Here is a 72,089-nt window from a genome sequence, read left to right on the forward strand (position 1 = left end):
AGTTAAAGCCTCTGCCTTTGGCTCAGGTCATGATCCCAGGGTCCTGGGATCGAGCCCTGCATCAGGCTCTCTGCTCAGCAGGGAGCCTGCTTCTCCCTCCCTCTCTCTCTGCCTGCCTCTCTGCCTACTTATGATCTCTGTCTGTCAACTAAATAAATAAAATCTTAAAAAAAAATAGTTACAATCGAACATTTGGAAAGAGTATCATGACAAGGAGCTTGTAAAGGAAGTTTGAATGAAAGACACGTCAATATATCCACTGCTTCTCATGCATCCTGCCACTCTCCAGCCAGTCAGGTATGTCAGCAACCACCTTTGCTCCAGCCCCATTTCTATCCAGGGGCCCTGCCTTGCTATCCACCAGAACACTGAAACTCCATCCTTTGTTTCCCCAACACATACAGATTAGTTAGCTTTTGGAATATAATGTTGTAATTTTAAGAAAACCAATTATAAACAAAAAAGAGAGAAAATAGAAAATTTTTAAAAAAAAGAAAAAAGAAAAATAATATGCTTTTAACTCCTTGCCAATTCTCCAACTTTCCTAGAGAACATATAAATATAAATATACATGTGCACAAAGGTAACCCTAGGGGGAAAAACCCAATGAAGATGCTTCAGGTAACATTCGTAGACAAGAGAAAACAGAATTCATATTTTGACTATCACACTCAACATTTTTTAGAATGTATAGGGGAGCCACAGGCAGAAAAGCCCACTTCTCACAACTCACTTCTAAGACCCTTACTTGGAACTTTCCACATCCACTAGCTCATGACTGTGTGTAGCCATGTCTTGGGCTCCTGGAACTACTCCCATTTCCACCACCAAAAATATGTTGGGGGAAAGGACAAGAGTACATTTAAGTACCCCCATCTTACTGCAGAGTGGGCAAAATTGCTATTGAACTCCAAAACATTTTGCCATAGACACATTGTTTACACAACACAGCTGGTGGAATGGCTCTGATGACAGGAACTTATTAAGGCCTCTGGGGGATGATGAGATTTGTTGAAATCGTGATGTCTGTTTGCTGCCCTTGATTGATGCTCCATCACCAGTCCTAGGCTTCAGGCATACTATGGCTTACACAAGTTTTGTAGGCTGAATTGCAAGCCCATTCCCACTATAAAAACATATCAGTCCCTTGTTTAAAAGCTTTCAGTGTTTTCTACAGTCTGAGAGAGAAAATTCAAGTTCCCTAACAGCAGACAGAAAGTCTCTTATGATCTTTTATCTCCACAACTGTCCCTACTGGAAACACCTTAATAACCATAGACCATTTCTTTCCCCCTTCCCACTTCTCTGCTTAAAATGCCCGAACTACTTCTGTTTTAGCTGTAAGACTCCTCTCAGGCATTACCTCGTCCCTGAAGCCTTCCTTGATTTCTTTTCCTTTCCCACTTACCTGGTCTTTGTGGAACTCCCCCTAACATTTTCTAGTTTCTTCTGTCAGTGCTATGAGCACATTGCATGCCAGTGGAGTTTTATTATCCTACTGGAGATCCATCTCTATTCCACAGGCTTCTATAGACTGCACTATTCTATCTTCAGTCATGGCTTGGTTCAAAGTTTAGCCCCACAAATTTATGACTTTCAGTAGAGATCCAAGTATATTTGGCTTTTCATAAGTTTAGTGATGTTTCTGAGATATAAGAGGCTCCAAAGAAGAAGAGCTTGTATGACTCTATTTTTTTCTTTATCAACATCATACTGAGGTACTCAGCCTCAACTTCTTCCACAGCTGACCTTCCTATTACATGCCCTACCCAGTTGTGGACAGACAGATACAAGAGGAAAAGGACAGTTTATTCTACCACTCTGACCTCTTTGGAAGGAAGTAGCCGTGACAGTCTGGCCTGCCCTCCTCCTCACGCCAGGGATTCTGGTATATACAATTTTCTCCAGCTGATGATGTTTTCATCTCTCTGAAAAGACCATGAATTCCTTGAGAGTAAGAATTCTGTGTGTTGTATCTTTATATATTCAATGTTGAGTATAATATATAGAAGACAGTTGATTCCAATACTGAATAGCAGTATCATTTGAGGAGAACATGATCTTTAAATTCTAAATAACCACTGTACAATAGAATTTTGGAGCATACCTCCTTGACCACTAAGGAAAGCTGTTTTGTGTTTGGACAGAGAATAATTGCTGACTTCAATGTGGTCTTTAGGAATCTACCAGCCACAACTATATGTTTCCCAGATATCCTCCAACTGGAAATTTCTTAAATAAGAATCTTGAGGTGCACCTGGGTTAAGCATCCGGTAAGCATCCGGTAAGCATCTGCCTCTTGATTTCAGCTTTGGTCATGATGTCAGAGTCTTGATATGGAGTCCCACATTGGGCTCCACATTCACCAGGGAATCTGCTTAAGATTCTCTCCCTCTCCCTTTGCCCCTCCACTGCTTTCTCTCTCTCTCAAATAAAGAAATCTTTTTTTAAAAAATCTTGCAATTAGCTCTAATTAACAGGATTTTTTTTAAGGGCATATGAAAGAGATAGAGATTGCTTTGTTTACTGTCATTGGTTTGCTTCAAATTTTTGCCCTTTGTTTTTCTTCAGCTTTTACATTTCTGCATTTCTCATGGGTAACTTGAGTTTTTTTAAAACATCAACTTCAAGAATATCAGCAAAATAGTATATTGTAAATGATTCTCTGAAGTTGCCTTACATAATATTAGCAAGTACTGTAAGTGTGATATTCTGGTACCACTTTCTGGTGCTTGTGTGTGTGTGTGTGGTTTTCTTATACCACCAAGCAATTCTATGACATCAAACTGATGCTCTAAAATTCACCTTGATTCTGACACTATCTCCCCAGAGACAATATCAGATTCCACAAGTTAAGGACTCAGTCCCACAAGACCCCTCTCCACTTCAGATGCCAATTGACAGCCTAGGTTATTATCTGTGCTCTGACCAACTGACTATAGACCAGAGATTCCCAAGGTCCCACCCTGAGTCTGATTAATTAATTTGCTGAGGTGCTCACAGAATTCAGGAAAGTGTTTATTCACTAGATTATTGGTTTTGTTTGTTTGTTTGTTTATCAAAAAATGTTAAAGGATGTAAATCAAAGTCCAGATGAAGAGATACATAGGGCAAGGTCCCAAACAAAGAAGCTTTTGTCCTCCTGGTGTTTGGGGGTGGCACCATGGCATGTAGAATCATTCTGGTTCTGCCATCATTCTCCAAACCCCATTCTTTGTTTTTTTTATGAAGAACTCATGAGACATTATTAATTAAATCATTGGTGATAGCCATTGGTGACTGATTCAACCTAAAGGGTCTTTCTCCAAGTAAATAAGTAAAATCTTTAAAGAAATCACAAGATTGGTTATCCTGGCAACAAAATCCATTCATAGGTGCAAAAATCTCACTTACATAACAAAAGGCACCTTTGTTGTTGCCATCACTTAGGAAATTCCAAGGGTTTTAGGAATTCTGGGATTAGAGACAGGCCTAGACTAACTAGAGACAAATACCAATATACATTTCTTATTATAAATCACAATATCACAACAAGTATCTGTATTACAGGTTTCTTAAAGATTTCTTAAAGATGAGAAAAAGAACACTATGGCTATGTATGTTTTCAGATGGGGGTTCAATTTATAACTCAACTTAAGAGTAACCTATTTTATCCCCCAAAAAACAAATCTACTTTTTTTTTTTTTTAATTTACTCAGGAGTGTGGGTATGGGAGTCAGAGTAGGATTTAATTTAGTAATGAACATGGATACGAAAAGTATTTCTCAATGTTAGCTTGTCCGTGTTGTTCTTCTCAGTGTTCCATAAAGAAAAAAAAAATATATATATATATTTGTTATCATGTATTGAATTCATCTTATATGCCAAATGCCTGAGTAAACATATTCCCTTACATGATACGAGCATAAAATTGTAGAGAAGATGTGAAGATGTTTCAGATACAGAAGCATATTTTTGGTCTAATGTCACAGTTTATAAAGGTTAAAAAGAATGTAAGTCCCAAGTAGTAAACCATATTCAAAAATGTTGTGGAAGAAGAATTTCCTCTGCCCTTCAAGGTCCTTCTAGCTGTATTTAGACTCAAAATTGACATGAGACACCTTAACAGGGGAAAATAAAATTTAATACTGTGCATATGAGGAATACACAACTGAAATTCCAAAGACAGTCTGACAACAAGATGCTCAAGTGACTAAGGAGAGGTTAAGAGTCTGAAGATACAAAACAGCATGAAAGATCATTAGCAAGAAAGTGAAAGGAGGTGTTTGGAAAACAAAGTTTGCTCTGTTAAGCAGATTTAGTTTCTTAGGTAAAGAGGAATCTCTGTTAATAGCGCTCTTCCTGATAAAAGGCAGTTGAAGGGGAAGTAGAGAGCTTTTTTGAAATCTACTGGGTTTGGATCACTTTTAACCTAGAACGATGTTCATGCCAAAGTGGGCCATGTGGAGGTGGCTGGCCCTTGGCTCCTACAATTTCTTCTAAATTGTTATTTCTTAAATCCCAGAACTCTTCATCTTAAACTTCATAGGGCTTGGTACTCATTAGCAATCATAGCAGTTTCCTAAAACATTATTCTAGTCTGCACTGAATATTTATGCAATAAATTCTGGATAAATACCCCCCAAAAATCTCTCCTTTTTTTTGTTTGTTTGTTTGTTTGTTTGACTTTATATTAAATTATTTTTTAATTTTTCCAATCCAAAATAAATGCCACAATTTGTCCTTCAGAAATGAATCCAGTATGGCTCAACCATAGTTTGTGGGCTCCTTAAATTTACTTGGTCATCCAGTAATTAGTAATTCTTTACTCTTCATTTGTCTCAACATAGAGTGAGTTTAACAGTTTATTCACTATTTCTAATTAGACCATCTAAACTTGGGAGAAGCATACATCTTAATAAAATGGCTATGATGACCTTGCAAAGTATTGAGACCTAAAATGACTTGAACCCCACATAGGAACTGCTTTCTGGGCACTTTATTGTCATGGAGGAGTTCTGCCAAGAAAATTAAAAACAAATATTTTCTCCCCAAAGTGCCAAATATTTCTCCATTATGAAATTTCCATGAAATTCCATGGAATGTCTCTCCTGTAAAATGAGACTTCATCCTTGTGCACAGCTGCGATACCTGGCAACTTCCCTAGCCCTGGGAAGCTAATAAAGCAAACAACAGCTCTACTGGCTGTTGAAACCACGAGCAAGTCCTGGAAATGCCAGCGTACCGCTGCTTTCACCACGGAACGTGAAGAGCACACCGAGTTTATTACCTGTGTAGTCTCAACGAGCAGGAGGCTGCTGAAAGGACAATTAGACAGTGGTTTATTACAGGTGCGTCACATGCCCAAGTAGAGAGAGTCTGTGTTCTTTTCCTTTGTAACAATCCTTGACTCTTTCCACAAGGATGACTAAGTCATGAAGAAAAGGAAGAAATCGGTATTGTGTGTTTAAACATGTTAGGATTCAGTCAGCCACGATGGGCATAAGCGTTTTCTAAGTGTCTTCCTTCCCTTCCCTTCCTAGGAGAGCAATATGCCATCCTTTGAACTAAAAGTGCCCCTGACCTACACTGAAAATTAAAGATGAATGTTCTGCATATCAACTGCAATACAAATCATCTCTTATCCTCTTGAGTTTGCAGAGAAGATAACTCTTACTTCATTTGCTATAGGGCGGTGTATCTTTTTGGCATCTTTCACAGTACTGTGCTGTTCTGGATTCTGTCCAGAGTCAACAGCTGAGCAGCATGATGTAGCCTATGATTCAAAGGCCCAGGGCAGAAGGGAAATAATTCCCCAGTGCCACTTTGTATTATCTTGCTTTTTACATAAATAAATCAACATCCTCTGAAAGATATTTGACCATGTAGGTAGTAAATTTAAGAAGTTTGCTTCATGTGAAGATGAAACAAGTGATATTACGCCCTTTAAAAATTGGTCACTGTTGAGAGAAGAACCACATGTGTCAGAAATTATTTTTAAGATATGCATTTGGGGAAAAAATCGCTGTTATCAAAATGTCAGGTTCTCCCACAATGGATTTTTCCCACAAACATCTTTTTTTTTTTTTTTGACTACTTTAAAAATATAACTGCTTTAGAGAGTAGATTTGAAAAAAAAATACATTTTGCTAAGTTTTGTATTCATTCAAGACCTTAGCAAATAGGTTTTAAGGTGTATTTAATTTAAGTAACATTTTAATGCATTTAAAATTAATATTAACCTGTAACATACAAACTTACAGTGGACCAGCTTTCCAGCTATACATTGAAAAATCCATATTGGATTAGACAAGGTAAATATAACCCAGTTCATGATTCTTAAATAGACCTGACATTTAGTGTTCAAAACATACAGGATCTGTTGCTGCTACTTAGACTACAAAGAAAAAATACGTGTTGGACCCACTTTTAAAATTATGAGGTACCGTAAAAATTTTGGCATTCTGAAGACTCTCCCTGATTTGGAGAGAGCTGGAAAATTTGAAAAGGGATAGAAATCTCAGTTTTATGGTAAACTGTGCTCAACAGGATCTAGAACCCTATAAGAGTCTCTCCTTATTAGTGGGGGATATATTCTAAGACTCCCAGGGGATGCTTGATTATGGATATTACTAAACCTCATAGATACTATGTTTTTCCTATACATTCATACCTATGATAAAGTTTACTTTTTAAATTAGGCACAGTAAGGGATTAATAACAGTAACAAATAATAAAATAGAACAACTATAACAATATCCTGTAATAAAAGTATGTGAACGTGCTTGCTCTTTCTCAGAATATCTTACGGTACTGTACTCACGCTACTTGTGATGATGTGAGATGATAAAACCCCTGTGTGATGAAGCGAAGACAGATGAATGATGTAGGCACTATGACGCAGTGTTAGGATGCTGTTGACATTCTGACAATATGTCAGAAAAAGGATCCTTTTTGCTTCCACGGTTGACCACAGGTAACAGAAACCAGGAAAAGCAAACCCTAAAGGAGAGGTTACTGTATTAACATCTTGGGGCAGGTCATTTTTGTTGTGGTTGTATCCTGTGCTCTGTGGATGCTTAACAGCTTCCCTTGCCTCTACCCACTAGGTGCCAGTAGCACCCTCCCAGTCATAACTATCAACTATATCTCCAGATATTACCATTCGTCCTAGGAAGGAGAGGCAAATCATTCCTAGCAGAGGACCGCTGCTCTAGGGAGAAAAATGGGGCATGTAACCTCACACAATTTGAGGAGCACATTTCCCTCCCTGTGTAGAATGATCTCTGCCAGGTTGATATTGCTGAGTCCCCAAATGTTGAAAGGTGCTCTTTCTCTCTTACCATCTGTGTGGTTTCTGGGTCTCCTCTCAGCTGCCTATTAATTGCCTTCTCTTCACGTCCCTTTATGTTACAAAGTGAGTCCAGTGAGATTTAATGCTAGATTCTTTTCTCTGATTCCCCTTTTTTCTACTAATGTCATACACACCCATGGCTGCTCTTCATACTGCTTTTCCTCTAGTTCAGACTTTCCTTTTCTTTCTTTCTTTCTTTCTTTTTTTTTTTTTAAGATTTGACCCGTCTGATATATATATAGAGAGAACACAAGAAGGCAGAACAGCAGGCAGAGGGAGAACCAGGCTCCCCACTGAGCAGGGAGCCTGACATGGGGCTCAATCCCAGGACTCCGAGATCATGACCCAAGCCCAAGGCAGATTCTGAACTGACTGAGCCTCCCAGGTACTTCTACTTCAGACTTTTCTAAGCACCAGATTTCCATTTATCTTCTGGAAACCATGCACTGATACTTGAAACATAAAATCCACTTCCCTAAAAATGATCTTATTTCCCCAAACCCCTTCATGCTTCTTGTTTGGTTAACTATTATTGCCCTTCCCAGAATACAGGTATCCTTGGTTTTAAAGTAGGAAGCTGTCTCTTCATTATAAGCCACATACAGTCATTTGTCCATAAATTCAGTTATGTAAACTGTTCCATCATTTCTACCTTGTGAAAACTTCCTACACCTATACCATCTTTTAGTGACTTCTGGATCTATTCTACTCCAGGCTCTCATTTCTACTTGACTTCTGTTTAACAAGATTTACCATTACCTCATTTCCTGCCTCTCTCCTATGTACGTAGTTCTATAAGGAGATCCTTCCCAAAGCATAACTTTGATTATCACTTTCTTTCTAAAAACCAATGTTAATTACTTCCTTGTCTCTAGAGAGTTGAGATCTCCATGATCTAGTTCAAACCTTCTAGTTGTCTTATTGGTATTTCCTCTGTACTTAAAATTTCAGCCCAATGAACCTTATCTGAAGATACCTTTATTTCTCACATTGCTACTTTTCCTTAAGCTCTTTTCTTTAGCACTGATATCCTTTTTTCTCTCTGTCAAAACGGAACACCTAAGCACCTAAGCACTGTGAGTTAGAAAAATGGCCTCAGCACTATTTCCAATCCTGCATGTTTTTCTAGAATCTTGCTCTATCAGAAAACATTATCGATTTCTCCTCCTCTTGAAATTGAGCAGACCTTGTGATTGTCTTAACAAAAAGAATGCAGCTCAAGAAAGCTGTGTGACTTCAAGATTAGGTCCCAAACAGCAATCTGGCCTCCACCTTGCTTTCTCTCTCCAGACACTTATCCTTGGAATCCAATCACTGTGTTATGAGGAAGCCCAAGACATGCTTACCCTAAGAGATGCCTATGTAGAGGGGAAATGGGTCCCCCAACTACTGGCTGCACTGAACTCCTGTCAGTTATGTGAATAAGAGAGTGAGCCGTCAGATGATTTCCCCAGCACCCAGTTTTCGAATTTTCCTGCTAAGGAGCCAGAAAACATGGAATAGAGAGAAACAAGCCATCCTCCCCTACCTGGACAAATTCTGTGAGTTTAAGTGATTGTCTTAAAATGGTGTTGTGGGATAATTTGCTATGCAGCCATCGTAACTAGAACACACTTTTAAGTAAATATAGTAAGAAATAAAATCATATTTTCCCCATCTTCATTTATATGTAAGAGATGAGGCCATTGTCTCATAGAGAAAGTTTCTTACAGTGTCTTAAGATGGGAGAGAAGGACAGAAAAAAACTGAAACATACTGATGAAAGTGATGACTAGAGGGAAGAATATATACAAATTACGGTTGCAGTTTTAACAAAAATCTACATAATATTTTGAGTATGATAATGTTAGGTCTGTTCATGATATAAAAATTTAAGCTTCTGTCAACTTCTGGGAGAATTTCTACTTAAAGTGAAGGTATTTTGCAAATGCAGAACATCTAAAGCAAGCCTATGTACAGGCATAAATCTCAAAGGACAGATTTTTCAAGTAGATAATAAAATGTCTCCTGTCACTATACAATTTAAGAATTTGTGTTTTTGTGGTATTGCCTATCATACATATCACTAGAAGATGTTTACTCTGAAGAAACATTGGTGTTTTGCAGGTGTATCAAAGAATACTATCCCAGTTTCTACTCGGCTGCCTTTGTATTATGAGTCTACAGGGGGCTGAATCACAATCCTTTCCTGGCTGATTTCTTTCGGAATAGTGGTCGCATTAGTTTTTCTCTCATCATTTCCTACTGAGCTTCCTTCTCTTTTACTGTTGATGTTTCTTGTAGTCAACAGATATCCAATAGGACTTTTAGTGTCCTTTATTGAATTACAATTGAAACAGTACTTTTATTTATTTATTTACTTATTTAAAGATTTATTTATTAGAGAGAGAAAGTGTGCATGAGTGGGGGGGACGGGCAGATGGAGAGAGAGGCAGAGAGAGTGAGAGAGAAGCAGACTCCCTACTGAGCACAGAGCCCCATGCTGGGCTTCATCACAGGACCCTGAGGGATCATGACCTGAGCAGAAATCAAGAGTTGGATGCTTAACACACTGAGCTGCCCAGACACTCCTGAAACACAACTTTTAAAATGAGGTAACTGTAACAATTGTGAAATAGCTAGTTTTATAAGTACTTTCTTAATGGACTTAGGAGAATGATTATGATTACACAATATCAGGTATGAAAACACATTTGAAATGAGTCAAAAGATATTTTTTCTGTATCTTTAAAATACAATGATTGAGTACAAAACAAACACTCAAAGCCCAACGAATTAGGTATAATTATTCATAGATTGCAACAGTGAAGGGAGAGAACCTTCTTTTATTTGAACATTTTTCCAGACATGGAACTATTTATTTTTTGTTGTGTTTTGCTTCACAAAATTTTGTTTTAAATTTTTAAGTGAAATTAATACCTAACAGAGTTCAATCAATGAAATAATAGAACTATTTATAAAATTAGGAATCAAAACTTAATTTATATATATATATATATATAAAATGATGTTAATAATAAGAAATATAATAACAAATGTTTATTGAGCACTAACTATATGCTGGACACTGGTGGACATTGTTTAAGAGTTAGTTTCTCGAATTTAGGTAATAACACATTTAATCTGCACAATTACTCTAGGGATAAGCACTTTATTTATTTACTTAGGTATTTGGGGGATAAGCACTTTAAATTTCCCTTTTTTTCAGAAGAGGAAAGAGTCACAGGGAGATTATATATTGTATATAATATATATATGTACTTATATATTCATTCTTGACATTTTTGTATTCTCTTTGTAAGCATAAACACCACACACACATTATTATAGTGTGTCAAGTTTCCTAAAGGAAAGATACACCACTAGTTAACTCGCATATTTCCTGCTTTGTTTTACAATGAATATAATCCAGTTCCTGTCTAATAATTGTCTTCCATGAAATGCCCATTTTTCTCCAAAAATGGTCTTTGAATCGAATGTTCTAGCTGAGGGGCTCACTGTTGTAACGGTTCCCGCAGCCATCAGTACATTAGCTCCAACTGCTGCTGTATCCATTGCCATTTATGTTTCTCCCAGGAGAGTTTAGATGAAAAAAGGAAACTGTTAGTGCTAAGTGTGTGCCAGGTTTGAATATAATCTCTAAACACATTCTAGCTGAGCCTAGAATGAGAATATTTTCTCTTATTTTCAGTGGGCAAAATACTATGTTATAGAATACAAAATTTTAACACATTACAATAAAAACAGCAGTATCATAAAAATGCACACTCTTATGAAGACAGAAAAGATTTCATTTGGAATACTAGTTTTGAAACTAAACTCTTGGTTCCCAAAATTTAAATATTGGGGACCCATGGATGCAAAAATCAAATTTGGGGTTGCCAAATTTTTTCAGATGGGTCTTCCCTGACAGCAGGTAACGAACATATATGTAATTTCAAATAAGGAGTTTTGGGTTAATTAAAAATGAGAATTTTTATAAAATTGAATTTTACCTTAACATTGCCATTTTTTAATCTATAAAGCTAGCCATATGAATTCATAAATTTTTATCATAAAACTATTCATATGAATTAATAAATACTTACACATATATATGTCTTTGTCTATTGTCTTCTTTAAATGTTTTATACTTTTTATACAATTTTTGTACTTTTTATACCATTTTAGACAATTTATACAGATTTATACAAATTTAGATAATTATACAATTCAGTTTTATTGAAACTTATATTCCAAGTCACAGGGAGGGTTTCATGCAAATCCTAAACTAAGAAGAGTGGGAGTCATGTAAGTCTTGGGAAATTAAACCCTTCATCTTCCAAATGTGGTGTTATTGCTTCAGAATGAGAGAGTTAAAGGCTGAAACCTGCTGCTAAATGATCCTGCTCAATATGTTTGTAGGTGCAGCTCAAAAAGAATCCAAGGGATTCCTCCCTGTTTTTGTGTGAGTAGGTGATGCTTCATAATAGATATGGGGAAATCTGACACATTCTACAGAGAAAAGATGATGCACTGTTAGCTTGAGCACAATTGGGAAAGGTATAATTAGAGAGTGGAATCAGAAAAACTGAAGGAAAAAAAAAACTTAAAAAAAATAAAAGTAGAATAAAACAAGAAACTGTGAGTAAAGATTCTAGGAAAAGACTGAAACTAAATGTAAGCCATCCTAGTAATACCCAGCAAAACCACAGCCTCCTGGAATTTTAAATCAGAAATATAATAGCAGAGTAAACTCAAATATAGATGACTTAAATAACAATTCCAGAATCCCACAAAACCATCCATTCACTCTTCCATTTATCCACTTGTTAGGATAATTGGTAAACCAAATACAGTATTGTAGCCCTCTGACCATCTGAGACCCCAGAAGTCAGACTCTTTTCTAAATCACAAAGGTACTATTAAAAGCAATATTGAAAAATTTAATGAGATGGGATAGTGCAAAGAGCCAGTCTTGGTAAATGATTAAGTGACTGTTATGTTTTTATTGGGTTTAGTGCTTCTGGTATATATATTATTATGGCACTGTGTAAAAGTGATACGAGAGGAATTGTTTTCTCCTAGGCAATTCCACCCTTTTACTTCTGAACAAAAAGAAAAATACTACCCTGTCCTACAACTGTTTCCAATCCCTTACATATTTTTCCTTTGCTTTCTACTTTTCTTCCTTTTTTCTCAGAATTCCAAACTGAAGAGATCTGATGAATGAATGTTCATGGCTAGGAAGTACAGTTAAATTTGAGGGATACTGAAGGATGGTATTGAATCATTGCAATGAATTGTAGTTCTTAACCATAGGTACTAGGTACATAGCTGTGTTAGACTGATGGTACTGATGAGCTGAATTCTTCACCCATCCCTATAGCCATGCCCTTTGCATTTTGTCTTAAAAGAACTAGAATCTATTGCCTATTCATTAAATCTGGACATAGACATGTGATTTGTTTTAGTTAGGGAGGAAGAATTTACTTTACCCTTCAAGGTCCCTCTGTCTGGACTAAGAATCATATTGACATGAAACAGATAAACAGGAAAAAATCAAATTTACTAGTATAAGTACAAGGTATCCACACAGTTATGGAAATTCTAAAGACAAGCAACATGGTGTTTATATGAGCTAAGGAGAGGGGTGAGGGTCTGAGGGTGCAAAGGGGAGAAAACCATCAGCAAGAAGGTGAAAGGAGATGCTTGAAAATGAAAGTTTTCCCTGTTATGTAGGGAAGTTTCTTAAGTAAAGAGGAAACTCTGTTTATAGCTCTTTTTTTTTTTTTTGATAAAAGCAGGCATTTGAGGGGGAGGTAAAGAACTTTTTCTGAACATACTAGGTTTTGATTGCTTTTAACTCAAAACAGTGTTCATGCCAAAGTGGTTCACCTTGGGGTTGCTTGTCCTTGGCCCCTAAACTTTGTTCAAAAGGATGTTAGCATCCTTTATATTAGCAAAGCTAAAAAAGCTGCTTGTAAATTTCTACTTATTCCCGGGACGTCTGGGTGGCTCAGTTGGTTGGACAACTGCTTTCGGTTCAGGTCATGATCCCGGAGTCCCGGGATTGAGTCCCGCATCAGGCTCCCAGCTCCACGGGGAGTCTGTTTCTCCCTCTGACCTTCTCCTCACTCATGCTCTCTCTCACTGCCTCTCTTTCAAATAAATAAAATCTTTAAAAAAAAAAAAATTCTACTTATTCCCTTGGAAGCCTGCTACACAGAGTTCAATTACCCATGTCAACAGCCTTGTATATCAAGAAACCCCCAGACTATTAAACAGCTGACCACAGACACATGAGGGACTCATCGAGCCCAGCAGATCCCTGCAGCGATGAACCAATTCCTAACCTACTCTAGTCATGTAAGAAACAACAAATGTTTGCATTGAGCCACTAAAGTTTAGAGATGTTTGTTAAGCAGCAATAGCTAATTTGTACAAAACTTCAAAGAGGCATACTCTACATCCTTAAAAGCATTATCTTTTGGTACTTGAATGAGGAATTGGTTTTGACCTCTGCAAGGCAGAACTTTAAAAACATTAACATTAACATATTTCATCCCCATATCTTATGATGTGAATAATATTAAAATCAACATTTTTTTAAAAAAATTAGAAAACCAAGAAACAGAAGGGTTAAGTAATTTCCTAAGATCACAGATTAGGTAGGGCCTGGCTTTTAACCCAGGTTGTTTGACCCCAGTGCATGGGATTTTAGCTACTAAGTCATATTAAATAAGACTACACCATTTTGGTAGAACATTGGATTTTTTCAGGTATAAGCTAAGGTTATTGCTTCTTTCATTTGTCAGAATTTTCTTTAATGTGATCCTTTTTTCTATTCATTTTTAAAATTTTTAAAGATTTTATTTACTTATTTGAGAGAGAATGAGAGTGAGAGCAAGAGAGAAAGACAACATGAGTGGAGCAAGGGGCAGAGGGAAAATCAGACTCCCCCCTGAGCAGGGAGCCTAGCTCGGGGCTCAGTGCCAGGACCCTGGGATCATGACCTAAGCCACGGGCAGATGCTTAACTAAGCCATCTAGGCACCTCTCCTTTTAATATTTTCATATAAGCCATTGAGATAAATCCATGGATTCTTTGGATAAGATCTTGAGTCAGCCAACATGGAGAGTATCATTTTTTAAAAACTGGCCAGAGTATCAAATAAATAAAGTTTATCTTCCTTCTCTAGAATCATACAAGTATGAATTCTTTACCAAATGGCAAAAATAAAAATGTTCAATGATTTTTAAAGACATTTAATCTAATTAGTATTCTTTCCCTCTGCTCTTGACTTTTGTTTAATGACTTTTGAGAACAAAGTTTAAGCAAGTATACTATCAGGCACTAGGAAAGAATTTTCCAGTTGACAGAACCCACTGCCCATGCAGCAGTGAATCTAGGGAAATACCCATCTGGGAATCAAACAGGAAATCCTAACACCTGACTGATTCCACCTGTTCACCCTGACTCATTCCAGGCACAGCTGAAGTGATTAACAGGGTATCATGTCCACATCCTGTGTGGGGTCTATTTCATAGCTCCAGGGATTCCTCCCTTCCTAGATGATTATTTCCCAATGTTTTAGGGAATAAATTTATATAAATCTGTAACATCACTAGGAAAGAGTGAAGAAAAATATCAATAATAATTGGGAAAATAAAGAAAATATTAAAAATAACTAGAGATGGAGAGAAGACAGATTCTGTATTTTAAAATACAAAACAAGTGAGTCTGTATTTTGAGAAGAGACCAGTTGCATGAAGAGCTGAGTCAGACCTTCAGAGTCAAATGACAGTTGATCATTCCCTCTTCCTCACCGCAGTGTGGAATACGAGAGCAAAGGGACCCTCACTGTATTTAAAGGGCAATAAATACAGACCAAATAAAAAGAAATATTTTCTCACACAGCATATAGTTAACCTGGAGAATTTCTGGCTCAAGGGGGTCACTTAATTAAATAATCTACACAGAATTAGGTAATTTTATGACCATTAATAAAATTTTTAGTGCTACAAAGTGAACATGGTAAAGGTAAATCAACTCTCATCTTCCAGACATAAGTTCATAGTCCATGGAAGATAGGAAAAATTTTGTTTCCAATTGCAAATAACATCAGACCACCCAGTAAACCCCACTGACTTCCTTATGAGTAACAAGAGAGAAACTTGGAATAACCTTTCCTTCAATTGTGAAAAACTGACCCCCACTCAAAATTCAACAGTGATGCCAAAAAACATTAATGGTTGAATCCATATTGGCAAAATTTGGAGATAACTATTTTCTGTATCATATTTTCTACTCAAGTAAATGTTTATAACAACAAAATCTATGAAAGTAGGGAAAAGTAATTAGAGAAGTTAAAGGTGGATGTGAATAGTTTTAATTACACAATCAAAACAAACAAGCAAGCCAACACAAAACAATAGTAACAGTAGAGTTTCAAAATTTACTGACACTTGGAATTTGGTATGTTTCCTGACAGGTGTATTTGGTTATTGAAATATAAGGAGACTGTTTTCTAAGAGGAAAATGTGGGGATATATTAGTAGGATCAAGCTGCCATGACAAGGTATCATAAAGTGGGTGGCTTAAATAGCACCACTTTATTTACTCACAGTTCTGGAGCCTGGGAATTTGCCATCAGGGTGCTGGAACTTTCAGGTTCTGTTGAGGGCTCTCTAATGGTTTGCAGACGGCCACCAGGTACTCCTATAATGTGTCCTCAGGTAGTTGTGTCCTCATGTAAGGAAAAGAGAGGAGACCAAGCTGTCTGGTGTCTCTTTATAGATGGGTACTAATCCTACCCCACCCTCATGACCTCATGTAAACCTAATTACCTCCCAAAGACCCTATCTCCAAACACCATCACACTGGGCGTTAGGACTCCAACATACAATATTTGGTGAACATAATTCAGTTCATAGCACAAAATGTCAACTGAATGCCTAATTTAGTCAATAAATACACAAACTGTTATCATAATAACCCACATATATCCAACTCCTACTACTTATCAGGCAATATTCCAGGCACTGGAGGCACAAAGGTGGGGGGAAAAAAAGACCCTTCATCTTAAACTGTGTTCCCAGTTCAGTTAAGGAAGTCCATACACAAACAAAAGATCCTAATGCAATGTTTAAATAACATAAAGAATATATCTAATGCCTTGGGATCCACAGAAGAGAAAAAGGGTAGTTGAGAAGCTAACATTTAACATTTAAGCTTAAAATACAAGGATGAGCTTGTCAGGCTGACATGAGTTTTACAAAAAGGGCTGCAGTTAAGAGTAGTTGCATCACCCAGCGTGGGGATAGGATGTAACATGTTCTAGACCTGACCAGTAAGACAATGTGGCTGAATCTCATGAGTGACAGGGAATTAATAATATTCACAAGAAAATGTAGTCAGAGGTAAAACGTGGGACCAATGGCATTCTACAGAATGTCAGAAATGTCACATTTCTAAACTGGAGGATCAGCAATAATAATAATAATATATCAGTATATATAATAATCATCAGTATATATAATAATAATATAACCAGTATATAATAATAATAATCAGTGTTAGTAAAAGAAGAAATCTACTCAAAAACTGTTCTCACATTTCCCACAAGCTCTAAGAGGTGTGCTACCAAGTTACAGGTTGGCAATGTTCACTTCTCCAGAATTTTGAAATAGCATTGAGAATAGGAGGATCTGGAGCAACTATTCAATTGTGGCACATCCGCACAAAAAAAAAAAAAAAAAAACAGGCGTGGAGAGACATAGCTACCGGCTGCTGGGCAGGTAGATTATGGTTCTCCACACCGTTGCTGCAGATAAAGAAAGTTGGAAATAAATCATACTGGCAAGGGAGTTGACCACATTGAATCAAAGTGAACTGATATGGACAACCAAAATTTCCGTATGACTCATTTTTACACCTTATTCACACTGCGACTAAATAAAACTTTTGCCAGATTTGAGATTTAGACACTTGCCAAAACATTTTCATGGCACAGCATTTGTGGTTGTTTTGAAGGTTCGCTGTAAGGGGCCAACAAAAGAAAGGAAAATATGTGGGGGTATTATATAGTTCAAGTGACTAGATTAGCCTTAATTAAAATTATGAGTCTCCAAAAAATATCAAGTATCAGAAATTTACATTATAGATGTGGTTTGAGTTATATGAATGTTTATTATCATTTTTATTGATTGAATACGCTGTAGCTTTTTTCTTTGCTGCGGTAACCTTGATTGTAATTATTATAAACATTTGACAAAATGTTTAATTAAATTGTCTTTTATGTATTTTTTTCATATAAAGCATAAAACTAAAAATGAGGTAAAGCTAAGGTATTCCCATTCTTTAGTTGTGCCATATTTGTAACTATGAAGACTATAGAATTCTGTGTTTTAGAGGAATTAAAAAATTTAAATGATGAGAAAAATCAAACTGAGGTCACATTGTCATTTTCAAAAAAATTTATGATATTTCATCAGTCATGTACCTTTTTTTTTTTATTTAGTCCATCTTTTTAAAGCTGTGGTTTATTTCTTTCTTTGAAGCTGTGGTTTGTTACACTCAAATGGACAAAGCACCTGAGACCTATGTGTTTAAATAATTCTTTGGTCAATTGGCCTACAATTTGGACATATTTTCTCCTATATTAAATGAGCACCTTCTACATACTTAACTCACCTACTATTACAGTATTCTGTAGGAAACAAATATACCCATTTATTCTGGATTATCTATTTATGTAATTTTTAGAAGTCTTTTCCTTCCTTATATTTGGCTCCATCACATAAATATGAGTACAATTTCTCAAATTTGTTTCTAAAACTGAAGAGCATATTTCTAGTAGACTGTAAGTACCATACAAAACAAACAAAAATATGAAAGTCCCACTTATGAAGCAGAAATCGTATCTCAGAGCATAAGTTCTCTATGGGTTATCTTATTCAATAAGTTTTGAAGTGACTCAACCCTAATCCTGCTTCTGCTAGTTGTCATGCTTACCATAAACATAATTTTATAATGCCAACCATAAAGAAAATTTAAAGGTGCTTGTGAAAAACTCACTATTTATCCTCTTTAAGGATCACAACAGAATTTACAGTACCCACAATCATTCTCTTTTGACTGCTTGCTTCCTTTTTTTTTCCCTATCTAAATTGTGAATGCTATTAAAGAATACAATAAGGTTATGTAATGGATTTTAAACACACTTTATTGCAACAATATAAGTTCCATGTACAGTTATAAGCAATATGGCTGTGCTTAATAATTTTACATTACAAGCATAATTGTGGTATCAAATTAGTAATTTTCACAAAGTACTTGCATTAGAAATTTGTATGATACAATATATTTCAATTCTCAGTTGCATAGGAAGATAACAATTTGTTTAATAGGAGGACTGGGGATACAGTTCATACTCTTAGATCTGATTGTCCTGCTTTATACAAAGCTTAGATTCCTAGTCATAGAATTTTAGAGCATGAAGAGCCCTTAGAGATCAAACAGTTCAACAACCTCATTCCACAGAAAAAGAAAGTAGAAGTTAACAGAAGTGATCTGACTTAAATCATGTACCATAGCACATTAGTGACAAAAACTAGAATGAAAGCACTTTTTATCTTTCTCAAGATCATGGGGAGGTAGGGGGAAAAATTTAGATCTGTAAATCTCATGCACAGGAGAAGGGTTAGACTCAGGCACCGAGGGATGGAAGACGGGGAGCATCCCAACCGGTAGCTGTTAAGCAGAAGAAAAGGAATCAGAAAAGAAGGCTGAAAGAGGAGTAGCCAGTAGAGTGATAAGGAAATCAAGAGAATGTGGGATTATATGCCCTAGACAAGAAATAAGGACTGGGTCTGTAGCCAATGCTGCTGAAGGTTTAAATAACAAATGCCAGCGGAGGAGACCCCTGGTTTAGGAACACGGCAATCACTGGTTTCCTGATAATTGAACCTTGATGGGTGGTTAGACCAAAGCCTGATTGGAGCGAACAGAGGTGAGAAAGTGGACAAAGTGACCAGAGGCATTAAGCTGAGGAGATTTTTGTATGGTGACGGTGGCAGTTGGGAAAGGAGAGGTTTAACAAGGTCTTCATTAAGCTACTTCTTCACGTTTGTACTCCCAGGAATGAAACAACAAAGATTAAATTGCCAGGGGAAATAGGCTTGACATTGGTTACAGGGGGCATATTCACAGCACTTTTTGTTTTATGGGGGGGGGGCGCAGCAGTGTGGATTCTTAGTTAACCATCCATTCTAGAATGAAATGTGTGCTCTGTTTATAAAATTCTGCTGGAATCCCTGCGGGTGAGAGGAGGTTTCCATTCTCCATTCTGCTTAACCTAAAGCCCCCGCCAAACCCTCAGAAAACAATCCCTGATTCCCCCTGCACAATCCTCACGATGACACTCCATTTCTAGAGCAGTCCACCTTAAAGACTTGCTTCTTCTAGCAGGGAGCTCATCAATATCGGCACAGCCTTGCAGGCAGCTAGGAGGCCCGTCCATTAATGAAATGTTAATGACTGAATTAGACCTGTAATAACTGAAGTAGGAGGCACTGCTGTGAGTCCATTAGCATCAGCAGACCCTGCTGAGGAACAAGTAAACACTGCGCACAACGAGAAAACTTTCAGGCAGAAGACTTGGAAGGATTACACAGGTGTTTTCACATGGAAAACGACATTTCCCTGAAATAGGATTAGTTTATTTAGGAAAACTAATTCCAGTCACTCTATTTCTTCAGACAAAAATAAAGAATGCAAGACGGGTGGCGTCCTTACTCAAGAGTGTTTTGATTTTTTTAATTCCAATATTGCACAATTGTTTTTGCAAAAACTTTTGAAGATAACTTACACTTGTCAGGTGCCAATTATTCCCAATGACCACTGGTCTTCTTTTCCTCTTGCCTTGTTCTTTTAATGGTTTGTTTTTACTGTGCAGATACTACCTTCTTTTAAATTTTTCTTACTTCTAGGCTTCAAGTAAACCGTGCAATCTTTTCAATACTGCCTATCCGTTTTCAGAAAGGGAAACAACAGAGGGGATTTAGGATACTTTTTAAGGCTTGATTAATATAAAATGATTGTGGAATTCACTCCTGAGATGTAAATATAAATCATATGGCATATAAAGTGAAAGCTGTTATGTATTAACATGTAGCTCAATTCAATAATATATTGTTCTTGTAATAAGCTTGAAGATTTACCATTTTTATTTAAACATATATTGCAATTCAATAATATCTGAATTGTAGCAACTTGATGTGAGGCAAAAATAATTGCTATCTCAAGTTATTACAAAAGACAGAACAGCTATGGCTAATTCTATTAGAATTCTTTATTATGTCTACTGTTGGTTTCATTATTGTCCCATATTCACACTAGGAATGCTAACCACAGTTAAAAATAACATATAGGTGGTTTGAGGATAGGACCTTAGGGTTTGCTAGGCATATGTTGTAGAATACATATAAAAAAGCTATAAAAATCAGTATCTTATTGTTTTGGTTAAATCAAATGTTATATATCAGATGAAGTATTTAATAATGTGTATCACGGCTTATGTTTAACCTCAAGCCCTTAGTTCTATTTTACCTACTCGATGTGTGACGCTAGAAAAGTCCTTTAACCTTTCAGGGATTGATTTTAATCTTTAAAAAGAATGCTTTATAAAGGATAATATCTATAGATACTTAAACTTTATATTTATATGAACTTAAAATTTACATAATTATGTTTCTGATAAATTAAAAATTAATAGGTGGGGGGGTGGTTCAGCCATTAAGCGTCTACCTTCGGTTCAGGTCATGATCCCAGGGTCCTGGGATCTAGCCTGGCATTGGGCTCCCTGCTCAGCGGGAAGCCTGCATCTTCCTCTCACACTCCCTTTGCTTGTGTTCCCTCTCTTGCTATCTTTCTCTCTCTGTCATGTAAATTAACAAAATCTTTAATAAATAAATAAATAAATAAATAATAAAATTAAATTAGATTAACAGGTGGGAATAGGACATGAAAGAAAGTGAATTTAAAAGATGAATTACAAAGCTATCAGCCAATTCTGCTCTACAAAAAAGGAAAAGTCATATCAGGGGAACCCAAATTCACAGGAAGAAATACAGTCTACATGAGCACAAAATAAATATTTTAACAGAATTCACAAACACAACAAATCATAAAACATACTTGTTTGAACAAACTGTGCTCTAGTACAGCCCTTAAGAGGTCAGATATGAAAGGAACAAAGGAAAACACTTGCATGTTTCTTCTCTAAAACCAAAACGTTGGTTTATTATGCAAATAATTTGCTCTTTGATTTACATGTCTGGGGTGTTGTGGTTAACTTTAGACCTTAAAAAACACACACATACATACTCCCACACACTCCCACATATACTCCCATACATATGCACACACATACACACTCACCGTCTCAGTTCCTTGAAATCTTTGTCAGTTTTCTTACATCGTTCTAGCTTGTTATCCAAATTCCGGGGGAGAAGCTCTGCACAATATTTGCAAAGAGCAAGCATGACACTTAAGTTGAAATTCATACCATGTGATGAACTGGCCTATAGAGATGAGGTCATTGACAAATAGTAACACCTGACAAAAAGTATCATTTTGATTACAGCTAATGGAATGCTTTTCTTCATTCAGAACTTCCAGAGTCTGTAAACACTGCCTTACAATTTTAAATGGATAAGAAAGAGAAATCCATCAAGCCCAAATGGTACAGTGATAACTATGAATATGTAATTTATGGATAATCTATTGGAGGTATTTTCCAGAAGAGCCAAAGATCAAGTATGGTACATACTGGTAGTATAAACACCATATGAGTTACTACAAAATAATAGGCTCATAAAATCACTCACAATAATAATAGTGAGTTTAAAGCCAATTTGAAGCAGTAGGCTATGAGCGTCATTTCAGCATATAAGACTGGATTTCTGCTCTATTGCTAGACAACTACTGATTTCAAAATCAAACATCAAAAGGCTTTTAATGTGAAATGTACTCCCCGCCTTTTTTTTTTTTTTGTCTTTAGTTAAGTATTATTTTGTAGAGTAATGAGCAAATTATCCTTAAAGATTTCTTCAGTACAAATTTCAAGGGAAAAGTCTAAGCATATCTATTATTTTTCAATAAGGATAAATTCCCATTAGTAATATATATATATATAATCATTCCCTATGTCAAAGAATGGGATTGAGGTTATGAAGAAGTATAGTAAATGCTCCATGCTTTAAAGGCTCCATAATTTTAAAATATTCATAGTGTAATAGAATATACAAATATCCTATTATTATGGAATAATAATGTATGGCTTATCCTACTGTGAAAAATAGCATGAAATTTTCCAAAGTAAGATTAAATCAGGATTCAATTAACTTTGCTCCCAAAGGATTGGTGAAGCCCAGTCATACCAGATGACTTAGTGGAGATTCTAGGGTCCACAAAGCCAGATGCCATTCTCCTTTACTTGGAATAGTATTGGTCCTTTTTCAGGCTATGTGAATATCCATTGGCCCTTGCTCTAAAGAAATTATACTGTAGAAATCCTAATTAATTGTCATCTAGAAACCCCAGCAATGATACTCTCTTGTTTTTCCCACTGTGTTATTAAGACTTAGAAAATCTTCCTAATACACTAAATTGTGGATGGAGAATAAGGCTTTGTAGCTAATCAAAGAGATGTTCTATTGATTTACACATTCTTTCTTTTATAAAATTATATTAAACACATTAACACACATAAAACATATTAAGACAGCCAATTTATGTCCTATGAGTTGATTGCTGTTGAGATTTTCAAAGTTCAATAGGAGGTATCCATCCACTTACTCATTCATTCATGTATTCATTCTTTGATTCATTCGGCATTTTTCCTGAACTCCCATATCCCAATCACTGTTGTAGATATAGAGACACAGACATGAAGGAAGCTGTCTAAAGTCTCTGTTTTTGTGAGGATCACTTGTCCCCCATTGAAAGACTAAAAGTGAAATAAATGTCACAAATTAAACAGTGTGATGTAATATTGATAGGAATCAAGAAGAGCAATAGAGCAGACTGAGTCAAGGTGCTACCTTAGATAAGGTGCTACCTTAGATAAGGTCGTCTGAGAAGGCCATTTAGAGATATTTAAAGCAACACCTGAACAATATATTGGAATAGAGCTTCGAGGCCTAGGGCAAAATAAGCCCCCTGGGTCTGAGGTGAGGATACTCTCGGCGTATTTCTAGAAGAGTGAGTAGGCTAGTGTGGTTAAAGTGGAATGAGGGTAAGTGGGAAGTTATGAAGTTGATAAAAGGTAGGAAGGACATGCTAAAGTTTGGGGATTCTATTTAACGTGAGATTGAAAGAAGATACAAGCAAGGGACCACATCTTCATTGCACAGTTGTTTAATGCCATAAGAGGTAAAAATATATTAACATAGAAAAGAGAAAGAACAAAGTCTGACTTCACTAAGAGTGCAGATGTGTTGGAGGAGACTGGGGAGGTCAAGAACCTATAACCCGGAGGAAGGTATGATCACTCTGGGTTGGTGGTAAATACAAAACCTTTGTAGTTCAAGAATCATCACACAGGCTTTCTCAGCAATTTAACAATGTAATGCATGCTTTGCATGCATGTTTTCAAAGATTTATTTATTTGCGAGAGTGTGTGCATACGTGCATGCATGAGTGGGGGGAAGGGTAGACGGAGATGGTCAGAGCATCCTCAAGCAGACTCCCCGACGAGCACAGAACTGGACTCAGGGCTGGATCCCATGACCGTGAGATCATAATTTGAGCTGAAACCAGGAGTCAGACCCTTAATCGACTGAGCCTGCATGTATTCTTACTCTTAATTGTTATTGGTACACCATGACTTGAGACAGATAAAGCTCAGAATGCCTTCAGATCACTTGGCCAGGAAAGCAGAGTGGAAAACCCAGCCCACTGCTGAATAGACGGAAAAAAAGACCTCAGTGACGCTGGGCAGAGGACAGGCACTGTGGAAGCCAGTAACCAAGTGGGTTTTAGACTTTTATACCTTCCATGCTCAAGATGATAATGTTTTCTGCTTTCATTCTCTGATATTTTTAACCCAGGAGAACAACTCCCTTGATATGGTAGAAATGATTCTGTCTCTGGTTAGGATTTATTCAGTAGAGATTCCTATTTACTTGTCTGTCTCGGAGTAGTTGGCCTACTTTGAGGAGTACTTTCCAATTGCTCTGTTGTTTCTCAGAATCACATTCGGTTTCCAAATTAGATTTTATATTGTAAATGCCTTCCATTTCCCATTGATCTCTTGAGCTTTCTGGTCTATCCTTTGTGAAGGAAAAAGGGGAGGTTACAGTTTTTCCTTCAGGTTAATTCCACTCAGCTGAACTAGCCAGTGGTGACTATAACTATGTTTGAAAGCAGAACTCCCAGTGCTCGGACGTAGAAATCTAACTACTAAATTATCAGACATGTTTTATATGCCAGCAAATCTGAAACTGAAATAGACATAGATGGTTCCTACATCTTGCTTTGAGTTGCCTTTCATCCAGAAATATTTTTCCTTATTTTCCTCCTTGCAAATTTGCATTCAAAAGGGCCTAATAACTGTTTCCTTCTCCCTCATCTGTGTTGCTATTCACACGTTTGAAATGCAATCAGAACGTAAACCCAATTGACCCTAAGAAAGCAACTTTCTGGTGTTAGTGCTTCTGCTGAGAGAAAAGAAATGGCAGAGTAACGTTTTAATGACAAAAGCAAAGGCAAAGTTCTCTCCCTTGGGTCACTTTCATCAAAGTGGGTGGGCACAGCACAGCCCTCTCTAGGCCCAGAAAGGGAAGGGCAAAGCAGAGAAGGACTGAGGGGATTTTACACTATGCTGGATAGGTTCAAGTTGGATGTGAAAAGTCATCCCAGTATCACTTCAGTGACGCTTTCTTTGGGCCAAGGGGACATATTCTGGAGAAGAAAGAATGAAAAGATAACAGGAAAAATTACGCACTTGCGAATAGGACTATTTGCCCTGCTAAATTTCTCTAAATACACAAACTCATTACAAGCTCTGAGGAAGGGAGAAGGCCAGTAATTGCTGAGTTCTTACTTTGTACTGTGTTCTTTATATGGATGATTTCATTTTATCTTCACAAATCACTGTGAATTCATCTCAATTTTGAGATGAAGAAACTGAGGCTCAGGAAATTAGTCCGCTGACATTTGGACATTTTGAACTACATGACTCTAAAGGCCAGCTCCTGCCCCCTGGGCCCCTGTCCACAGGACTGTAAACAGTCTGGGTTCCAAGTATTCAGATGTTGTACAGGATTCTGTAATTTAATACGATTTTCAGGGATTATTCTAAGCAACAAGTTCTGTCAATCACAACAACAGGCTGTGCTGCCTCTCAGAGATTAAACATCTCATCCCAGTGAAAGCAAGGGAGCCAGCCAGCAAGCAAGCAAACACCTAGTTGTAAAGACAATGCATCAAGGACACCATTCAGTGAGTAAAAGAAGTGATTTTTCTGAATTGCCAGAAATATGTCTTTAACTCTTCAGGGCAAGACAATGCATGAACATGGAATTGCAAAGGGAACAAATAAATAGGAGTATCCCGTGCTGGTAACACAGGATGTACCTTACAGGGTCAGAGCAAACAGAATAGACATTTAAGATTTCACATGGAAAATAACACCTTGGCTAAGAGAGGAAAGGGAGAAAGAAATAAAGTGAGGTACTGATTAGTAGTGAAAGACATTAATCCCCAGCCCTCCATACCTGTGTCAGTGAATTCTTAAAGGTGGAAGTAAGAAGATTCGTACGGTAGGGAACCAAAGGAGTAAAGCTGACATCTCTGTGGAAGAGAGATATCCATTAGCCTGCTGTAAGGCTGACTTGTGTGCCCATTCAAGACGATAAATAAAGTTTAAGGGGTGGCAAGGGATGTCAACGGATTATGAGTTTTAACCTAGGAAGCATTAGTGCTTGCATACCATCGTCATACTGCAAGGGTGGTTTTGTGATGTTTTCTTTCATTTTAATTTTTTAGATATCTGTGGAGAGGGTGCTTTTGCTGTTTTCCAGCTATTTCTGGGAGGATGCAGAGAAAGGAAGTGTCCCAGCCCTCTCTTTACAGACCCCACTCATCATTTAGAAAACTATCCATCAAATCCTCTCCAGGCCAAGACCGTAGTCAGCAGAACCTGATCATGGAGGCTTCCATAGCTCCAGGTCAACTGGGCAGGGGCACACAGGGACTGACAATAACACCAAAGTCATGGCCCTGAAAATGTTTATGAAGTAGTTCCCAAACTTGCTTGTGAGTACTGTCACATAGGGAGTTTGTTTGTTTGTTTGTTTGTTTGTTTTAACCTAATACCCAAGCAGCACCCCAGACTAATTACTTAATTCATGATCTGTGAGAGTGAGGTCCGAGTCAGTACTTTTGAAACCACCCAAGGTAATCCCAATAAGCACCCAGTGCTGAAGACCACTAGTCTCAGATTGCCAGAAATAAATGAAAAGATAACATGGTCAGAGATATTGGACCATACAGAGTATAAAGGTTTTATCAACATAATGTAGAAAAAGGAAGTTAATAAACATTAGTCCTATAAATATATAGTTTGTTGTTATGTATTCGCTTTGAAAAACAGAATATATTCATGTATATCATTCTTTTATTTCTAAATCAATTCTTATTTCATGGACCAAATTACATATGTTAAAAATCTCCCGTATTATTCTAGGAAAAAAATGAATTAATATTAAAAAACATCAGCTTTTGACCATACACTCATGAGCAGGTTGTGATTTTCAAAGGTAGCAGTTATAGAACTAGTGCCTAAACAGAAAACCTCTCCTATTTAGCTGAGGCAGTATTATAAAATTTGAAAGAAAGTAGAAAAAAAATATATATATATAAAACTTTTTAATAGTAATAATCACTAAGTCAGCCCCAAATTCTGGATCAACAATTTCCCTTTTTCTATAATGTCACAGGGAAAGGGACTCTTTTCAACATAATCCTTTAAAGCATCTGGTTTTTCAGGAAACTAAAATTCTCTCTCTCCTTCTCCCTCTACTATTATCTTTGTTTGTTGTGTTCAGTGTTTGGGATGGCTGGCTATTGTAGGGAGGCCGGATAAAAGGGGACATGGGATCATTAGAAGCTATTCTGTGCTACAGAAATTCAGCTTATTAGTTACTCTGGGCATCTTGATATTCAAATTTCTCATTCCAGAGGTAAGGAAAATGTTAAATTGAAGGCTTTAAGGCTTCTCTGCATCACATATGTTGTAAAGAAAAGAAATCTGGATTAGGAGTCAGGGACTAGTGTCAATAAGCACAACTCTTGAGTTAACAATTTGTCCTATCTTGAATGAATCACTTAACCAGCTTTCCTGACAATTTTGTCATCTGTCCACGAAGGGGCTTGTACAACACTGAACGACTTAGTCCCTTCTAACTTGAACTTCTTACGGCATAATTTTCCATCTGTGACCTATGGAAATAATTTCATTTTGAGGAGTTTGATGGCAATTCATTTCATTTGTTATAAATCAAATGTAGGGTGAATAAACAAGTTATGGAGGGTTCCCAGAAGAGACTGGAAAACATTTATTTCCTGTAACTATGCTGTTTATAATTGCAGGTTACACAAATTTCCATATTATTTCAGTTGCAGAAGCTCTGCTCAACATTGATTTAGGGCATTCAGATTATATTAAATATGTATGTTCTATGAAATAACATTATATGTACATATAATTAAGATCCTGGTGCATGTTTTCGGACAAATAGTGTTGCTGCAACAACACTAAGAAAAGAAAGAAAGAAAGAAAGAAAGAAAGAAAGAAAGAAAGAAAGAAAGAAAGGAAGAAAGAAAGTAAAGAAGGAAGAAAGAGAGAGAAAAAGGCTGTGCTGTGTGTATGTGTATGGGTGTGTGTTGGGGGGATGGTCAAAACCAAACAAAACCTCAAACACCAAAAGCTGCATAAATCAAAGCTTAAAATCTGACTGGTAACAGCAGGACCCAATCCATGAGTATAAACTGACAGAGGTGTGTTTTCCAAAGCTACTCAATCCACTTGTATACACAAAGCTTGAATTTATTGGGCTTCGCCGAAAGGACCATTTGCTTCTATGGCTCAAGCTTTGTTTCCTTGAGGGTTTCCCAATCTGTCTCCCTCTTAAGCAAACTCATGAGATGTGTTCTTTTAATCTAAACCAATTGCATTCTTCTTAGTCTTTCTCCTTTTAAGGTAAAATGGATTTTAATTCATGTTAATGCCAATGAAATTTGGCATATTCTGATTCTAAGGCATGCAATTTCTTTCCATACAGCTCTTTTAAAATAATGATCTCTATATGTTTGAAAGACAGGATAATCAGGTTTAAAGATTCTTCAGAAGGTCATCTAAGCCCTATTCCTGCCTTCGCACACATGTACTCTTGAACAGAGGAGTGAGGTTCTCAAAGCTCTCCTCTATTTTATGGAAACAATCCAGTTTCATCTGAATCAATCATCTTAACAGGATGTTCCTATTTACTTATTCGTAGCACCTGAATTATGGTCAGAGATATTGGACCATACAGAATGACAGGCCTGGGTTGGAATCAAAGAGGAAGCAAACTTCCTCACTGCTGTCACTTTGACCCATGTTACACATGGGGGATTTAGGCTGACAAGTGTTCACATTTTCTGATATGCACATTTTTTCAGAAACAATCTGTACACTCTGTGAATGTTAAACTGATGTTGTACAAAACTGGGTAGCTCAGTAGTGTCAACTTCATATATTGTTTTTATGCTCCAGGTCACAGTCTTTGCAAGGGTCTCTATTTGCAGTTACTAGATAAGATGGCAGTCCTTTCTACACAGTACTTTTTGGTACATATGGTGAAGCATTCAGCTGATTTTTTTTTTTTTTCCTCTATGTTTTAGGCTTAAAACATAGGAGGATTCTGCTATCTCCAACCTACTGGGACACAGATGCAAAGAATGATTATTTTCGAGGTGTCTGGGTGGCTCAGTTGGTTAAGCATTGCCTTCGGCTCAGGTTATGATCCCAGGGTCCTCAGATGGAGCTCTACATCGGGTTCTCTGATCAACAAAGAGCCTGCTTCTCCTTCTCCCTCTGCCTGCTGCTCTGCCTACTTGTACTCTTTATCTCTCTGTTAAATAAACAAATAAAATCTTAAAAAAAAAAAAAAAAAGAAAAAGAATGCTGATTTGCCAACCTGCTCTCATCTAGGGCTTCAAGCAGAAAATCAAACGCCTTTGAGTCTCTTCTTCCTCAGATATGAATCCAACCCTTCTTCAGACATTCAAATTAGAAAAAGATTGGAACACCTCTAAAATAAAATACATATATGATTAAAGTATACATGATTTTAGCCTGCCTTTTGTTAGACCTCTTATTTGCATTGTAAAAATATCCATTAACCCAGGAAAAATTTCAAAGTACTTACAAGCATCAAATAAAATTCAACCAGTTTATCTTTGGTTCATTTTTAAGAAATTTACCAAAATAGTTTGTGCTTGTGGTTGTAACCAAAAGTTGAAAGAATATATGTGTGTTTGTTTGTGTGTATATTCATATATATATGTGTGTGTGTGTGTGTGTGTGTTTAGAGAGAATGAGAGAGAGAGAGTCTAGTGCAGGCAATCACATGGTATTGGGATATTTGGGTATTAAAATATTGGACCTACTCTGATGGCAAAGGACTTTTAACTATGGCTAGAGCTTTGTCTGAATTCAAAGAAGTATAATGCTGAGCATATACCATTTTCTGTTTTATTCAAACCATCTTCTCTCCTTGACATATTGTTTCTTATATATAGCCATGGTAAAATATCTCTTAATCTTCAAGACTCAGTGAAATGGTCACCTCTTGCATAGAACAAGCTCTTCTTCCTAGAAAATCTCATAACTCTCTGTCTTCTTTTTATATTACCACTTGCTTTTGGTTCTCTCTTGGTCCATGGGCTTATTTGTATAAAAAACTTTTTACTATGATCATCATCATCATCATTGTCATCTGTATTCATCTTTATCTCTCTCTCTCTTTTTTTTTTTTTGTATTTTATACAATGCTTAGCACAATACTTTGAATGGTGTATATACTTAATGTGTATTTTTGAATGCATGAAGGGAAAAGATATAGCACTTTTGTTCTTTGTTATAGTGAAACAGCACCTCTACTGTACTTCTTAACATTTTGGTTCCAACCTAAATGAGAGAAACAATTTGCTCTTTAAGGCTGTACACCTTGCTTGCTCCAAACTCAGGTTCTGAACTTAAATTAAAAGCTGGCTCCTTTTCAATTGAGAATCACTTAGTTTTATTGTCTGTCTTCCTCCGAATCCTGAGCTACTTTGAAAGTTCATGAGGATTCCATCAGAAGTGCACGGACAGGAGAGCTAGCCATCACGGGTATTTCTACAAATTCAGTCTAGAGTTTCCCGAGCTTTATCCGGTAACAGAGGATCATCCACAGGCCAAATGGTGAAATTATAACTAGGATTTCCACTTACATAGAAATAGATCCCCCAAAACAATAATGTCCTGAATATCCATATGGTTAAAGATACAAGTGGCTCGCTTTGCTCCATACAGAAATCTTCCCTGTGATCACTAATTTCAGCAGGGCTCACTGAAGGAGTTGCCCCGAGGCTCTCAGGAACAGAAGTTTATTTTATTTTTACCATATCTTAGGTTAGAGAAGAACATTAGCAGAGGTCCACCCTATTAAAATAGAAATAAATGTTAGTTATACCACATAGTCATCTTGGCCACTTGAAATTTTGGTCCTGACTTACCAGTTTTCATTTGAATTTTTGCTGAAAATTCCATTGCTTGGAAATTGTACAGATGTGTTTAAGACAATAAACAAAGTCTAAATATGAGAAGGGAAATGATGCTAAATTGATTTTTGAGAGTCTTTCACTCATATGAAAAATGACAAAACAAATGACATAATGCGTTAAAATATTTACTACACATATAACTGGGAGCCATATCATTTAGCATATAAAGAGTTTCTGCATATTAACAAAATATTTTAAAATTAATAAAATATCAATAGGCAACTAATTGAAAAGTGTTACAAATAGTTAATACATATATGAAAAGGGAACTTAGTTCTGTAATAAAATAAATTGACTGTTTTAAAAACTCCTATTTAACTATCAAATTAAATGCTACAAAGTTTGAAAATATCTAGAGTTGATATAGTTTTAATCACCTCTACATTTACAATATATCTTACAACTGAATTTCTGTATGTCCTTTGACTCAGAATTTCTACTTATGGGAATTCATTATAAAACTTCTCCCATAATACAAATACATATGTAAAAATTTATTATAATATTTTTGAAGAACTCAAGATTCTATCAATGGAAAAGATTAAAATAATTCATTATGTATGCATATTGGTACATGGATATGAATGAGAATATATGGATATCTTAAATTTATCTTAAGAAATAAACTAAAAAAATTCAATATATTGATGTGTCAAGAAAGTATACTGAAGAACAACATGGATTGTATAATCTCTTATATAGAAATCGGGAAATTATCAGTGTAATAAACAAAATAAAAGTTAAGGAATATGCATAAACCTTTTGAAGAATGGTCTTCTCATGAGGCAAAATTATTGAAGATCTTGAACTTCTAGAATATATTCCTCTGCTTGACTTGTGCACACGTTTATGTTATTTGTTTAAGTCTGAAAACAAAATAAGTTTTTGTTCATAGAATTTAAATAACATTTATCTAACAAAGTACTGTAGTGTTCAAATTGGTACTGATTATAAGAGAAATTTACTTGAAAACTAACTTTACATGTATTTGATGAATATTAGTAATTTAATCTATACTTTTCAGGGCATTAATCCTTGCAAGATACCCAACAATATTATTAAAAATTCAACAGAATGATTATTGTTTATAATTTTAACATTTAACATCTTTCTTTAAAAATCAATAAGGTATAGTTAAACTCTCTTCTTATAAAATTATAAAGATGTCTTCTGACAAAATTATGAAAAATTATTTCTCCTATTGAGTATGAAGTGAACCTAGAGATGCACTATATCCTAGGATAAACTCTCATGTCCCCAGAACAATGATTAAAATAATTATTAAAAAATAAAGGATCCATGAAAAGGCCAATGTGACCAAATCTTTTAAAATGGTTACTCTTGGGGCACCTGGGTGGCTCAGTGGGTTGGGCCTCTGCCTTCAGCTTAGGTCATGATCCCAGGATCCTGGGATCGAGCCCTGCATCAGGCTCTCTGCTCAGCAGGGAGTCAGCTTCCCCCTCTCTCTCTGCCTGCCTCTCTGTCTACTTGTGATCTCTCTCTCTCTCTCTCTCTCTCTGTGTCAAATAGAGTCTTTTGAAAAAATAAAAAATAAAAAGTAAATAAAATAAAATGGTTACTCTCTTTTGAGACTCACTATATTTTTATCACATTTTATTCCAAATAGTTAAAAAAATAGAATTTAAAATGTTCTGTGCTTTTAAAAAAATCAAATATTATTTTTATTTCACTCTCCCTAAAATTGCATTGCCACCAGTAGCAGATAAATCAGCTGTTGACTTTCAAGTGGGCAGAGATTATTATTGTTCTTTGGTAGGCATAGATACATTGTGCAATTAATATTCTCTCTGGATTTGTGAGTAACACATCATTCTACTTTTTTTTTTTTCAGCCAGACATTAAATATAATAAAAAATGTTACGACTGGTCTTTTGCCTCAAAAGGATTTTATAAGCCTCAAAAATATATTTAAATACATGTAAAATGCAACACACTACTCTGACTTCCATATAATTCCATAATTTACAAAGATAATTTGATATTTTAATGAAAATAGATATGCCAAATACGATAATGCTCTTATACTCCATAGGGGAAAAATACCTTTCATATATTTAATGCTTTTTAACCACAACATAACTAGTGATTCTCACTTAACAAATACTGTCTCTGAGTTAATATAAATATAAAGAGGAATACAATCTCTACTGGGTAGCATTAACCTTTACTCAATCATTAAACAATGAGAAATATTGGACTGTTTTTGTTATGGATTAAGAAAATGCTTTTGGATACAGATAAACATTTGTCCCTGCTGGAATCTCCTTCAGCAGTAATGCATCATTATGCCTGACCAGCCCTAGAAACCCTGGAAAGACAAAATATGTACATGTTGGTTGTTAAGCATATGTGATGTGTTTTGCTTTGTCACCTGGCAACCAAAAGATTTCTGAACTTTGCCAAAATCCAAACTTTTGAGACTCTTAAGCTGCTTAATTTTTATATTCATAGAATGCAACCCAAGGTATATTTTTGCTTGGAAAGCTACTTGACTTCTTGAGTTTTGATAGATTTTGCTTAACTTAGATTGTTTAATGTTATTGTTAGGCATGACAACTTCAGTTCAGATCAGAGTCCATGCTAGTTCTTGAGACCTACATAGATAGTTGATGAATCTTAAAAATCTCATAGATTTTAGGTCTTTATTAGGACTTGATTTAGCCAGGAGAAAAGGGAATCAGAGGATGAGTATCCTAATCTTGCTCAGCTCTGTTATTTACATTAACCTTGAGACTTCAGAAAATCATGGAATCCCTCAGGGCCCAGTTTCTTCATTTGTAAATTTGGGAGGTTCATTGAAAAAGTTCAGAGAGTCCTAAAACATATTTGAGGTGTATATTTCCTTTTTCAAATCAGAGGAATGTAGAAGATTTTCAGTCTAATGACACATGAGTACACACACATTTTATTTTTACCCACTCGATTCTTTGTTTGTTTTTAAAGATTTATTTAGTTAGTTGAGAGAGAGATTAAGAGAGTGAGCACTTGTGTGTGAGACCAGTGGGGAAGGCAGAGAGAGAGAGGAGAGAAAGAGAGAGGGGTCTTCAGCAGACTCCACCCTGAGGCAGGGGTTAAGGCGCAGCTTGACTGGGAATTGACTGGGTTCCACTGGGGCTCAATCCAGGACACTGAGATCACAATCTAGGTCAAAACCAAGAGCTGGTGGCTCAACGGATTGCTCCACCCAGGTGCCCCATATCCTTACCCAGGTGCCCCATATCCTTTCCCAGTCAATTCTTTACCCCCACATTCCATCCTCAAATCATCCAGCATGTTCAATGTATACCTAATAATTGTAAGATAGAAATCTGGCTAAAAATGAATTAGAAGTGTCATAAGCTTTAAAAAAAATGTTCCTATAGTCATTATTACTATTCACCATCAAAGATATTGAACTATTGTTCTTTTCTTCCTCTTAAAATCCCCCTTCCCTTATTCCATTTCCAATATGAGCCAAGGATAAATCATGTTACTCTGATTTAATTTGGTTACCTGGATTTTTACAAAAAGTGGACTATCCTGGAAGACTGAACTGAATTGTGGAATTGATTAATTGCAATTGGCAAGTCTTCTATAAATGCTGTCTTTATAAAGCATCTAAATTGCGTTCCTAAATAATACATCAAATAAGGATGAATAGTTTCACTATCTTTAACATTTGCTTGAATGATACAAAGGATATAGGAACTATAAGTAAATATTTGCCAATGGAGACCATGAGCCTATGGCAAAATAGACACCAGAGTGCTACATAATTTGTGTTTGGTCAGAGAAAGACTATTCAGATTTTTGTTATCCTAATGATAAAAAAATTGGTCTTGCTACTTGTTCCAGTAAAAGAGAGAAGTATTCTCAAATGCTAAAACAATAGTAGTTCCTTTGGTGAGTGATGCACCACTTAGTAATAATGCAGTACATTTTGAACAGATCTGTAGTTTTTCAATGACAAACATCAAATAGAAAGAAAAAGGTTATGTCACCTTCACCCTCACAGTACTGTCATTTATATGCTATCAGCTCATTAAATTCACATTAGGATACTCCATGGGACTTGAGTTGCTATTAGTGCACCTAAAATGGCATAACAAAATCTCAGTTCACTTTAAGAGAGATGGCATTGCGACATTTTGTATTTCATCACTGAATTATTACAGTCTCAGATGCATTCTGCTGTGATGGTAATGGAAGGAGGAGTACAAGAGAGGAAAGCTGTCCATTTGTTGTTCCCCAGAGAGAGAAAAAGCAAAGTTTGATTAAAAAAAATTTAAGGAAGTGAAAGTAAAGCATTAACAATTTAACCTCTGTATCAAGGCTGAAAATACACCAGTGAAGGCAAACGTTACATTTTGAGATAGGCTCTGAGGAACTAAAGGTAAAGTGAATTTATTAAATGCCTCCAGAGTTTGGCTGGTTACTTGGTTTATGTTGACAGGTGGATGGCCTCCTGGACTCCATATTATCTTTAAAAAAGTGCTCACTGGTAGTGCTGTCCTTTTCTATTCTGTTTTCACTGGGTACATCCTTGTGAAAAAATACCAGTAGGCTCTTACAAAGAAATGATCCTGTGACAAATATTGTGAATATTGATAGTTCTGTCATGATATCAGAAGTTTTTCATGATGACAAATGAAAGTTTATTGTCTTCTATTCTGACATACATGTTTCTATCCAAGAGTTCATGAAACAATTTTAGCACCACTTACAGTGATCAAATTGTGCATTTGTCAAGTGTGTAGTCACCAGGGGAAGAAGCCTGGCCTAGCAATGGTTTACATGTGATACCAGGATTGATGTTTTCTTTGAAAGCCTGTGCACTCAGGAGAAATTTCAACCAATGGAGAAAAGCAGAGTATATGCTTAATGCAATATGTGAGCAAGCACATAGAAAAGGAGAGATAAGCATGTTTATTATGAGATGAAATCATGTAATAGCACAACGATACCCTTTTCTCAAGATCATTTCTTAGTGAATTTGAATAGAAAAAAAAACAGTTAATTATAAATCTTTATGTTGTCTAGGATATTTAGAAGTAATTACCACAATATTTCATGACTGAGGGTTTGTATTATATCGCTATTTGCACAATTTTTAAAATTGTAGTTGTGCGGGCATTTTAGATTTCATGATTATTTCTTCTTCTTTTTTTTTTTCTTTGACAAACCTATTGTCAATAGGTAAAAGAAAATGTATCAACTATGTGAAAATATTAATACCTGTTGCTTGTTAGAAGATTTGGGTTGTAGCTGGAGCTCAGCTGTGCTGGCAACTCCAATTCAGTGTAAGTTTTCTCACCTGAAACAATGAAGGGTCAGAACAAGATAATCATTCAAATTCTCTATAATTCTCAATAACTGTGTGTTCTAAAAAAATAGCAGAGTGTTGGAAAAAGAAACCCAACAGGAGTTTCAGATATTGGTCTTTGCATGACTATTAACCTGAGAGACCTAAATTAGCCATTTATTTGCTCTGGGACTTAGTTTGCCTTCATGTAACATAAGGCAAAATAATTTCTGATCTCTAAAACATCTTGAGATCTAAAGTTTTATTTCTTTTTATTCTCCAGTCCCTTTGTAGCTCTATCAAATTTTACCTGTGCTATTGGAAGAGGCATTAAATCACATAGAGTACCCATCCTTCTTTGTGGAAATTACATATAGTATACCGATCTATTCCCAAGAGTTTAGAAAATGTTGTTTGGTATGAACCAAATGAACAGCTGCAATGAAGTCCCCTAGATACAAACTTGTGAAGCAACAAGGTTGATTTTTGCCTCTGAAATACCACAGTTACACACAACATTTTAGCTTCTCCACCTTAGCCAAGTTCAGTCATCTGGTTACATGTCTAACACCTGCAGCCATCCTAATAAGATAACTTCATAGCCATCCTAATAAGATAAGGAAAATGAGACCTACACAGGATAAATGACTCATCCAAGGTGACACAGCAGAGAGCTAGGATTAGAAAGTTTCATGAAGCGTTTGTCCAGCCACTGTCCTGTTCTCCTTTATGTCTCTTTCAGCCTTTACATGACTGATGACAGGGTGGATTCTTTTGAGGGAGATTTGCCTATCATTGTAGGCAATGTTAAGAATGATATTGTAGAATGATAAGACTTTCACGGGATATGAAGATTCAATTGGCACTAAGGACGAATTTTTCAAAGAAAACCAATTCATTTTGGGTATCCTCTGAAATGAATGAGTAATAGATTTTTTTTTCTCATCTTGAGAAGTTCTAATCCATATTCAATACATTTCATGTACACTTGGAATGGCATTCTGAATCTTAATTGTCTTTATGTTCTGAAGTCGCCTGCAAAGCCTGGGCATGAGGTGCAGACCTTATAAACATGCCCTATACGGAATCATTGAGTCTGACCATTTTTGAAATAAACTAGTATTTGTTGTGTACCGTGCAGGTGTGTCCTTTTTCTCTTCTTAAACTGTGTGTGTGTGTGTGTGTGTGTGTAATATCTCTACATCAATATAAAGTGTATTTTAGTTATGTAGCCTGTACTTTCATATCATTTTTCTTAAATGCAGAGTACCCAAAAATGTATGAATATGGTCATAGATGTTGCCTCGTGAAGCTGGCATCATTCAACATAAAACAAATGAGATTAGCCATTTGTAGCAATAACCTTCCCTAAGAGGCTGTTTTACATGTCTTGATGGTAAGATGAATGGGTTTCCTAAAATTCAGCCAGGAGCCTATGGAACTTCCCCAAACCCAATCGGGGATACAGCAATCAGACGTGTAAGTAATGAAAAACAAATTAGAAAGTAATTAGCTGTGTGAAATACTTATCATAAAGAAAGTTTATCACAAAGTCTTTTATTAAGTGACAGGTTTTTTTTTTTAATTTTTGGTTTTGTTTTTTTAAAAAGTAAATCTGAATTTTTTTAAAAAAGTAAATCTCAGCAATGCCCCAGAAAGAGGGTGCTTGGTTTTTTGTTTTTAGTTTTTTGTGCGTTTTTTTCCCCTTAGCTTCTTGAAAGGTATGAATCTGAAATGCAGAGGGATGCAACAGTCTACCGCTAAGTGAACACAGTATTCCCCAGTATTTTCCAATTCCCTTTGTTTCACCTCTTGACTCACCACAAAAACTATCTGATCTTATTGTGATTTCCCAAGAAGACTTTTACTGGGAAATAGCATGTACTTTCCAGCTGATGCGAGTATCCTGTTACATAGTGCAGTGCGTTGTTCCATGTAAGTGACTAAATTGGCATTCTTGTTTATAAATCTGTTTCCTGTAAGCTTATTTAGCATTAATGAGTCCTCTAGAGTCTGACCATCCCTGGGAAAACTGATAAAATAGCGTTCCTGACTAGGCCAAGCCAAGGCCCACACCCTGGGTCTGAAGTAACTCCAGCAAATATGATTTATATGCCATGCGTTTCTGCCGGAAACTGCAATTCCACCAGCCTCTCTTTACTCCTGGTACTTACGAGGGAGAAGAAGTCTTAGGATGAAGACCTCACGTTTGGAGATCCGCAATGTATTTTATATAATAGTGGGTTATAGAAGGTGAGTCCGATGAGCATTGTAAAAACCACTATTTCTCAATACCCCAATTTTTTTCATGTGACTCATATTCAACTTTCTGGGAATATACAGTGGAAAACTTTGCTTGGGGGATAATATAGTTTTAGTGATCCTGAAGAATACTTGGCAGTACAGCTCCTCATCAGGAATTTCTATCTCATTTGCATCAAGATAAAAAGGAAAATTTCTCAGCGTTCAAACCCCAATAATGATAATGTCTGACCCTGCGATAATAATGCTAGTTTCAGCTGGAAGCTACATCGAGACGACCTGCATTTCATCTGCACTAGTACTTGGCAGTGTCTTTTCCTGACATTTTGTTAGCTTCCTTTTTTGTAAGAGGGTTTATTCTTAACAAGGAATCCAGAATACAGGGATGCCTGGGTGGCTCAGCTGGCTAAGCATCTGCCTTTGGCTCAGGTCATGATCTCTGGGTCTCTGGTTTGAGTCCTGCATCAGGCTCCCTGCCCTGTGGGAAACCTGCTTCTCTCTCTCTCTCTCTCTCTCTGCCTGCTTGTGCTTTGTCTCGCTCTTGCTCTCTTTCAAAAATATAAAACCTTAAAAAAAAAAAAGGACCCAGAATACAGCATTTAGGGTAGGTGTAGAACATCAGTCAGGATAGTTCTGTCACAAAACTTTTTCAGACTTAAAAATATCCAGAATCAGTCACATCCTACTAGAGATTTACTGACCAGATGGGTGTCCCTTGATTAGAGTGACAGCCACTTGGACCTGCCAACTGAAGTTTTGAATTTAGGTTGAATGACTCACCTGGGCCCAGCAGATTGGCCTCAGCAGGTGGGGAAAGGAAGCCATTGGACCAGTAAAGAAACTGTGTTCTCCTTGTGGGAAGAATTCGGTAGAATAGTCCTGAGAATACCTGCTTCATTCCTCAGGTGAAAGACCTCTGTCTGCGACGAAGTCAGTGAAGAGATGAGAGAAAGTCTTCCTCTGTGTGGAAAGGATAGTCAGGAACAGGGAATAAAGATTTCCTTCTAACACACTATTACACAATTTCTAAAATATAAGACTTAAACTAAACATTAAAAAGAAAAAAAAATACTGGTAAAATTTAAATACAGTATACTCTTCCTACAAGACAGAGCTGACAGAAATTTGTTAAGTGGACAAGTAAATTATGTAAATGTGCCTGTAGCTTGACAAGAGAAGAAAAGATAAAAATGCAATGAGCTAAGGACTTCCATGCAGACAGAAGAGTAATGGGACTATCCTCCCTTCCTACCAGAAATGCACTGATAACGCAACAGTGCTGTTGGTGATATGAGTTTCCTAGGATTGATGTACCATGGTTTTTGTCTTGTTTCGTTTGTTTTCATCACATTTATTCTTTTCTCAAATCTTTCAGAGAGGTCACCGGTATCCAAATTAGTGGTTGTAAAAGTCTGAATATCAAATGTGTTTCAGCTTAGACTATTGGGTTGTCTAAAATTCATCGAAGTGTCACCTTAAATTGCAGTTAGATGGGTGATTTTTAAAAATGCATAAAGCCACAGATTTAAAAATCATTGGATTGATAGTAACTAATTTTCCTTTTCCATGTGCAGTATATATTCCTTTAAACTTACACATCTCTATATGCTTCCTCAGTAACTGTTTATTAGGTCCCTAGTTATAACATGCTCTGTCTTTGCTATAACCTAGGATTCAAAATCAAGTATGATGCTGTTTGTGGCCTGGAATAGTTTTTATTTCCCAGAGAGGGGATTGGGGAAGAAAGGAAATCAGTGATCATCACACAGTCAAAGATTTTAGGGTGGTGGTATGTCCTGTGGGAAACACAGCGTCTGCATCAGACGGGGCCATCAAGACATCTGGGCAAGTTGTGCTTGAGATAAGCTTTCATTTGTGCATGTTTTCTTTTTTTAGCTTCCATTTTTATATAATTTCAAGAAAAGTTATTCTGAATCACTTGGCAGTAAATTGAAGATGTCATGCATCTTTACATCATTATCTTTGCGTGTATTTCCGAAAAACAGGGCATCTCTTACATAACAACACTGTGTTGATCAAAGTCAGGAAATTTAATATTGAGACAGTGATACAGTATTATTATCTAATCCATGATCCATATTCAGAATATTTCAATTATCCTAATAATGGGCTATGTTTACTATTTTTCCCCAATTCCAAGATCTATTTGGGAATTGCTTGTTGCAATTAGTTGCCTAATCTCTTTAGCTTCTTTTACTCAGTCTCTATCTTGACCTTGATATTTTTGAGAAGTATTGGACAGTTATTTTGTAATTCAATTTGCATTCATTTGATGTTTCACATGATTAAATTCAGATCATGATTTTTTACAGGATCACCAGAGAAGTGATAAAGTGCCCTTCCCAGAAAACCTGTAATGTCTGCTTGTACTAACATTTGGCCACTTGGTTAAGGGGCTGTTCTCTAGGTTTCAACACAGTAAAGCTACTCTTTTTTCCTTTGTAATCAAAGAGTGTTAATGATTTTAGCAGGGGGAAGTAGGGTAGTTAAAAACGTTTGAAAAAAAAAATATATATATATATATTTGTATTACTTTTGGGGTGTTATAAATAAAACTGCCATGGAAAGAGCCAGGCAGTGTTCCTGAGTTATCGGGGAAAGTCTCACTGATAATATGATAATAAATTAGAAGAGAATAACTGTTCCTGATATGGAGACCATTTTGAGTGAGGAAATTTTACTTGGATAAGTTAGAATATGTTTGGATACAAGAATCAGAATACTCAACCCCAAATGGCCTAAATGATGGGGTTTTATTATCTTCTGTGAGAGGTCTGGAAGTAAGTTATCCCAGGGTTTATCTAACGGCTCAAGGTTTTCATCAAAGAACAAAAATCATTCTTTGAAACTATCATTTTCAATATATTCACATTGCCTCAGGTTTGTTTCATTATGGTCACGAGATGCCCCCCGTTGACTCTCGAAACCACTGTTTTATGAGTAAAGAAGGATGAGTGACTACTAAGGAGACAAAAACAGTAGTGCTTTCCCCACTAAATGAGAAAAATTATGGGAAAAGATCGTGCTTCCACATTCTTCAAGCGACACATTCATTACAAGAAAATTATTTGCTTTGAAGTGTCCACTTCACATTCTTTGTGTAATTAACCATTATACTATAAAATAGTGATGGTGGTTTGCTTCTGCTTAATATGCTACATCTGTTATCTGAATGAAAATGTTCTCATCTCTTCCAAAAATGGAAGATAAAAAGTTCCTTTATTTGTCATATTCTTCATGGATTGATACTAATCTCTCTTCTTGTTCCATGACAGCCCTATCTAGTTGTATGTTCTAAGAACTAAGCTGCAATTATAACTTTCACTAACACTTCTTATTAAAAAAAAATAGGGAAAATTGTATAGAAGGATAAAGGAAAAGAACATGCATGATTATTTCAGTCAATACACTACAGCTAATATTTACTACTTCCTTCCTCTTCTTGGAAATTTCATGTTACCTTTGTCCTCAGTCTGAATTTGGGATGATAGAACTTTTTTGATTGGTAGGATGAATCAAACCTTTCCTCTCAATGTTCTATATTTTAATGGCTCGGCTGTTATAAATTTATTACTGGTTTCTCAAATGTTTTAAGTTACCCATGGGGTATAATACTCTCTGTGTTATCTTACAGGTGATACAAATAAAGTGGACCATAGTATAAGTATAAAGAAAATGGTTATTTGAATGGTGTCCTATAGAGTCATTATATAGAAGGCAAACACACGACACATTCTGTTAAGAGTTAAAGTGAAGATGAAAACTGCCCCAAGCTGTGCTAATCAGGTTCTTTTTGACAAAATTTATAAACTAGGACTAAGAGATTCCAGTTTCAGTCTGGCTGGGTTTCTTGAACAGAAGAGATATAAAAACTTGAGATGGTAGTGTAATGTACTATAACAATACTGGAAAGCAACGAAAACCAAATCTGCAGAGAGAGAAAGAGAGACAGAAACAGAGGAAAGAAAGAGACAGAAGACAGAGAAGAATAGACAGAGTGGGCTACCCTAGGTCTAATGGTGTTCTAGGGCAACGGGCATGTATATAGGTATATATATTTATTGCCTAGCTCTAGTCACTCTAGAGAAGCTTGACATGTAAAAATCTTTGGAACTTAAAATTATTATCCTTGGAATACAAAATTTGCATTATTCTTACAAATAATCTCTCACCTACATTTTCTTTAAAATCTTCACTTAATTTAGCTTAGGTTATTATATTTTATTTGCATTCAGTGAGTTATGACTCTAGCAGGTCTTTCTAAATTACTTTAGCCTGGACATCTGCCTTCTGCCTCTATAGAGTATGAAACATTCCTTCAGGAGTCAGGGAAGAATCTCATCTATTTACTTTATTATATAAAATTATTTTGCCCATATGATCTTGACAAATTCACCTGAAATCTGTAGGATAAAACCTTAGCAAACCATTTTCTCCCACTAAAATAAAAAAGAATGTCTGTGTCAACAAAAGATGAAAAAAAATTTGCTCAGTAGTCTCTATACGAAGAGCCTACAATGCGTAAAACATGTCATAAATATCTGTGGAAGATAAGATTTTATGAATTTTAAAATAACTCCCCATAACCCATCATGGGATTATTCCACATGCAGTTGATTTAGGGGGAACCAAATTGTTATGTCAAATACTTTTACTTAAAAAATAAAATGTGGAGTCTAGAAGCATGACTTTGGAGACACTAGGTAGAATTTAACTATGTGCATAGGGCATTCAAATTACAGTCAGATGAGATAGCTCAGAAGTTTGGTTATTTATTTTTTTGTGTTTAAAGGCTCTAGCAAATATGTCTAAATTCAAACTTGAGGAGAATTAAAATATTCAGTATTTTCTTCTATTGAAGTTTTGGGTTTCCAAATTGGTCATTTACTATGCTGTGTTCCAGGTGGCTTTTCTGAAACATCTCTCACACATTCATATTGCATTAGAAAACACATGGCAGAAAAGAGTCTTTTGACTAGGGAGCTAGCAATAATTTTTCCATGGCAGACGAAATTAACAAAATTACGTCTCATAGGAAGACTCTCTTTCATGGTACTGGGACCATTTGTGATCACAAAATGGACTTTCTTCATTAAATTATTTGTGACACTCTCCAGGATATTGAACTACCAAGAGAGTTGTACTAGTTATTTTTTTTTTAATGGGTATTTCATTGATTTAACATATGTTGAACATTTATGCTTGTATTTATTTTACTTAATTATAATTCCTTTGAACTTTTGCCCTGAGGTAGTTTTAATGTGAAGGTCCAAATCTGAAACTTTTAATGAAATAAATAAATTTTCTTAGTAACATAATATTTTCCTGGAAAAATAAGTATTTTTCCAAAAATAACTCATTTAATCATAGGTAATAAGTTGCTTTTAGATAATCAGCAGAAGTTTTAAATAATTTAATGGATGAAGAAAGCCCATGTATACATATAAACACAGTTGACGTACACATAGGCATATACATACATAAACTCAACAAATATTGTTGAATGTCTACTGTGAAACATTAATTGGAAATCTAACAGTGAACAGCTAGTTTTGGCTTCACTCTCATCAACTTCATAGTGGGAATATATAAGAAAAAGTTTCAATAAGCAATATACACTACATAAATAAGAGGGGAAAAAAGGGTAAGAAGACTATGTATCAGTCCATGTTTATGTAGCTACAAGTTCCCTCCTGATATATTTCTTGTTTTCCCTCTAATCACATCTATGCTCACTCAGGATTTTTAGAAATAAACCTTTTCTTTTCTAACCATACTCAAATATTGCATCAAAAATACAAAATTTCATTCTTCCATATTTACATACATATTTTTTTTTATGCTTGGGATACCCATCTTCCCAAATCTTATTCTCATATGTAAATCGTAGGGTTTTGTTTTTATTTTTTCCATTTCTGATGGAAATTGGTACAAGACTTCCCCTCCAAACAAAAATGTACAGGTAGGTGTTTTTAAACATAGGAAATAGACAGAATGTGATCCTAAAGAGAAGTAAAATATACAGAAAACCCCAAGATCACCTCAGTCCTCTGCTTAAAGGCACTATTCTGCCTTAGCAGAAGGAGAAGTTGCTAGTGTAAGGGAAAGAGAGGAGAGTTCAAGGTTGTTGAATGAAGTGGCTGGTCATTTGACCTGGGTTTCTGGAAAAGGAGGCTTAAGAAAGATGGCTTCAGAAAGAAAGTTCAAAATACCAATAAGAATAAGGAGCACCAAGCGAAAGTAAAAATGTAACATTGATCATGATCTATATTTATTTCTTTTCTTATATTTTCTGCTCTTAAAATAAGCTCTGTGAAGGCAGTGCCTTTTGCCTCTTTTGTTCATACTATATCCTTAGTATAAGAATGACTCATGGGGCGCCTGGGTGGCTCAGTCAGTTAAACGTCTGTCTTCAGCTCAGGTCATAATACCAGGGTCTTGTGATGGAGCCCAGCATCAGGCTCTCTGCTCAGTGGGAAGTCTGCTTCTCCCTCTCCTTCGGTGGCCCCCCCTGCTTATATTATTCTCTCTCTCTCTCACTGTCAAATAAGTTAAGTTGTCAAATAAATAAGTAAATAAAATCTAAAAAAAAAAAAGAAGACTCACACACAGTACATGCTCAATAAATGTTTACTGAATGACCAAGCGAATCTCACATAACTGGAAGCCTCAGGATAGAGCATGAACACAGAAGATGAAAACTGTGACTTCAACTTGGTCCTCTATGATTCTTTTTAGTCAGTTTTTGTACATGTGTCGCTCAGTGTTCAAGCTTCCTTTCTTGTGGCCAAAAGCATGATTATCAATAGCCTGTAGGATAGCATGTCCTTTTGTCTTTGCAATGGAATAGGGAGAAAGCCACTCCTTCATTTGTGGAATGAAACTCTTCTCTTCCAGTGTTTTGGCTGCATTATGTCAAGAGTCAACACATGGAATAAAAATAACCATTATTGGAATGCCATTCATTGATTGGGTTAAGTCTCAGTTCCTGAACCTGACTTTAGTTTAGGTGTTGAAATGAGATTAGATTATTAGATTGATCAGGATTAACATCTGGGTCTGGAAATGGAGGGAGGAAGACTGGAAACCTAAAAAGATAAGGAGCTGATGGATGCTGTGTAGGGAACCAACACTGATATATATATATATATATATATATATATATATATATATATATATCTCACACCAATAAATTCAAAGAATTTATTCTCAGTAGTGTGACAAACATCAAAATAAAATCTTCTAAAAAGAGTAATTTATTGCATCAGAAAGTAGCTGTTTAAAATGAGAACTGGGAGAAGACACTTTAAGGAAGTTTCAGTTGACCTTTAGAACATGTAAGCAAGGAAGTATTAGGAAAAGGGAACTGGATCTGTGCCTGTTTTCAGCATTGTATCCATAGTCCTAAACACAGTCCTTGGCACAAAGAATGCTTCTGTTCAATGAACACTTGATGACTGGATGGTTAAATTCAGGTGTTTGTTTTTGTATAGAGAAAACCATAAGCTACAGAAATGCACCTTGCTTCCAGGTAGGATTGTCTCTAAATTCTTCTAGTTATGCATATGAGTTAAGGTTTATCATAGTAATTCTCAAAGAAACAAAAAGACAAAAGACTAGGACCTTAAACATACCATCTTGCTATATGGCGTTTTATTCACTGTATGTATTGTTTGTTAGTTTCCCCTCTTTTTCTGATTTCCTTGAGTTATTAAACATTTTATATTAATCCATGTTTATCTCCACTGTTAACATAATATTTATATATTTTTTCAGATTTTAGTGGTTGATCTATACTAATCCATGTTTATCTCCACTGTTAACATAATATTTATATTTTTTTCAAATTTTAGTGGTTGATCTATCTATATCTTTGGTTAATCAGTAGCTTATTTCCAATAATATTATATACTATTTCATAAGTAGTGTAAAGACCTTATGACTGTCTACTTCAACTCCTCTACCCAGCCCTTTGTGCTATTGCTGTCATGTGTTTGATTTTACACCTGCTATAAACATAAAATGCATTGCTGCTATTTTTCCTTTTGACATTCAGTTATCTTTTAGAGCAATTTAAAAAATGATTTTACTTTCATTTATTCATTCCCAGTTCTCTTTGTTTCTTAGTAAAGATTCAGATTTCAGTTTGATATGTTATTCCTTCTGCCTGATAAACTTCCTTCAACATTTCTTGTAGTATAGGTCTGCTTGCAATGGATTCTCTGTTTTTGTTTGTCTTAGAAAACCCTTATTTGTACTTCTTTCTTCCAAACTATTTCTTGCTGGGTAAAGAATGATGAAAGGCATATATATGTATATATATATATATATTTAAATCGTAGTTTCTCATGAGAAATCAGCTATAGTACATTTGTTTCTCTGATTGTCATGCAGCTGTTCCAAACATTTTCTCTGTCTTTTGTTTTTAGTATTTTTAAAATATGATACGCCTAGGTATTTCCATCTGCATCCCCCCACACCCTCTGGCATCCCACCAATCCTGAATGGGATTATTTATCCTGTTTGGTGTTTTTGAGCTTCCTGGTCTGTTATTTGGTGTCTAAGATTAATTGCAGAAAATTCTTGGCCATTGGCCACTATTGTTTTTAAACATTTCATCTGTTTCATTCTGTCCTGATTCTCCTTCTAGGATTCCAGGTAGATAATTGTTGGACTTTTTAACATTGTCTCACAGCTGTCAGATGCTTTGTTGTGTGGTTTTATTTGTTTCTTTGTTTTTCTCACTTTTTTTCTCTTTGTGGTTCAATTTGGGTAATTTCCGTTGAACAATTCTCAAATTTCCTGATTTCTCCACTGTGTTGAGCTTACTACTTAGCCAAAGACAACCTATATCTGTATTACTATGCTATTTATTTCCAGCATTCCCACTTGATTCTTCTTTATGGTTTCTTTCTCTGTGATGAAACTAGCCATCTAGTCTTGCATGTTGTCTACTTTTTCGGTCTGAGAGTCAGTAATACATTAATCATAGTTATTTTAAACTCTGTGTCAGATAGTTTCAACATATTTGCCACATCTGAATCTGAAGTTTCTATTACTTGTGTTGTCTCTGTTGGCCCTGGGTCTCCCAGATGTAGCTTTCAAAATGTTCCTGCTCCACCTCCGCTCTAGTTCTTGCTAAGAAAATACCTCTGTCCGTTCTTTAGAACTAGAGGATTTTTGTTGTTGTTCCCTTTGCCAGGGACAATCGATGTTCATCAGGGCCCTAAGAACAGGTTTTGTTGCTCCTTCCTCTGTAGATTAAAACTTTTGTTCCATAAAGGAGGTGGGGGAGGGGTGGGAGTAGGAAATTGTTTCTTGCCCCATTTTCGGGATCTGCTTTCCTTCCTAGTCCTGTAGGAGAGAAGCTGTCTCAGACCCTTCGTTATTTTTCCCTGGTAGCACCTGGTGTGTTTCATGGAGAAAAAAAGCTGTTAGAGTGTGAATGTCTCACCCTGTATCTGCGTCCTCTCCTCAGAAAAAAGCCTTTACCTTCTACCACCATTCTGTACTTTGCCTCTGATTTTACAGTTATTCTAACTAATTCCCAGTGGTGTCCAGTGACATCTGCCATAGGTAAGGAAATGCTTGCTTCTTGTCTCCCCCTATAGTTAAATGTCTCTCTCCAATTTTCTGTTTAGTTGTTTGTCTTGCAATCTCAGCTTTCTACTGGGTTCATAACAATCTGTAAATTGGCAATTTGTCCACCTTTTTTATTTCTATAAATATAGGAGCAGTACTCCTAGTTTTCTACATCCTACAGCAGAAATAAGATTCAACAAGACTAGAAACAAAAATATTGTTAAAGAACTACATGTTGTACTCAAAGATCCCATTTTCTTCAGAAATCAACAATTCTATTTATTTATTGTGTAATTTGTGACTTAATAAAAATGAAAGAGCAAACTCTTATAAATATATTGAGTAAATTCATAAGTCCCATGAAGGTGACACTCAAATTTAAAATTTTCTCTTTAAGATGCCATTATATTTAAATCACCTGGATGATAACTTCTGAGAAAGCACTTTAGTATAAATAAAAAATGTTACCCATGATTTATGTTATTGACTGATTGTTGGGTAGGATCTCTTCTGAAAATTTTGAAATTATCTAGAAATTATTGCAGAGATTATAACTGAAAGTGAAAGAACATTTTTTTCTTTCTTTCTTCATGTGTTTCAACTTTTTATTTTTTTATTTTTTTACTTTTTAAAAGATTTTATTTATTTCTTTGACAGACAGAGATCATGAGTAGTCAGAGAGGCAGGTAGAGAGATACTTGGGGAAGCAGGCTCCCTGCTAAGCAGAGAGTCCGATGCGGGGCTCAACCCCAGGACCCCGGGCAGCTGAAGGCAGAGGCTTTAACCCACTGAGCCACCCGGGCGCCCTGAGTTTCAACTTTTGACATATGGTGGCTGATTGAGATCTATCTGGATCTTTGGGTCCCATGACTAATGTTGGTTTTCTGTGTGACCAAATCAAATGGAATCTAAAAGAAGGACAGACTATGAGTGTTAAGACTGCAGTAGGCTGCGATGGTAAAAGATTAAACAAATGGTTGGGTAGAAGCAGTAGTACACAGAGAAGGCAGAAACAAGTAAGACATAGTGTAAGTGGTGGTTATAATGTAGTCCCCTTTTGGAGACTACTATTCCTTTTTATGTGTAAGTCAATTTTTCCTTTTGGTCCCAGACAGTGTTTGGAATTAGTTAACATTGGACACTTCATATATCTGAGGAGGAAATGTAATCCTTGAGTACCTAGAAAAATATTTGGTGATACTGAGCCAAAACCAAAAGAAAAATGGGTACATAGTTTCTTACGTCCTGGTCCCTGCAAACAATTATTGATCAGATGCACATTCCTTAAATGTATTGTCCCATCAACCTGTTGTTAAATTACATGTGTAGAAAATGCTATGTTATCTATATTAAAAAAAAAAGTTACTGAAAGATGTTATGTTTTTTAAAAAAGGAAGAGCATTTCAACAGCAACTTGGGGTTTTGCCTCCCAAGTCTAGTTTAAGAGAGAAAGACATAAGGAGAATAGATCATCAAATATGGGTTTTAAAATATTATTCTAACACACCGTTCTCCTTTGGCATGAAGTGCCATAACTATGTTCATAGGCAGAGGTAAAGTTCCTGGTTTGTTAAAGGAAAGATTGTCTGTCACTCAAACTTGCATAATAGGCCAAACTTGATTTTCAAAGCTTAATGAAAGGTAATCAGATGTATCAGAATGTTTCTTATTTAGCCAAGACGTTTTTAGTACATTATGTAAAAACTTAGAGTGTGAGAAGATATATTTAGAGATGGTATTTAAATTCAAGTGATTAAGAAACACTAAATTTTACCCTCAAACCCTGAATCTTACCCTTAAAATTAAGAGGAACCATAAAGATCAAGTCTAGTCATACCCAAATGGGGTCCATGGATCAAGACTCACAGAAATACCTGAAAAACATTAAATTCAGAAAATTTTAGTATGTGTCTGAGAGGATTCAGTATACATCCTGTGATTGCCTAGAAAGTAACTTCAGTTTGGTGTCTTAACCAGAATTTAGGATTACTACCTATATTCTAATTCTCTAATTTCAATTATGCTTAAGTTATTAATCTTTAATGATGTAAGATAGTTCTACTGTGGTACAGAGAGTGTTTAAAATGTTAGGGAAAATAACAAACATTTCTGGCTTCTCACTATACAATTTTATATATATATATATATATATATATATATATATTTTTTTTTTTTTTTTTTTTTTTCCCTCACTACATTAAATTGAAGAAATGTGAGCTTCTGTTCTCTTGCTAATTTACAAGATCACCATCTAGTGGCAAATTTTTCCTATAACAAGCACAAAGTCCCTACAGCCCAAGAAGGGTTTCTCAAAGTTTCATGGCCAGGCAAATCCATCTGAGACACAAGATGTGGCAGTGTGATTTTGACCAAATCAGGCAACATTGTACAAGTAGTAATATTCCGCCCAGATTTATGAATCATGAAGTAATAGCTGGGAAAAGAGTAGAAGACACAAGCTGCATGATTAAATTAAGTTATTAAAGGAGAGGAAACTTAATAGATTTTTTCATTTTCTTTTCATTCTGCCCCGTTCACATTGACAAAGTGTCATACTCTTATTATTATAAAGAAATATTACAGACACTGCCATAAGGAAAAAGGGATGAATGGTAGGAATAAGGATTAAAGCACTGAAGAGCTTTTTTATTTAGTACTTCTTATAAGTTCTGCTTACCTCCCGCAGAACTGGGTAGAGAGTCTCCCTGAAGCACACTCTATACCCATGTCTTCTCTTTACTTACATTCCTTTAAACCATTTTGGAGTCTTCCTGAAGAACAGAGATTTATTCTGTGGAAATACCATTAGCCCTTCTAATCCCTGCTATACTAGTTGCAAGCATCAACTAAATTTTGAGACTTTGGACAGGTTGATTTATAGCTAGAGTCAGTAGTCATGTACATGACAGGTGGTGACAGGTGGAACTTGAAGAAAGTGCGGATATTTTTTCTTGGCCAAAATTAACACTCATATTAAGATTCTGTTGTGCCTTAAAATTCCAGTAGTAAAGATTAACTCCCACAAATAAATGTACTTCCTAGGGATCCCTAATTTTTCTTCATTTAAAATGTTGTAGTTTATGAAATACAACATTATTTTACATATAACTAAAAAAGGGGGGGAAAGCCCTATCAATTTAATGATGATAGTCTTTAATTGTAAGACTATCTTAATTTCAAAGATGTTAAATTACATTTTAAAAATATATTTGTGGGGCATCTGGGTGGCTCAGTAAGTTAAGCCTCTGCCTTTGGCTCAGGTCATGATCTCAGGGTCCTGGGGTCAAGACCCAAATTGGGCTCTCTGCTCCGCGGGGAGTCTGCTTACCCCATCTCTCTGCCTGCCTCTCTGCCTATTTGTGACCTATCTCTCTGTCAAATAACAAATAAAATCTTTAAATATATACATATACATATATTTTTTTCTTTCTTTTTTCTTTCTTTCTTTTTTGTATTCCTGAACAATCTTGAATGATAAATGAACATTCTGGTAATGAGAGAGAATGGAGAATGAAGATTCTGGTAACACTAACACAAATTGAAGCATTGATATCAACCAGCAAAAGCAAAACCCTAAGGAAATGGATCATTGGCTAGCCATGTTTTGATAGAAGAGGAGGAAGAGAAAGATAAACTCCAACTGCTTCACAAGGTTGACTAAGCCCAGCTTTATTTAGACCATACAATTGCCTTTGAAAAACTCCTTTTAGCAGTGTTTATTTAAAGAGGTCACTATTTGAAGTTAGCATACTGAATTCCATAGCTGTTGACCCTTTGGAAAAATAACTGACTCTGAGAAAGGTTAGGAAAGGTGGGAACAGTCTATGAATAAAACCTTTTCAAACTAGGAAGAGGTCAAAGTACAGCCTGATCAAAGACACAGACGAAATGCAGAAGTATGCCGATAAAGGTAAAATAATGAGCACTGGAGACACCAATAAAAAGAGAAATGCTTTCTTAAGTGCCTAGGTAGGGCTGCACCAGTAGGACAGAGCTCTCAGCTATACTGTGGGAAGCACTTGACCCAGTCCTATCCACACACAGCAGAAGCAAAGAAAACAAATAGAAAAATGCAGATTCTGAGTCTCAATTCTAAAACAGGTCAACTCACTGAATGTCAGAGCTCAGAGCAGAGGTGTGGGGATAGTCTCATTTTCTCTTGGAGCTGGATGACAGTAACACAACTTCCTTTTTAACTCAGTGAGTAAAACAAAAGTAACCTAGAAATTCTCTCTTCTCTCTCTCAAGAAAAAAGAATAAACTAATGCTGGGGCAAAACAGGACATCACTGAAAAAATGTGTTTCAAGGGAATAACTGTGCCCAATACTAGAATTATGCAATATCTACATAACATTTGAAAGATTAAGGAAATATTTTCTTTCCTAGATTGTATTTTCTCAGGGTTCTAAAATTTGTCATCAAACAATAATTTCTTTGTGCTTTCATAAGTGTGTGTGTGTGAATTTCAAAATTGCAACAAAGTAAAAATGTCCAAGACATAGGGTGTTATGCCAGATTTCTTAGTAGGTTTGTTTTATTTGATAAAGTTGCTAAGGAGCTTTAAAACCATGTAGCATGACCACCTCTTATATGATTGGCCCTGGGAAGTAAGAGTTATGGGGAAAGGAAGGAGTACCTTGTGAACTTAAGTCTTAGAATTTAAAACATGCTAGATGCTCTGCTAAGTATTTTACATATAATCACTTAATTCTCATCAGAACACTGTTAAGTAGATATTATGTCATCTTTATTTTACATAAAGAGAAATTGAGTCCCAAAGGTATTAAATAACTTGCTCAAGTCAGTGGATAAACTGAGTCCATCCAGGTCAGTTTACCTCAAATTTCTATGAAAACACATTAAGATATGTGGGAAGAAATAAACACTCTATCAGTGTTTGGAAAGACACCAAGTCAACTTTATGTTGAATATTTTGCCAGAGTTGCCCATAAAATTGTACCACTTGTTGGGTTTTATTAAAATTAGCTCAGATTTTCCAGATTAAGTTTACATCTCTTGAATTTTTATGGTAAGATAAGTTATATCACATTCATTTCTTCTAATGCACAAAATAACCTGTAATATTGATATTTTAGTAATCTCCTTTTCAGGTTCATTTGGTTGGTACATAATAGAGCCAGGACTCCAACCCCACCACTTCTGATTTCACATTCTGGTCTTCTTTCAATAAATTATAATACCTTGGATATATGTTTTACCTATGAATCTTGAAAAGATTTATGTGCTTTTTCCAAATATTTGCTTTTAATAATGAATAGAACAAGAAAATTTTCTATCTATTCTCTCTGAATTCAGGTTTTGAGCATTGCACATAGCACATTTTTTACCAAATTCACTCACGACTACAATTTCAAAAATTCAAATTCCTGTAGAGAAAAATTTCTTTTATCTAGATTCAATCCAAAGCTGATGGATGACCAATCACTATATCACCATGAACATTGCTATTATTAATGAGATAAAGTTTTCTTTGGGTGAATAAGATCGGTCCAGGACATAGTTATAGAGAATACTAGTATCTCTAAGAAATGTACGTTGAGAGTAAGAGTCAGACTATGCCATCCAGGAAATTTCTTCACACATTCACAAATAGTTATCAAACATGCTATGTGCCAGTACTATTCCATGTACTAGGAATACAAAATGTTGAAAACTGATGCTCTCATGGAGCTTACATCACACAAAAAGAGACAGACAAAAATGAGATAAATGCATAAAATATATTTCATGCTACAAAGTGAACACTGAGGGGGAAAAAAGAGTGGTGGGCAAAATTTTTCTGTAAAGGGATAGAAATTAAATATTTCACTCTTTATGGGCCAGATGGTTTCTGTCACAACTACTCAACTATGCCCTCATAGCCCAACAACAGCTCTGGACAATATGTAAACAAGTGGGAAAAGCTGTGTTTTGACATAACCTTATAAACTAATGGAGCTAGTCAAGTGGGTAATGAGGGAAAAGCTTTCCAGAAGAGGAAACAGGAGGTGCAAAGGCACTGAGACAGGAGCTTGCCCTGTGTGTGCGAAGGTCACTAAATAGACCTGTTGTTTGTAGACTAGGCTGGAGGCAGCAGGCATGGAACAGGAGCTATGGTCAGATATGTAAGGCCTTATGGAGCAAAGTAAGAATGTTAGGTTTTATTATGTGTGAAATAGGAAGCCATGGAAAGATTTTGAAAAGAGAAGACATAAAACACATGTTTTATGTTTTAAAATCATCTCTCTGCACCTGCATGGATAGATTCAAGGGTAATAAGAAGCTGAAAGAATGATGAGGCAGTGATTTCAGTAATTGGTACGGGACAAGATGGTATCTTGGCCTAGAGAGGGTGTGATCTCATTTATGAGAAGCAGTTGACTTCTTGATGGATTTGGACAGTTTTGATAACAGGATCTACTCATTGACTGGATGTGTAGTGTGAGAGAAAAAGAGAAGCAAAAGATGAGAGTTTTGCTGTCAGAAATGGGGATGAAGACTGGGAGGTCCAGGATTATTTTTGTAAAATTTATTTATTTATTTTGGAGAGAGAGAAAGTGAGAGAGCAGAGGGGAGGGATGGAGAGAGAGGGAGAGAGAGAGTCCCAAGCAGAGCCCCATTGAGTGTGGAACCAATGTGGGGTTCTATCCCAAGACCCTGAGATCATGACCTCAGCTGAAGCCAAGAATCAAAAGCTCAACTGACTGAGCAACCCGGGTGCCCTAAGGATTTTTCTTTTGAGGAGGAAAACACACATCAGTTATTCAGTTTTATATAGATAAAATGTTGGGTATGTAAAGTTTGAGATATCCATTAATATACAAGATATGCACTGGTTCCCTCCCAGTTAGTACCAAGCAGATATCAATAAGTAGAGATGGCAACGAAGAGAGTAGAATCCAGAACTTCCTTATTTATTGAAATCTGTATAGTTATGATTAGGTACCACCTTGGGACTTTTGAAGTAAGACATACATACATGAGACATAACCTTGGTTCTGCAACTTAATAGATAAGCAGGCGTATATTATTGTTTAATGTCTGTTTATCTTAATATTCTCAATTGTAAAATAGAAATAATAGGGCCAATCATAAGAGTTATGAGAATATAGTGAACAAAAAGCACTGAACAAAATGCCTCACAAATAGTAAATGTTAACTAAATATCTGATGTGGCTATTATTATCAATTGTCAAGAGAAGTGAGTACTCATCAAACATATTGTCTTTAACTTATCAAAAATAGTACTCATTTTAAAAGACTTCCAGGAACATGTAGTCTGTGGTATTAGGTTTGGATCTACAAAAATTATGATCTAAGAGTTCATTCAGCCTACAAGAAAGTAAGGACTCCTGGATTATTCAAAACATTTGCTTGCTGTAATTTCACACGTTAAAAAAGGCAATCCCCAAATAAGCTTGGTATCACTTACTTTTTTTTTTTTTTTTTTGCATTTTCTATTTTAAGCATTAAAGGCGGACATATTATTGTTGACAGCTAGACCCAGGGATTTAGGAAAGAAAAAGGAAGGAAGGAGGGGAGGGAGGGACCAATGCAAGAAAGTTGCAATGAATAGCAAACAGGTTTCTGATTTTCTAGAGAAGAGCTTGTATATACATTTATTTGCTTATTTATTTATTTATTTAGAGAGTCGGGAGGGGTAGGAAAAGATGGAGAAACGAATCTCAATCAGGCTCCACGCTCAGCACAGAGCTGGACACTGGACTCTATTGCATAACCCTGAGATTTGAGCAGAAGTCCAGAGTTGACTGAGCCACCCAGTTATGCTGTATACACTTTCATTTTACAGAACTTCCTTCTCTCCATCTCTCCTCTCTCACAAACTTGTCATATGTCACTCTGCAATTGTTATCCTGGGTGATAGAGCCTGACAAGTAGACCGACTTATTTCTTGATACAAACAGATTCTCCTCTGTGGTTTAAGCCTCTCAAAGAATATCTAAATATTTGTATCATCATATTTTAGAAGGCAGTAGTGACATTATTTTCATTTATATACTCTCTATTCTGGTATAAAATATTTAGTTTCGGGGCGCCTGGGTGGCTCAGTGGGTTAAGCCGCTGCCTTCGGCTCAGGTCATGATCTCAGGGTCCTGAGATCCAGCCCCGCATCAGGCTCTCTGCTCACCAGGGAGCCTGCTTCCTCCTCTCCCTCTGTCTGCCTCTCTGCCTGCTTGTGATCTCTCTCTGTCAAATAAATAAATAAATTTTTTAAAAAAATTTAGTTTCATGATGTGCATTACTTGTGTTGAGGTTCACTTCATCTAAGGAATTTTAAGGACAAAAACATACAAATGTGAATATAAATTACACAGGCTTTTACTGAAATGTGCTGTCCAGTTTCTCAACCTCATATGGTCCAGGGTATTCTCTGAAAGATAGAATGCCCTTGATAAAAAACTGCTAGAGATATGTCAGAATATCGGGGCACCTGGGTGGCTCAGTGGGTTAAGCCTCTGCTTTCAGTTCAGGTCATGATCCCAGGGTCCTGGGATCGAGCCCCACATCAGACTCTCTGCTCAGCGGGGAGCCTGCTTCTCCCTCTTCTCCCTCTCTCTGCCTGCTTCAAAAAAAAAAAAAAAAAAAAAAGATATGTCAGAATATCAACGTCAACACTTGGTCTTGGCCTAGTCATATTAGGATACTAGCTTATCTTTAATATGTTAATCAAACAAAAATTGTACTCCGCAAATAGCAGAGAGGCAGTGTAGAAGATTGAATTACAACGTTAGGATTCTGACTGATGTGGGTTTGAATTGCAGCTTCATGACTCGCTGTGTGACATTTGAAAGTTATTTAACCTCTCTGAGCTTTGGTTTTCATATTTGTCACATAATTATAACATCTTAAATTTGGATGAAAGAATTAAATGAAAAAAAAAAAGAAAGAAAGAGTGAAATACCTTGTAGGAAGTATTAGTTTGTTGGATTAGATGTTGGACTACCATTCATTCTTATTGAAGAAAATGACTTCCATCATTTCCATTTAAGAATACTGCAAACCAAAGTTGGAAAACTAAACCTAATAATTAAATTAATATTCATGCTAACTACATGTGTTTGTAATAGCATTTTAAATAGTCAAGGTCTCATTTCTCGCCAAGAAAATGTTCCAATATTGTTGTTTTTCAAATTAACTTTCCCTGTCTCTCCTCCCCTCAAATAAAACTGTATAAAATCGCCATTGACTGATGCAGAGCAAAAACCTAGTTTAATATTTCCCATCTCCTATGCATGGGAATTAGGTTCTATGAATGCAAAGGGCCTCTATAAAAGTGTTCAAGAAAGTGTGTGGACTAGAGTGAAGAATTATGCCTCATGAGCATGAAACTGTGAATACAGTTCTTAGGGATATATTTTTTATTGATTCATTTCATAGCAAATTTTAAGTAAGGTAAGAAGTCAGTGGTAATTTACATGCCCTCAAATGCTAGAGTGGTGGAGGAGGGAAAGCATTTGTGTTATTTAAAAGATTGACCCTGGAATAAAAATGGGAGAACATCATTGCAAAATTGACAATTAACCACTATTTGCACATATTCTCCTACACTGACTTCCATGTGTTATTATGCCAGTCCGTTACTTGAATAGTTTAACTGGAGTCCTTTTCTTTTCTTTTCTTTTCTTTTTTTTTTTTTTCCTTTCAAATAGGAGAGAAAGAATGCTAGTAGAAATTTCATTTGTAACATAACTTAATTCTGGATTTTACTTTTGATTACAGCCTGGGTTTACTTTGATGTTTTCAAAATGAATTTCAAAGACCATTTATCCAGTAAATTTTAGAAGTAGAAACATACTGAAACTTTTATCCCGCTTGGTAAGCAGCCATCCTTTAGTTTTATCCAAGTTTTCCCATGAAAATGCCAATCGGGAATAAAACTGACAAATATATTCAATCAAAGATGGAATTTTTTTGCTCTTAAGTTGCAAATGGCCTCATTAAAATAAAAGCACCACCTTAGGGATTGCATAAAGTAGAGTATTGGTACCTAAATGGTATTTATGACCAGGCTAAATGTAAAGTGAATTAAAATTTAAAGGATTATAGTCAGGTAGGCCACAGACATCTGTAGAAAAATGTCCATTAAGAAGATGAAAGAACCAGCAGTCCCTGGTGACAGGCACATGTCAGGTTAGCGGTCAGCCATATCAGCCGTACCTATACACTTAGTGCCATAGCAAATGAGAAACACATTGCCCAAGGAGGAAAGTACTTAAAAGATATTTACTTTAAACTAAGAAAAAAAAATAGCGAAACTAACATTTTGGAATTCATATCCATCACTGTCATCATACTAAAGTCAAATGGCAAAAATAAGATGTGGCTGATAATAAATATTATCACATATGTGTTTATAGATACTGTATACACTCCAACCCATGACTGTATTTCTAGAATCAATTGAAAGCATAATCTTTTAAGAGTGTCATTACGTCTTTGTCGCTGTAACCACAAAGAAGAACTGCTGCACCCTACAAATAAAGACCTTGTTTAATAAAAAAAAAAAATAAAATGTGAAAAAACCTCTAGGGTGTTTAAAACCAAGGGATTTATTCCTTTAATAATGTGAATGACTCACAAAACCAGTCACTATTTTTGTCATTTTCATGACACAATGCTGTCCTGTGCACGCAGCATACATATCTTTCTTGCATCTGCCTCATTAAAATCAAGAATTCTTTTAAAATGATCATCAAATGCTCTTAAGTGATGACTCATAGATACAAGAAATCAAGTCTCTTAATTAAAAGAAACTATTTCTCTCTTCCATTCCCTTCCTTCCCCTCTCCACCCCTCTTTCCCTACTCTCTTCCCTTCTCTCCTTTTTTCCCTCCCCCAACCTTCTCTCCCTTTCCTCTTTCCTACTCTCCTGCCCTGCCCTGCTCTCCCCTCTTTTTTCCTCCCCTCCTCTCTTCTCTCCTCTCTCTCTCTCATATTCATGGGAAACACCCATCATTAGTGTCCCATAAAATATGCTCAATATATTGTTTTAGGAAATCAGCTTTGTCATTTGATGTAGCAAAAGATGGTTGAAGTTGTTTATTGCAGAGAAGGCATCTCCATCTCTGACCTGTATTCATAATCCAAGCATAACTGTTTCCCACTTTAAAAGATAGTTCAGAGAGAACATTTTCCCCACTGAGTGTGCAACTCATATTTTCTAGGAATCATGGCTTCCCAATCCAGTTTTAAACTAAGGAGCCCCAGATGCACCCATTGCCAAGCAAAAGTCACTCTCAAATATGGGTTTGTGTTCCCCAAAATACAGAAAAAATAGTGTTTTGCAATCTTATTTTGCCTTGGAACAGAGATCTTTCATCATGAGCTTTTATTGCTAGTTCACGGGACATCTCAATGCTGTTTGGGTCATCCTCCCTGTCTTTAAGAATAAACTGGTTTAATGTTGCTCTTCTCCTATTTTATCTATTCAGTCTCCATGTTTCATTTCAATAGACTTCCTTGGTAGGTGAAATCTTTGATGCCGGAAATAAGAAATGGAAGGGAATGGCTCCAGAATCACCATTTCCCAAGCCCAGGATCTTCTAGTTGGCACCATACTACCACAACCCCCTTAACTTTATCTCTTTATAAAATGATTGATAACTGCATTCTAGGTTGTGAATTGGCCTGACAACACAGCCATAGTAGAGGGTGTGCTGAAAGATGTGTGGTGAGTATCGTCTTTAGGACAGGAATTGAAGCAAAACCCTGGTAGACTTATTGAGGGACATGTGGTGAGTAAATGGATTAGATATATGTCAGCAATCTCAGATGTGCAATTAGGGGTCTAATGAGAAACAAAATGGAGATAAGTGGACCAGGTGATAGTTGGGAAAAACAGAATGTATTCCAAGATAATCAGGGGAACAAAATGGGGATCATTGTATCATAGCCCAAAGAAAAAGACTTGGTCAAATTTGTATATACGGTGTATAAATTTCTAAAATCTAGGTTTTTTGTTTGTTTGCATTCTAGAAAAAGTATTCTGCTGCTTACTTTCATTTCACATTTAAGCATCTCTCTTCTAGGGCAGCAGCTCTCCTGAGATGACCTCCTACCTGTGCTCCCTATTAGAAGCAATGCTCTGGGACTCTCATACCCTCTCTACTATCAACGTGAGCTTGACATCTATATCTTTATTGCAGTACCTTGCCCTCAACTCTGTTGGCTAGTTTGTTTTAATTAAATTTATTGAGATACTGGGTAAATAAAATGTACATGTTTTCTTTTTTCAGATTCTATATTGTAAACCATTTAAAGAAGATTTGAGTTAAAAAATAGCAAGGATTTCAGGTGGAAAAGCAAGACAGTGATGGTAGTGATTTAATTCTCAGAGAACCTCCAATCATGTACCCACGCAGCTGGCTTCTCCATCTAGATGCAGGGATTTTCCTTCCAACTGATACAGACCTACATACACCAAATTATTTCCTCTTAAACAAGCTACCTGTCTCATCAATACAGGCTTGGTAGTTTTCTTCTAAAACTCTTTTCTATTAGATACAGTGTTCTGTGAAATATCAAAAAGAATGCTGAACATACTTAGAAGTAAAGGAGATGTCTTAATGTGTTTTGGCTATGTCAAAGCATGTGTGCTTGATAGGGAAAAATTTTCACACCACTTCAATCCCAGACTTGACTCTTCAGGGAGCAATCTCAGATGGCCTCATTAGAGAGACGTTAAATTTGGGCTAGCCTCAGATGGTCTCGAGTTTGATTTCAGCTTGCCATCTCTAGAGATTGTAATCTGAATTAGATAAATCATTTGGAATATTTTTCTTTATCACTTCCCTGTTTAAGGTGTGTACTAAAATGGATGTGATGTTATAACTAAATAGAAAGAATAAGCAAGAAGAGACCTGCACTGCTAATAAAAATAGTACAACCCACAAGCAACTAAAAAGCTGCTCTAAAACATTTCCTTATAATTTACTCAGAGGCTTAAACTTAGATTCTGTCAGGTTTGAAGAAAAGAGGAATTTCAAGAATGAGGGGGGCTCTCCACTGAAAATAAATGTCCCTCACTAGGTCTCTCAAGGGTTCAGATAGAAGCTCAAGTTGGTTTGTAAATCTCGAGGGTCAGAGGTTTGAGGGGAGAGGAGTGATTGTCGTGTCCAAGCTATATATAGCTCATCGTTATTGGTTTGTTTAAGAAATGTCAGGCATTTCCTCTTCCCAACCAGGACAGTCCAAATAACAAAACTTGTGTTTACACAATTTAGAATTTCAGCAAAATATCAACTAGCTTTTGAGTTTAAAATAATAACAAAGAAAGGTGTGGATTAATTTAAGAGAGGGTAAGAAGTCTCTTGAGGTGACTATTATATTGTGCCATGTTAATGTTCTTAAGCCCTGGGTACTTTACTGTAGTTGAATGTGTATTTATTGAGAAATGCTGTTCTCTGTGTCATATCTCTGTGCATGAAACTATTATCTGAAAATAGATATTTAAAATAGTGTCATTGTTAAGATTAGGGTAGGGGAAGTCAGCATGTTCTTGATGAAAATACCATTGGAACCTACCCTTAAAATATCAAGAAAATGCTATGTTATTTTTATCATGTTTTTCAGAAAGTAAATCTGAAAACGTGAGAACAAAACAAGCAATGTGTGGAACTCAGTACCCAAATGCTTCTTCCTGGAGCTGTGGATTTGGATTGACTAGGGCACACCTGGACTTAGCCCCAAGGTTTGGGGTCCATTTCCAGGCCAAAACCCCAGTTTCCAGTTCAGGGCTCCCAGATTCCATTAAGAGTTCCCGTGAATCAGGCAGGGCTAATTCAGTCTTGAACAATCAATCACTCTCAGTCCATTTTGTGAGTGGGAGTGATTGATGGTTCTCCTCTGGTCATGGCTGACCTAGACGTAGGAAGTGGACCTGAGCACAATACCTCATGTGTGAGTGGCTTATTTGGAATCAGTCAACTGCAAGGAACTCTCTTGTGTCTTCCTTGGTCTTTCCCTAGATAGTCCCATAGCCTCGTAGCCTTTCTATGCAGCCTCCTGCTTGTTGCAAACTACTGTTTCTCTCTCCTTCCCCTCACTCTCAGAAAATAGCTGCGTGTTTTCATAGCTAGACCCCAATTTTCCCCCACACGTTCAATTGTTCTTCTATTTGATCTTCAACTGTTAGAATCTGATCTGCTAATTCGTCTGCTCCTCCTCTTCTCTCTTCCCAAACCTGGGTTTTTGCAGTAGTTGTCTTTTCTCTTGTTTTCCTATAGAAATGTTAGAAAGAAAAAAAAAATGTAATGTGAACTTTTTTTCTCCTCTTTCTGACATTGTTCTTTTGACAATGAGGTGTGGTGCGTGGTAGGGAGGAGGAGGAGGAGAAAAAAATATCTCCAGGGTTTTGTGAATTAGAATGTTTTGTCTGCCGTGTTTGTAGCTAGTTAACTTCCATTCTCGGGAATATTCGCGTTGCATTTCAGAGAACAGTGTACCATTTTGTAGATGTTATCATTACGGCCTTTTCACCCAGAATTACCGCGGCTGTTACAGTCACTACAAGGAAATGCTCTCCCACTCATTTCTCTGATAAGAAGCTGCCTCCCGTCCTCGTACTTCCCATGGTCCACTAGCTGGACTGAGACATTTGCAGCAAGAGCTTCAAAGGGAGGCTAATAATGTGCATAGTTTTCAGGATTGTTATTTTCCACCAAAACTCACTGAAGTTGTGAAAGCCCTTATGAAAAATGATTAGAGAAGTTGCAAAAATTCACAGACAGACACAAGGCAAAACTCAAAGCAGTGCTTTTCATCATTTTGGTACAGTGAAAAAGGGAAAGCTTGCTCTTCTTTCCTTTCTCATGGCAAATCGTGATTCCAAAGCACATCCACCACATATATTTATGAAATATTTGACAGGTTCCTTTAAAGGGGAACGCACAATTTCAATCACTCAGGGAAAAATAGCTAGTGATTTTCTCATAGGTTACAAAGGAAAGGGAGATCATTATTTAGTGTGTAGCATATATTCATGTATTTATTCAAAATAAGGATGGAAATGAATATATAGTCCTATAAGATATGATAATTTAAGAAAGAATATTATAATAATATATAACATGTATACACATCATGTGTATGTTTAATAATATATATACATATTAAAATATATATATACACATATAAAGGAGATATGTATATATATACACTTTCATAGATATAAATATATGAATTGATTTAATTCAAAAGAACAAACTATTTTGTAAAGAAAATAACATAAGTACAGATTCTCTTTAAAATATATTTGAATCTCTTAGAGGAGGGAAATGTTTTTCTTGAGAAACTTACAGACTGATATTTTCATTTAAGTAATAATTGCAAAAACATTCTATGTTCTTTTGTAACATCTTTTTTTTTTTTTTCCTTTTCTGGTCTCTGTTAGGAAGTGCAAAAGACCGTAAATAACATAATAACTTGTTAAACATACAAGCAAAACAACTAAAGGGGTCCATCTCCGTTTGGCTCTGTCAGTATTTTCAGTAAGGGTTGGCTGGTTAGTAGGTGGGTTACTTGTACTGGGGGACAAAAAGCAGGCAGTGTGGCCTAAGGGACAGCAAGTTTTTGCCATGTGGCGGTATCATATATTTGGCCTCCTTCGTTGGCTCAGAGCTGCAGGGACAAACTCTCCCCTGCTTTGTTCATGTGCAGCCCAGCTGAAGCTCACCCAAAAAGAGACTTTACCCGTAGGGAGGGGCAGCTAAGGGGGCCTAGGGCCCACTCTGAGCAGTCATTCTATTCCCTCGAAGGTCTCAGTGCTACCACAGAAGCAGGATTGTTTAAGCCATTGCTGAAGCACAAAAATATTCCTTTCCCGTTGGCCATGTCACCACCCTTAGACTGAGAGCTAGGCTGGCGTTGTGGTCATTAGAACAAGAGGACGTGGAAGTGGGTGGGAAAGAAGCAGGATTTCTTCCATCACATCCTGAAGACTATGTTTCTAGCTCCCTCTCAGATAGGAAAGGGCATTGCTGCTAATTTTTTTTTTTTTAATTGAAGAATAAAGCCATTTTTTGAAATTAGACTCATTAAATGTACATGTGGCTTACAGCGCAGGAAATGTCATGGTTCTTAACCAAATAAGAGCTAAGGAACTATCCAGTTATTTTTTTATTCGTAGTATCTGCACATCAGAATGTGTGTATTAATGTTATTTGATGAGATTATTGTCAAGCAAAGGATATGTTGGAGAGATAGGATTGCTTTAATGCTAGGGACAGGCAGATGCATATCAAATGTACATAAACATCCAAAAACAGATAAGAAAATATTGGCCTTGCTTCAAATGAGATGGAGGCAAAGATAGGCAAGAATTATTTATCAGAAATGGAGTGGAAAAAGATCATGGCCAGGTATGTAGAAGCTTCAGGGTCTGCAGTTGCAAGCAAATGAACAGTAACATTTTAGATACAAGTTATTGAAGTGCTGCTATACTTTGTTAAGTAAACAACTAATGAAAATATATGAGAGGTGAAAAGGTAAAGATGTTGTCCATCATTACCTACAAATAAAGAGTAATTGAGCATATTTTGAGGTTTATTCCCTTCATAACTGTGAAGCAAGATTAATTTTAAGACAAACTCTCATTTCTGTACTAGTGGCCTTAAATCCAGATGGTGGTATTCTTTTTCAGCCCAGAGCATGAGAATAGCTTTTTTTTTTTTTTTTTTTTTTTAAAGATTTTATTTATTTATTTGAGAGAGAGAGACAGTGAGAGAGAGCATGAGCAAGGAGAAGGTCAGAGAGCGAAGCAGACTCCCCATGGAGCTGGGAGCCTGATGTGGGACTCGATCCTGGGACTCCAGGATCACGCCCTGAGCCAAAGGCAGTCGTCCAACCAACTGAGCCACCCAGGCGTCCCGAGAATAGCTTTTCTGCAAAGAATTCAGAATGTCTAAGGAACAAGTGGTTCTTAAAATTTGGCCTGACCCTTCTGTACTGGGTAAAAGATATCATGTTTATAAAATGCGATCACAATGTCTTCTGATGACATAGTCAATGACCCTTATGTTTCTTAGACTACAGTATATTAGATTTTATATGTATCTATCTCATATATATATATATATATATATATATATAATTCATTTATATATATGATAGACAAAAAGTCATTTAAAATATTGAAAACCGGGATGCCTGGGTTAAGCAGTCAACTCTTGGTTTCACCTCAGGTCATGATCTCAGAGCTGTGGGATTGAGCTCTGTGTCTGGCTCCACGCTCAGCGGGGAGTCTCTTTCAGGACTATCTCTCTCTCTTTTCCTCCCTCTGCCCCAGTCCCTGCTCACACACACTCTATCTCTAAAATGAATAAATAAATCTTTAAAAATAAGTAAACAAAAATATTGAAAGCAGTTTCAACTTTTAAAAGGTGGAGCTTTTAGTTCAGTTTGGGGACAGAATTATTTTGTTCCGAGAAAAGCACATGAGTGGGTCATTCAGTTACAGAACTATAAAGAAAGCATGGGCACATTGTTTTTGAGAAAAACTGAACTGAAGACAGTTGCTCAACTGGAGAAGCTAACTGGTCTATGTGATAATGAAAATTGGGTATAGGTTTAAAAGACTACTGCAGGCTTTGTAACTTTAAGGAAAATCTGTCTGTACTCTGTATGGATTTAGGTTTTCCTAAGTTTGTATGGTATTTCTTGCTTTTGTTGCATTCTTGCTCAAAACGTGAGGGTTTGAAGTTTACCAGAAACTGAAAGAAGGGTTTGGGGGAGAAAGATCGGGAATCAGATTCATCCAGCTTGGCACTGGCTGGGCTCTGGATACTCTGCATGTGGAGTTCAAGATTGATGAACTTAGATATTGATTTTAAGTTTAAAAATATTTCTGGGGCTGGCTATGTAACGTTACCACTCTGCATCAAATAAGTGCATTGTCACACTTCCAAACATTTTTAAAAAGGTCTACCTCAGGATAGGAAATAAGGACTTGAGAGACAGACCTCAAACTGGAGTTATAATGAATTTTTCTTCTATCTGGAGCTTCATAAGGTTAGAACTTGATGAATGGAAGAGTGAACCAATTTCCACTGGCCTTGCAATTAGGTGATGAACTAGAAAATAGTACTTACTTAACTAGGGTTCCCTGTTTGTACTTCCTTCCATTAGTATTAGGCATGTAAAGAAGTCCACCTTGTTAAAGAGAGTGAATTCCAGACTTGGAACTGAATAAGGGGAGAAAAGGAGGTCATCCCTTAAACCCAGACAGGTACATAACTCAACATCTCCCAAGAGAGTTATACCTGGAAGATTTAGCAAAAGCATCAGGGAGAGAGTGAAGAAGTACAGGAGATATGTCACATCATTAATTTATTCCTGGTGTTCACTTGGCTGTCCCAGGATTGCCTATTCTGTTTTAACCCCAGTTGCAGTATCCTGCAATTCAAGTCTGGAACTAACTATCTAGATTTAATGTCAACTCCACCCGTTAAAGGCTCAGTCCCCCACAAGACATACCCCACTGAAAATGCTGGCACAAGTTTAGGGTGTCCCCATGCCAGTCATACTTCTGATCAACTGGTTGTAAGTTCAGGGGTTCCCATGACACCCTAAAGTTCGATAATTCACTGGAATAACTCGTGGAACTCAGAAAGGTGATACAGTTATGATAGTATTTTTATTATAAAGGATGCAATTCAATAATAGCCAAATGAAGAGACACATAGGATGAGATCTGGGAGTGTCCTGATCTTAAAATTCCATGCTTTCTCCCTGATAATTTAGGCATACCATCCTCCTGGCACATCAATGTGTTCACCAGTCAGGAAACTCCACTGAATGTCAACATCAAAATTTTTATTGGTGTTTGATTACATAGGGTAAGTGATTGAATCAGTGGTCAAATGATTGAATTCAATGTCTGGCCCCTCTCTTCTCTGTTTAGGCTGGCTCAAAATCCCAACCCTCTCATTAGTGATTGGTCTTTCTGGTGAACAAAGCCCGATCTAAGGCTATCTCTGAGTCCACTATAACCTTTCTTGCTAGCATAAACTCAGATGTGAACCTGAATAACAAAGCTCACGAGAAACAGACATTTCTATTACTCATGAAATTTCAAGAATTCTAGAAGTTCTATGGCAGGAAACCATAACAAAAAAACAAATCCTTTATTATATAGCACACCTTTCTTAGATGTGGATAGAGATGATTGATGGGACTGTCTCCCAGTATTCAAAGAGAGTGGAAGCCAAAGCCATGGAATATGGATAGATTCCTGATCATGTTGGTCATCACTTTGAGGGGAGACTTAGGTAAACTGGATAATACTTAGGAAATGGATGTTGTTTGTCTTTCAAGGCACTTCCTTCTTGGTTTGAACATTGGCATTATAAGAGGAGGTTCCTTAAATCAAACATAGTCTCTGAATATAGGTATGAAGCCAAGCGTATTAGTCTTGCAAATCCGGTAAGCAATCTGAGGACTTTATTGTTATTTATACTTCTAGTCATCTTCCTGAGCATATTTGGATTTCCAGTGAGAGATCACTTACAGTCCTCAAGTTTGTATTGCTTATGCATTACAAGCTAGTAAAGTTCTGTGCTGTGAAAAGCTAGGTACCTGTGTAGAAAAGTCACAGACTAGGAGAGCTGCAGATAATATTTTTTGAAACGAGGATGTAAAGTTCAAGGAATTGCAGGAGCTCTGCTATTAAATTTATTTGAAAAACTACAATTTGAAAAAATCTCAAGTAAAACATCCCTCTTTTTTACATGTATTAACCCTAAACCATGCTTCATAAAAATCAACAAATTTCTTGTACAGCAAAACCTTCCTGGCATTGACCAGATAAGCATTGACTGCATGAGACAATGACTATGCTCATTAGAACTACAGGGAACGCAGACTGGCGTTCAAGGAAAACCTCATGCAGTGTCACACGTTAGGCAACCATTGGATGCACTGTTTGCTGCTTAGTCTTTTTTTGGCTGATGAATGATGTACCACTTTGAAGAAACAAGGCACACAGTACAGATGCCATCACTGTGCACAGGAAACTGGCAAAGAGCAGTTAAATGATTTTCTAAGTTTACTCAGAAAGCCAGTAGCAAAATTCGGTCAAAAGTCTCAGGTTTTATTATTATTTCTGATGCAAGAGAACGTAGAAGAAAGAGTTTGAAGGGTTAAGGACAAGGTCTTAAACTGATCATTTATATTGTTTTGTTCACTTTTATGTCATTATACCCTTTCTCAATGGTCTTTGTAGATCACTAATAGATTAATTAATGTCTAGGTGTTTTTATGCTTTTTAGAACTAGTTCATAATCTCCATCTTTTTATTTAAATTTAGGTCTTAAATTGATCATTTATATTGTTTTGTTTACTTTTATGTCATTCTACCCTTTCTCAATGGTCTTTGTAGATCACCAATAGGTTGATTAATGCCTAGGTGTTTTTATGCTTTTTAGAACTAGTTCATAATCTCCATCTTTTTATTTAAATTTAGTTAAAAAAAAAAAACGACAACACAAAATCCTTCTGCATAGTCCAGGATTGAGGGAGGAGAAGATATTTTGAGTCACCTACCTCATGTCCATTGATTTTGTGGTGGAATTGATTTGATAATCTAGCTGTGGTTCTGTTTAACCTTCTGATCACTGGGTTTACCTATAGGGATTTTTTTTTTCTTTTTTCTTAACTTCCCTGAATAGTTATAAATAATTATTTCTTTGTAGGAGTCATTCAAAAGAATTTTTGAAAACAAAGGAAAATTTTCTTTATCTGGTACCTTTGCTTATTTTTCTCATTTTCTTTTAAAAACTAGAATTAAATTTCATTTTATAAAGGGTTTTGTTAGTTTGAATATTTTTTCATCTAAAACACATTAAGTTCTTTAGATACTTAAGAGTGCATAATTACAAATGTATATCATTAAAGCAAAGCTATATTAATTAATACAAAGCTGCCCCAGGGTCTAGTAGCTTGTGGAGACCCCAGCAAAACTACATAGAGACTCCTTTCTCCTTTGTCTAAACATGTTGATTTCTTTCTTCAATTTTAATTTTGTAACTTAACGCAAAGTACATTTTGGCAATATGCACAATTAGGTTATACAATGTAAGTCAGGTTACTAAATAATAAATAACAATAGTAAAAAATAACCACAATAGCTGTGGTTTTATCATTAAGGCATATTTTTTCTAGTAGTATATATTATAAAATATATAGTTAGTTTAAACCCAACTAATAGTCATTTTCATTAAGTGTTGTTTTCTTAGGTAAATCCACTACTTCAAATTCAAGACAAAATATTTGCATGAAGATATAAAAGCTGAATTGAGTTTTTTCTTAGATTCTCTGTAGTCTAAAGAGGGGAAGACAATTATACATTTGTGAGTTGTGTCACAATACAGATTTCTACAAAGGGGTTCAGTTCAATCATTTCAAGTGTCTTTGCCTGTCATATTAGAGTTGATTTTATAGTTAGAGCTACTATATACAACCATAAACTAACACCAGAGTCTCCCATTAGAGTCCTAATACACAAAGAGAGTAACTGACACGTTAAATGATATTTATGCCATTAACTAACCTGAACTAACCAAAAATTTCCTAGTGGAAGTTTTAAGGGGCCTTCTTGAATGATTGGATAAGCATAGTTTGTAGTGAGCATACTGGCATAAGATAAATGGGGGCTTTTAGAGGTTTCTGAGCCTCACCACTGGATAATTCTTTGTCGTGGCAGACTGTTCTGCACATCATAACACTGTAGGTTGTTTAGCAGTCTCCCGAATCTCTGCTTACTAGAGACCAACCAGTAGCATCCCCCAGACTCACTGTAAAAACCAAACGTGCCTCCAGCATTGCCAGATGTTTTCTGGGGTACAAAATCATCCTGATTGAGAACCACTGGTTTAGAAGGTGTTTGGAAAGAGGTTTCATTCCACATTAAATATTTTACTGCTCCTGTACTTAGGTTTACTTTATTAATTGCCTCAGCAAACATACTTCTTTCTAATACATGTGAAGCCCACTTAGCCCAAACTCTGAGTGATTTATCTCAAATTCCAAATTGATATACTCTAAGTTAATTAATTGTATTGTGTAAACCTAATAAACATTGCATTAACCAGAGGTTCAGATAAGTTTATAATGTTTTTAGGCCACTATCAACAGCTCTTATTAGTGACTCTTAGTCTAAACAAAGCCTTGCAAACTGTGTTATAATTTGTGCAACAAAGAAACATGAGGCAAAATGTTAATTCCATTGAGGTTCAGCATGTTACCCACTGGCCGGTCATGTCTATTATCAGATATAGTAATTGGCTAGCTAGTGTAGTTGTAATTTTTCCAACAAAAACTAAAGAAGTTCTTGTTGAGGGAATATCTTTAATAAGAGTGTTCTGGGAGTTCAATGAAATATGTGTCATTTCTTCTGAAATCAGCCAAGTGGTTGGAAGAAATCGTGAGAACGTGAATGAAACAGGGAAAGACTTGGGAAGAGCATGGGGACCAGTCATGTGAGCCACAGAAATTGTTGCTTTTCTCAGCTCCCCTTCGTTTCTGATGTCCAAAACAAGAGCCTGAGCTCATCTCTCTATTTCCCAGCTGTAATGATTTCATCCTGTTCTCTGAGAATCTTCACTGGCCCGCTGTCTTTCAAGTAACTCTATGCTTTTTTCTTTACTCTAAATGCCAACATGGGCTATTTGCCAAAAGATCCTCAGACCCCTGTACTGTTCTTTATAACCTCTTTACTGAGTCCCCTTTCTAAGTTCCTCTTATTAACCTGAACATTTTTAACATTCACATTTCAAAAGCAAGGAACTACTAGCTTATTTACCAGATGGTCTGTTGGACTTTATAATAGTAACTAAAAAGACTGGAAAGCACTCGTTTCTCAGCTTGTCTTTCAGAAGTCATGGTGCAATAGGACTGGGATAGACCCCAGGGATCATCTGCTACAACTTCCCACCAGATGGGAGCTTGAAGCAGGAGGCTCCAAGTCAAACAGACCTGAAATCAATTTCTACCTCCATTTTACATTGCGGGAGTGACATTGAACAGGTTCTTAAGTTTGCTGGGTCTCAAAATAACTATTTTAAATGAGAATAGAGATCCTAAGTTATATGAGCGTATGAGATAATGTATTAAATTTTCTGACACATAGAACATAATTAATCAATATTTATTTCCTTCTTATTATTCCCATTGGAGTAAATCCTACAACAACAAGTACCTACGATTGGTATTCCTCATACCAATTTTATTTTAATTAGGTATTTTTGATTAAGTAATATATGCACTGGTTAAAAATTCAAATACTGTAAAACATATTCAGTGAAAAATAAAGTTTTCTGTGAACAACCGTCATTGTCATGCTTTTGTGTGTATAACCAGTTAGAGATAGCCTATGTACATGCAAATGTACTCATACACATGTATTCTTGTTTGACACAAGTTGTAACATCCTGTGTATATTCTCCTGCATCTGGAATTTGATATGAAATCTTTAAATACTTCAGGATACTTGTATTATTGCTTAATTTTCTAAGCAACAAATTCTCTGTTTCTCTAACATGCATCTACCTACGTATGCATGTATATCTATGCCTCCTTCTCTATCATCTCTCCATCACTCATATTTCTCACTGCCTTGATTACTGTCTTTAGGCATTTGTTTTTCTTTGTCAGTGACTTTCTTAATCTTGGTACCCCAAACTGAGTCCTATATTAAAAAATACAGATTACTATAGCTC

The sequence above is a fragment of the Neovison vison genome, chromosome 3 (assembly GCF_020171115.1).
Source record: "Neovison vison isolate M4711 chromosome 3, ASM_NN_V1, whole genome shotgun sequence".
NCBI classification, from domain to species: Eukaryota; Metazoa; Chordata; class Mammalia; order Carnivora; family Mustelidae; genus Neogale; species Neogale vison.